We start from the raw sequence: 72,089 nt of genomic DNA, 5'->3' as shown, positions 1-72,089 counted from the left end.
CCAGAGACTTTGCTATACGGATTCTTCTTGTCATTTTTACCTCTATTTTCAAGTCAAGCTCCTGTAATTTTCTATTTCCCTCTCTTTCACTCTCTTTTTTTGTTTATTTGTTTTTTTTATTCCTTCTTTCTACGTTTACTCTTTTGTTTTCTCCTATACTCTATGTGGACCACTGTTATCATATTGTAGTTAGGGGTTTTTCTTTGAATTGCTAGATTTGTGCTTGCTTCTTCTATTTTGAGTTCATTGACCATTGATTTGTAGGGAGATTTGTTCTTTTGGGACAATGGTTATAAAGGGAGATTTGGGTTTTGTTGCTTCTTTATGTATTAATTTAGACCTTTAGATTTGAGGTGTTTTTCTAGAAAATTGCGAGTTGAAATTTTGGATTGAAGTCAAAAGTTCATTGCTTATTAAATATCTACTGTAGGATTTTCTTTTGTTGCCTTTTGTGCTGGGATTTTATTATCTGTTAGTTTTTTGGAGCTTAATTCTACAATTCAGGTGTTAATTTGAAGCTTTCTTGGTGGTCATTCGATTTTCTCTTCTAATAAGCCTTCTGGTGAGCATATGTTTTCTTTCTATATTTAGTTACTGAGTTGTCTAACTTGTCTTTTTGTTTAAAGCTCTACTGGGTTTCTTGAGCCGAGTATAGGTTCTGCTGGATTTCTTGAACCGAGTATATGCATTCATTTCTCTTGCATTGGTATATTTGTTAACTTGTAAACTCGAGTGAAAATAAGAAATTTCATTACTTGATTTTCATCTGTATATGTAGCTTGTGCATGAGATATGAAATTACGAACAGGGACTATTCCCATTCTCATTTCTTGATTGCTAAATTTGATTACTGACCTTAGTATAACATTAATATATGCAATGGTAGTGGGGGTGAGTTTGGTTGGTTGTGTGAGATTCATCAAACTTTAATGTCATTTTTATTGGGTAGTCAGTTGGATTTTAATTCTATTGTGTTATCTACATCATTGTGCCACATTCTTGTTTGCTACTGGCTGGAGTTGGAGGGTTAATATTTTTGAACACTTTTGGTAGCAAGCACAGAATGCTGATAACCTGTGCTAACCTTCTTTGTCTTTTATACTTGTTCAACTCCCTTTCTGGGATGGGAAATTGAGGACGTTGAATTCCCTGGAATGAATTAGTATTGGTTTTCTGGTGTTGTTGGTAATGTGAAAATCTGGGCTATATCCAATAATTGAGGGCAACTTATGACCTAGTTGGCAGAATGGATGCTTCACGTTCATAGGTTGAAGTATTATGTACATAGGACATTTGATTGGAAACCATTATAATTTGATAGGTGATTAGGTGTTTTGGAACTAAATATTTTTAATTAATATTTATATACTACATTAGCATCATTTTTTAAAATTCAAATGCAATCATGTCTGGTTCCTTGAACACTTACTTAGTTTCATCTTTCTGCAAAGGGTGGAGGTTTTATTTCTATTTTTTTGTTATTCACCTTTCGGATTGAACAAATTGGTTTTTTGTGCTGGGTATTATATTGAACATTAATTTTGCTATTTAGCAGTTTCAATAGCCCAAATTTACATCATTGAGTGAAAAATACCTTGGCAACCAAGATATGGGTTGCCATCATAACCCATATTTAATTATATATATCTTGCCAAGGTATATATATATATATATATATATATATATATATATATATATATATATATATATATATATATATATATATATATATTAAAATTTAACTAATATTTAAAAAACAGTTTTAAGTTATTTTCTATGCTTTTTCTTTATAATAAAAGTCATATTTTTATTTGATTTACAAATAACTTTTTTTATAACTGAAATTATACTATATTTTTCATTATTAAAATTAAATAATTATTTGAAAATTTATGAATTTACAATAATAATAATAATAATAATAATAATAATAACAATAATAAATTAATCATATTATTATAAAAAAATAAATAAATAATACATATAAAAATTATAAAAGCAAAATAAGTTTTTTTAAAAATAAAATAAAAAATTATTTTTATAGTTATTTAGTAGGCTATTAGTTGTGGATGAGTACACTCAAATAGTTCAGATGTAAATTAGCAACCAAACTTACATATTTAATTACAAATAAAAGATTGTATGTTTATTTTATTGCTATACTAATATCTATTTTTTCATGTCCTTTAATTTTAATAATTATTATGTTTTTTAATTTTATACTATTATGCCATATAATGTAGTTATTTATTTATTTATTTACTTTTGGGTGTTAAATTTTATACAAGAATTTACTGGCAGAATTTCTTTTTTTTTTTTTTTTTTTGGAACTACAGTCTGTCTCACTCTCTTTTGGTCACTATCTCTCGTTATTTTGTCTCTTGCTTTCAGTATCACACAGGTAAGTAATATTTTAATATGGCGTTTTAATTTGTAGATGCATGCATATCAATTTTTGAGGTGATAATTTTTTCTATTTGTAGAAATTTCGTAACATCTCTCATTGTTCTCTGGGTGCAAATTTTATGTTGTGCACTTGGAGAACTAATGGGAGATGCTGCCAGAATTTTTAGAAATATATGACATGTCATTATCTGTCTGTTATCGGTAGAGATGATACAATTCTAATTGGGTTAGGGCCTTACCTTTCAATGCATGATTGGGGATATGATGTAATTTTGATATATGACATATCATTACTAATATTCACTTAATTATTACACAGCTATTAGCAAAATGGGATCAGATCAGAGATGGATGTATGCTAGGTTAAAAGATGGTCTATTGACCTCAGAATTCATAGAAGGTATTGAACAATTCATAACATTTGCTAAGCAACATCCAAAGTGGATGGATGGGGATAAACTGAAGTGTCCATGTAATCATCGAAAGTGTCAGAATCGTAATTATGCTGATGAGAATACAATTCGGTTACATTTGATGAAGCATGGATTCGTGCCATATTATTATAAATGGATTCTACATGGGGAACCCCGCACAAGTAATATTAATAGTCAAAACATAAATGTTATGATAGCAGAGTCTGTTCAAGAGGTTGATAATAGCACAAGCAATACCTATGAGCAATTGGTAATGGATGCAGCAGGTCCTGATTTCTTTCAGGATGTAATGGAGGAGCCTCCAAATCCATCAGCTCAAAAATTGTATGAATGTTACAAGCTGTTAATCAAGAGGTGTGGCCAGGTTGTGAAAGCCATTCGCAGCTCTCAGTTGTTGCAAGGATGTTGAACATCAAGGCAGAACATCATTTTTTAGAAAGGTGTTTTGATGACATTTGTCAACTTATGAAAGAGGTGTTACCGGATGGAAATTTAATGGCTGAAAACTTTTATAGTACAAAGAAGTTGGTCCAAGCATTGGGCCTACCTGTTGAGAAGATTCATTGTTGTACTAATGGATGTATGTTATATTAGGCTGAAGATAGTGAGTTAATGAATTGCAAATTTTGTGACCATCCACGGTTCAAGCGACATAGTCGAGGCTCTTCTAATTTTCAAACCAATGTGCCACGTAAGAAAATGTATTACTTTCCTCTCACACAGAGATTGCAAAGATTATATGCTTCGAATGCAACAGCAAAAGAAATGAGATGGCATGCTGAGCATGACCATGAAGATGGGGTAATGTGTCATTGTTCAGATGCAACTACATGGAAGCATTTTAATAAAACACATCCTTCATTTGCTGCTGAGGTTCGGAATGTAAGGCTAGGACTGTGCACCGATGGGTTTCAACCATTCGATCAGTCTGGACAACAATATTCATCTTGGCCAATCATTGTCACTCCTTATAATTTGCCTCCTTGGTTATGTATGAAGGAAGAGTATATGTTCCTAACGGTAATAGTTCCTGGTCCAAGAAACCCAAAAGACAAATTGGATGTGTACTTACAGCCCCTTATTGCAGAGTTGAAACAGTTGTGGGAAGTTGGAGTTGAGACATATGATGCATCAAAGAAGAATAATTTTAATATGAGGGTTGCGTTATTATGGACAATAAGTGATTTCCCTGCATATTCAATGTTATCCGGTTGGAGCACAGCAGGCAAGACTGCTTGTCCATATTGTAGGGATGATTCAGATGCATTCACATTGACAAAGGGTGGTAAATAATCATGGTTTGACAATCACCGTAAATTCTTACTAGCTAACCATCCTTTTAGACGGAATAAAATTGCTTTTAATACTGTGATGAATGTTGAAGGGAAGACGAAGGACAATGCAAAATCAAGGGAAGATTTGAAAGAGTTTTGTCACCGACCTGAGTTAGAGAGGGATATGGTAACAGGAAAGTATCCTAAAGCATGTTACACATTAGACAAACAATCAAAAGTAGTGTTGTGTGAATGGCTTAAAATTCTTAGATTCCCAGATGGTTATGTGTCAAACATGGGTAGGTGTATAGACATGCGAAAACTAAAGTTATTTGGGATGAAAAGCCATGATTGTCATGTCTTTATGCAAAGATTACTCCCAGAATTGCTTCCAAAAAATTTGTGGCAAGCATTGACCGAATTGAGCAATTTCTTTAGAGAGTTAACTTCAACAACACTTAGAGAAGAAGCCATGTTACAGCTCAATGAAGAGATTCCTATAATATTATGTAAACTAGAGCGTATATTCCCTCCAAGTTTCTTTGACTCCATGGAACATCTCCCAATGCATTTGGCTTATGAAGCATGGATTGCTGGTCCTGTGCAATATCGGTGGATGTATCCATTTAAGAGGTAACTAGTTTAATGTATTGTTGTATACTATCATTACATGGAGAAATAAAAACTTTGTTGTGACTAAATAGTAAATGGTACAGGTACCTTAGGAAGTTAAAAAATAATGTGAAAAATAAAACCAAAGTGGAAGGTTCCATATGCAATGCATACTTAGTTGAAGAAGCATCGTCATTTTGTGCTCATTATTTTGAACCCCATGTCAACACAAGGCATCGAAAGGTTCCACGCAATGATGATACAGTCGAACATATGGATGAACATCTAGAAAATCTATCAATTTTCACTCATTCCGATAGGCCACTGGGAAAATGAAAGGTTAGATATCTCACAGAACAAGAATTTCAAGCAGCACAAATGTACATCTTGTTGAATTGTATAGAAGTAAAACTGTACATTGAGTAAGTTTTTCTAATATTCAATTATTATAATTGTTGCAATGCCATTATTGATTCCAAAATCACTAAAACTATTTTCATTGTGTGCAGCATTTTTGTTAATGAGTTACACATGGCCAATCCAAATATCAATGATAAACAAGTTGATGAGAAACTAGAGCGTGAATTTGATAAGTGGTTCAATAAATATGTTCACAATCCCTCCAACAATATATCAAGCCAGTTTTTAAAGGATCTATCAAAGGGTCCATTAAGAAGTGTTATGTCCTACAATAGTTATGTAGTTAATGGTTATAAATTTCACACTAAAAGTCATGGTTCGCATAGGGCAACGATGAACAGTGGGGTATGTATCAAGGGGACTAATTACAGTACTAATGAAAGTGACTACTATGGACAATTAATTGAAGTGCTACGATTGGAGTACCCTGGATTACCAATCAAAAGAACTATATTGTTTAAATGTGATTGGTTTGATCCAACACCAAATGTGGGAACAAAGATTCATCCAAAATATAAACTTGTGGATATTAATCATAAAAGATCCTTCAATAGGTATGAACCATTTGTTCTTGCTATCCAAGCTGCTTAGGTGAATTATTCCATCTATCCAAGCTTAAGGCGTGACAAGGATGATTGGTAAGCCGTGTTCAAAATCAAAGCGAGATCTTTTATTGATCTTCCTGAGCAAGTGAATGTGACAACACCCCCCCCCCTACACGGGAAGAACCATTTCAAGAAGATGAAATGGAAGTCCCTTTGATTCAAATTGATGAAAATGATGATCAACAACAATATTTGAATGATCAAAATGGTGTACTAGTTGAAATTAATGAAGAGGATGTTGAAGATGAAGAAGAGCTTGAGTTGGACTCAGAAAGCGATGAGGAATGCGATGATGTATATGATAGTGATACTAATTAGAATTAAGTATTTCTCTTAATGAATTTATATTTCTAAACTTGAAGTATAAATTCTAACTATTGGAAAATTTCGTCTGTATTATGTATCATAATTTGAATGAAGCCAACTAATTAATACAATTATTTATGCAGGATGCGAGGCAACGGTCGCAGGGGAGGTTTGTTGGGTCATTCACAGTCAAGGCAGTTACCTGTGCAGGATGAGCCCAATGATCAACTAGACCAATCTACACAGGGTCAGCCTCAGGTTCCTTCACGATCCACTGGGAGGTCGACACCAGATCCGGAGGGGTCTACTGTTTCAACACAGCAACGAGCTACACCTCCACCTCCACCGCCACCACCTATTACCCCATCTTCTGAGCCTACAATTGGATCAACCTCTGGTCATGAAGGTCATTTAGTTGGGGCAGCACCAATATCATCAATGGATGGCCTATCACTCACTACATTTGGAAGAAAGAAACGAATAAAGGTCATTAATGGCACGTAAGTATTAAAAATTAATTAACTTTATCTATGATTTGGTATTACATATCATTGGCAATTGAAGAACCATGTTTCTACATTTACATAAAATCAATATATTTGCTGTTTTTCTTTTGTACAGGTTACATCCATCTGAGGAATGTGCTAAGAAGATGAAGAATATCTTCAAGGAGAGGATGGACCCAGAGGGGCACTGTTGGAAAACTATCACGCCTAAAACAAAAGAGTTTTATTGGGATGAATTTCAGGTAATAAAATAAATATTTAAATATAATTAACTATCAGATAACTAATTTGCATAGTTTATGAAACCTCAAAAAAGAATGCTACGAACAAATATCATTTAAGTGATGAGAATTTGTGAATTAATGTAAAAGAACACAATTGAAGTATATTAATGCTTAAATGTTCTATGTACAGCTTGTGTGTTGAGGATGTTGAAAATATATATTGTTGTGAGTTGTTGTAGTTGGGGTGGATGTTATTTGTTGTTGAGAATATATGAAGTGTTTTTAACAGGTGTAATTAATACCTAATAACTAGGCTGGATTGTCCAAAATTAAGGGGAAATGCTGTTAATTTTTTTCTAAAATATTATCATACTAATACAACTGTCTTAATTTTTATTTGTTTTATAACAGAAATACTTTGATTGGCAAGAGGCGACTCCACTAGTAAAGGAAGCTTGGAGGCGTAAGGCTGCAGAGCGCTACAAGGCGCTAATGTGCAATGTCAGGAAAGGAAAATCCAAGGTCATCGTGCCTAATAGTACAATGCAAAAATGGAAGGAGGCATGGAGTAGCCCAGAGTTTAAAGCCAAAAGCCATCAGTTCACTACTAATCGCTGTAGTGAGATAGGGGGAGTTGGGGTAGGCATCTCTAGACACACAGGGGGTTCAGTTTCACATGCTACTCACGCAGATAGAATGGTAAAGATTTCATATTTACTGGTTTTGTTATTGTCTGTCTACATAGTAGTAGCAAATAATTAAACATTATTATAAACATCACTAAAATTATTATATCTTTTCAGGAAGCCCAGCTTGGCCGAAGACCTTTTCCTTATGAACTTTTCCATAAGACCCACACTAGGAAAGGCACCTCTGATATGGTTGATTCACGAGCGCAATCAATTAAGGTAAGTGAACAAGTATTTTATGTCTTTCAAGTATACGAAAAAAATGAATAAGTGAGTTTGTTTATTCAATTGCCAAGAAAAATAAATTTAAAATATGTGTATTAACTTATGCAGGATGTTTTTTTGGCGCTTAAGTAGCAATCGTCTCAACCACAAGAGGGGTGCAATGACCCTCCTATTGTAGATGAGGTCGCACTATATTATCAAGTTGGGGGGGGGGGGGGGGGGGGGAGAAAAAAAAAAGGGTTTATGGCATTGGATCTCAAGCATCAATTTTTTTACCCTAGCTCATCACATGGATCATCTTCTACTGCATCCTATTGCGTTCAGTTGGAGGCAATGGAAGAAGAGATTCAACAATTGCATCAGACTGATGCAACGCTCAAGGATAGTTTGGTTGTAATGGAGGAGAGAGACCAACAACGCGAGTTGATGCTAGAGGAGAGATACAGACAACATGAGCAGACACTGGAGGAGCACATGCAACAAATGATGCAAAACATGATGGCACAAATGATGCAGGGTACGCAGTTTGCATCTCCAACTCTAGATGTGACTCATCAAGATGATGGTAGAGAGGCTGATAGTGGTGATGAGTGATGATCTTGTTGATGACAAGTAGCTTATTTTTTTGTTATTATGATATTTTATTTTTCCATACAATACATTATTATCATAACCCTTCACTGTCATATTTATATATAATATTGACTGATATTTGATATTTGACAGCCTGATATTGTAAATATTCTGATATTGAGCATTTAAAATTAATATTATATTATATGCTTCAATACAGGAAATAATATATTAAAAATTTTCTACTAGTAATTTGAAACGGATTAGAAACGAATTTTTCCATTTTTAATCCAATAGCATAAGGATCGGTTTCAGAATTTAGAAACCGATTTGAAACGGAATTTTTGTTTCAAAAAAATTGAAACCAAAATATCAGTTTTTAAATTGAAACGGATTTTGAAACCGAATATATGTGGTTTCTAAATTTGAAATGGAATAGTGGTTTGAAAACAGCTTCAGAATTTGAAACAGACACCATTTTCCGTTTCAAATTTATTTAGAAACTTGCGGATTTAAAACTGAATAATTCGGTTTCAAATTGGTTTCCAAATGTATTTAGAAACCGATTTTCATTGATTTGAAACCAAATATTCGGTTTCAAATGTCCTTTTTTCTTGTAGTGTTTGGGATAATCCAAGGATGCCTCGAGAGCGATCCCGATGTATCTTGATCCCTAATACAAAAGTTGCATCACCAAGATCTTTCATCTCAAACTTTCTTGCTAAAAATCTCTTGCTCTCGTGCAATAATCCTATATCATTGCTGGTAAGCAATATGTCATCGACATATTAAACCAAGAAAATATGCTTAATCCTACTGAATTTGTGGCATATACCATCATTAACCAAATTCATTTCAAAACCAAATGAGATAATGACTTGGTGAAATTTGTAATACCATTGACGAGACACCTGCTTAAGCCCATAGATGGATTTCTTTAATTTGCAAACCATTGACTTTGCATCACCTGATACATAGTTTTCTGGTTGCACCATATAAATTGTCTTATCAATGTCGCCATTGAGAAATGCTGTCTTGACATCTATCTGATGTAGCTCAAGATCAAAATATGCCACTAATGCCATTATAATCCTAAAAGAGTCTTTCAATAAAACTGGAGAGAAAGTCTCTTTGTAATTGATGTCTTCTTTTTGTGTAAAGCCTTTAGCAACAAGACGTGCCTTGTACCTCTCCACATTACCCTTTAAATCTCTCTTGGTTTTAAATATCCATTTACAAACAATTGGACAAGATCCCATACGTCATTATCCTTCATAGACTTAATTTCTTCATTCATGGCATCTTTCTAATTTTCAGAATTGGAACTTTCCATGGCTTGATGGAAATTGATTAGATCATTTTCCATCACACCAATGTCAACATCATGTTCTTGGAGAAACACAATATAATCATTCGGAATCGCATTTCTCCTTTCTCTAGTGGACCCCCTTAATGGCAATGGTTCTTGAGGCTGTAGAGTTTGCTCTTCTAGAACAACTTCTTGAGGTTGAGTACGAGGGTCAATGATATTGTCTTGATCTAAAGTTGCTTTTTGAACAATGTCAGGTATATGAAACTGTTCCTGGTCATTGTCCATAGCAATTATGGGAATATCGACATATTCCTCTTCAAAGACAAAGTCCTTAAGTCTTTCTCCCTCTTCAAACTCAACATCCTCAAAGAACCGAGCATTACCAGTCTCAAAAATGGACTTAGTCATAGGATCATAAAATTTGTAACCCCTGGACCTTTCAGAGTATCCAATGAAATAGTAATTGATAGTCCTGGAGTCCAATTTCTTTTCATTTGATCTATAAGGTCTTGCCTTAGTTGGACATCCTCAAATATGAAGGTGCTTTAGACTAGGCTTTTTATCTGTCCAAAGCTCATAAGGGGTCTTTTCAGTTACCTTAGTTGGTACTCTATTGAGTATATATGCTGCGATCTTTAATGCCTTTCCCCAGAGTGATTCAGGTAAGATAGAATGACTGATCATACTCCTTACTATATCCTTAAGCATTCTATTTCGTCTTTCAGCAACACCATTTATAGTGGGCGAACCCGGCATAGTGTACTATGGGACGATACCGCATTCCTCTAGGAATTTCACAAACGGACTTGGACATTTAATCTTTTTGTTGAGTTGATTCTCAACTTCAGCTTTATAACTTTTGAACATGTCCAGTGATTGCGATTTCTCATAAATGAGATAAAAGTAGCCATATCATGAAAAATCGTCTATGAACGTTATGAAATATTGTTGACCATTCCAAGAAGCCGTAGGAAATGGTCCACAAATATCTGTATGTATTAGTTCCAAGACGTTTGATTTCTTGTTGGCACCAAATGTCCTTACATTTGTTTGTTTCCTCTTAATGTAGTTCACACACATATCAAAATTTGAAAAATCAAGTGGATCGAGAATACCATTAGACACAATCTCTCAATTCTCTTTTTAGAGATGTGACCTAATCTCTTGTGCCACAACAAAGCTGAATTCTCGCTAGTTAATTTGCATTTTTTACCCATTACATTAACATGCATGGATTCATTGAATGAAACAATTATATCAAGCAAATATAAATTATCACAACCTGATAAAGAACCAGAACCAACCAAATTTGATTTTTGAAAAAGACTGAATTTTCCATTTCCAAATGAACAACAATAACCAAATTTGTCCAATACTAAAATAGAAATCAAATTATGTCTAAAGGATGGTACAACAAAAGTCTCAATCAAATCCAAATAATAACCTACTCTTAACAATAATCTAAAAGTTCCAATTGCTTTGACGTCTACTGACTTGCCATCACCAACATAGATGTATCTTTCACCATCATTAGGCTTTCGGTAATTCAGGCAACCCTACATGGACACACTGATGTGAGTTGTTGCACTAGAATCTATCCACCAAGTGTGTCTAGGTACTGAAGCCAAATTAACATCAGAACAAACAAAGTTAAGAAGCATACCTTCCTTTGCATGCCATGCTTGATAGTCGGTACACTACTTCTTCTTATGACCTACTGCTCCACAGAAGAAACAACCATCCTGAGTTGGTTCCTTATGTTGTTTCTTCTGCGGTGCTATTTTTTTAGCTTCCTTTTTCTTCTTTCTCTTATTGTCTTTCCTTTTATCTTTTGTGGTGGAGGCCAAGTGAGCACTCGGTGTCCTTTCTTGCTTCAATCTATCTTCCTCCTGAACACAGTGTGAGATGAGCTCATTAAGGGACCAATAGTCCTTTTGACAATTATAGCTCACTTTCAACTGACTGAACTGTTCTGGAAGGCATATCAAAATCAAATGTACTAACAAGTCTTCAGATAAATCTAACTTGAGTGCCTTTAATTTTGAAGTAAGATCAGACATTTCCATAATGTAATCTCTTATATTTCCTTTGCCTGTGTACCTCATAGAGATGAGCTTTGCTAATATTGTACTAGTTTCAGCCTTTTCATTCTTAGCAAATCTCTTCTCAAGGTCCTCAAGGAAAGCTTTAGCTGTATCCACCTAATCGAACATAGTGCCCTAAAAGCTTCTGGAATGGCACGCTTAATGACCATAAGATTTATGCGATTAGACTTTTCCCACTTTTCCATCTCCCTCTTTTCATCAGAGGTACTCTTATCAGTGAGATTAGCATGTTTGGGAACTCTTAATGCAAGGTTTAGATCCATGACTCCGAGAGTGATCATTACACTCTCCTGCCATGCCTTAAAATTCATGCCATTTAACATAGAATGGAGTTGATACTAGCAGTGATATTAGCAGTAGGAGTAGAAACTGAATTAAGAACAAAACAAATAAAACAAACAAACTCACATAAGTACCAAAAAAAAAAAAGGAATAATAAATTCAAATAATGGCAAACCACATCTCAAGATACCGGGCACTCCATTAATATTTCATCTTTAGACAAAATATTAACTTGTAAGTGATATCTTGATGTAGTAATCAAACACTGATAATAAGATAACATGTCAAACGATAAATCTTCCTTTGGGCCGATTCATTACTCACATGCAAAAACCAAATAATTATCACGTGTTTATTACCACAAGTGCATATGCAATCATGCTAAATATAGATTTTCCTTTGAGCCAATCAATATTCACATAAATTACATACACTCAACCGTTTATATATTTCAAAATAAATTAATTTATTTTCACAAGGTCTGTCACACTCTACTCCTTCGTAAGATATAATATGATCCCGTAGTACACCTAACGAATTACTGTACTAAATAGACTACAAGAGATTTTAATACAATTTCTATTCATTTTTAAGCTCGAAGATAAATTTTTTTTTTCACAAATATTAAAAACTTTTAATTGACATTAAGTCACAAATCTAATTTTTGAATATTTAAAACTATCGCAATTTTTACAAAAATTTCGACAGAGTACCGGTTGTATTTTTTACTCAACCATAACTCCAATACAAATCCATTTCGACAAAACAGTTCTTCAAAACCTAAAAAGAAACACACTTCTAATATTTTTACTCAACCATAACTCCAATACAAATCCATTTCTCCACACAATTCAATCCCAACAATGAATAAATCATTTGCAACAATCAACTTAGCTCATTTTTAAACCAACACCAAACATCTAAATTCAGAAAAGGTGTCACACCCTACTCCTCGTAAGATGTAACATGCTCCCGTAGTACACCTAATGAATTATCGTGCTTCGCCTACCGGTAACCCATTAAATATACTACAAGGGATTTTGAAACAATTTTCGTTCATTTTTAAATTGGTGGGTAAAATTTTCTCAGATATTAAAAACCTTTATTTAAAGTCCAAACATAAATCAAATTTTTAGATATTTAAAATCTTCGCAATTTTTATAAAAATTTCGGCAGAGTGCCGTTTGTATTTTGAGAAAACAGTTCTTCAAAACCTGAAAATAAAGATACTCCCAATATTTTTCTCAGTCATAACTCCATTATTCAATCTCATTTCACAAATCAACACGAGCAACTCAACACACAGTTAAAATTTTAAAATTTTAAAATTTCTAAATTCTTCAAAATTCATAACATTCAGAAATCAATATTTTCATTCATGCAAATTATTCATTTGAATAACATTTTGATCAAATAGTAACTATTTATCTACATTTCTTTTAAATCCCAAAACAATACAAAAATATTTTGAATTACTGACAAATTATTTATTTCAACCACAATTTATCAAACTATGCATAATTTAAAGGGCGTTGCCAATGATTCACACAGTTGAACCATGACTCAAAATTCAAATAGATATCGTGTTGTACACCACGCCATTTCACACTCTCCCAATAACCGAGGCTAAAAGGGAGGAACAAAGACTAGCTAGTATATATAAGTACTCATTCAAACTCTTCCCCAACTGGCAAGCCAGAGAGGAAGGAACTCGCCCCATCTAGTGGAGGAGATATCTCACTAGACAAGCTAATGAGAATTCACAACATATTTGGCTATGTCAACTGTGGTTTCAAATCATATTCAAAACAATTTCTATTTACAAAGTGTTTACAAATTATCAACATATTTAATCATCATAAATTAATGCTCAAGGTTGGCAACACATCAAACTTAAAATTTACAATCCTCAAAACCATGCAGTAAATCCTTAAATGCATAAGAAAATTTACATTTAATTTATACAATTTCATTCAACAAATTAAAATCCTCAACACAACAAAATTATAAATCATAAAATAACTCGTTCAAATCAATTTAGAAGTGAAAGTAACAAAATAGTTAGTTGTGCACAAACCTTAAGCGAGTCGCCTCTTGGCTTTGACTCGATTCCTCGGGTTCTTTCTCGGTATTCTTTTGAACTGAAACACACAGTTTCACAGTGTTTCAGTATCATAACTCATCGTAAATCCAAAAATAAATTCAAATTCACTTATATCTAGTTTTAATATGCTAAACTTGGCGTTCTTTAAAATTTGTATTTCGGGGTTACTATTCACAACACTATTCAAGTCAATTTGTTGACCTTTTAAGGCTTAATAGGTATGGGAATTCCAACTTCACCCACATACCACATTTTGGTTACTAAATTTGCTGGTTTTGGTTGTTTGTAAGTCTTTTAGGCAAATTTGTAAATTTTCATTTTTGGTGCCTTATGTTGCACTATTCCATTGGTTATTTTTCTATTCGAATTTGGCAAAACTTTCTTCATAGAAAATGTTCCTTATTGTCTTAACTTTATTCTTCTTTTTGAATCACTCCAATTGGAGTTTTTTAGCTCAAGTTATAGCCATTTGAATTATAGCTGCCGGATTGGACTTAACCCAGATTTCTGGGCACCAAACTGGTTCTGGCAGTTTTAAGTCACCAATTTTGGGTGGCCAAATGACTTGGTTAAGGGCATATTTTGGGTTTGTGTTATTCATGAAAGTTTTAGGTCTATATCTCAGCTTTTCACAGGTAAAATTTCAGGTCATTTAGACCTGCCTAGCCCAAGTTATGGTCAAATGAATTATTCATTTGGTCATTTTTGTACAGGTCAGACTGCAAAAATCTGGATTTGGTTAATTTATTCACTAGGTTTTGGTCACTTTTTGGGCATGATTCCTAAATGAAAATTGTGTCATTTTGTGTCTATTTTCATTCCCAATTGGTCTCATACCAATTGGACTTATAAATTTTCAGTTTTGGTCCCTCAAAGGGACCTTGGTCCTGCTGGCTGCAGCATGACCATTCTTAATCCGAATTTACTCTCACTTCCAACACTTCCAACACATCTCAATTGGTCACAAATGACCATTTTTCATCTCAAACCAAGTCCAACACACCATTGAACCAATTCTCATACTTTTGGCTTCCAAAACCCTAGATGCCAAAACCCTAGTTTACCTATTTGATGCATTTAACTAATTTCAAGCATACTAGCATTACTTCTATACTCATGTAAGCTTACCTTCACTTTGAATTCAATCAAATTCATGCACACACATCAAAACCCTAGCTGGCTGAATTTTCCTTTAATCCTCCAACAATTAATTTCTTTTCATTTTAAGCATAATTCTAAGTTAATTAAGCTATAATACAATAATTAAACTATAAATTTCCAAATTTAGCTACTAACCTTAAATGAAGCTTTTCAATCTTCAATTCCCTCAACTTTTTCTTCTTTCTTTCTCCTTTAACCTTCTTTTCAAGATTTGCTTATAATTTTTCTTCAAGAAAATTAAAGGATTTATGATGGAATTTAGTGTTTAGAAAGCTTAAAAATAAGCTTTCATGGAGGAAATTTTGAGAGAGAGAACTTGGGAGAGAGAGAGGCGGCAATGGAAGATGCATGATGTCATCTCTTTTCACCTTTTTCATTTTTTTCTTTTTTTTTTAATTTATTTTTCCATTAGTTTTTTAATTTCATTTTCGATCCCGAAATTTTCTTTTCTCCAATTTTATTTGACAGTTAGGTCAGGAGTCAGCTCTCGAGGTCAATTGACCAAATTGCCCCTCTCTGATTCGATCTGGTTTGCAAATAATTCAATATTTCTTTCGGCTCCCTGACCTAATTATTTGACTGGCCTAACAATTCTTTTTTGAGATTTTCTCATTTTCACTGTGTTCATAATAGTCCTAAGGACCGCAACGTCACATTTTCTGGTTTGAAATTTGAGTTACAATTGACCTCGCAGTCATTTCCCGAGAAGGTCACCTATCGTTGTGACTCTTGGCTCATTTAACCTTTTATGTTCTATTTTTCTTATTTTTACTTTTCTATCTAGTAATCACTATTTATTTTCAATCAAGGCTTTTCTAGGTGTCTTAAACACAGTTCTAATCCTCTTAATTGTCCGGATCGATACCGGTCACCGGAACAGTAACATATACCAGGCTGTGCAAATAGGAGTGTTATAATTCTCCCCCCCTTAAAATAATTTCATCCTCGAAATTTTACCTGGTATCAGTCTCTGAACAATTGTGGGTGCTGTCTCATCATGTCCTATTCACGCTCCCAAGTAGCTTCCTGGCCTGAATGATGGTTCCTTATCACTTTAACCAATACTATTTACTCATCGATTTCTCACCTCGTGTGCTAAGTTTCTTATGAGCTTCTGTCATAAGTTAGATTCAAATTCATTTCAATTTTAGAAGTAAGCAAATCTGTGTGCTAGTGGATCCACTCTTTGTAGGACCTCGTATGATCCTATGGGTGAGAACTAAATTTTACTCTTTTCTTATCAAATATTTTTATCATTTGATGCAACCTTCAGTTTAGTTTAGAATATTTTAGTCTTTTCTTGCTGTTGTTTTAGCAATTATTTTCCTTTGTAGTCTTTTTTTTTTTTTTTTAAATGACCTTGTTGGTCATATAAGAACTGTTTATCTCTTTTTTTGGCCATAGGTCCATAACCATTATCTTACCATCCCCATTTATGACCAAGGCCTATGTGCCATTTTGCACTATCTAGTTTGCTTTTGTTTAACTTATTTCCTTCTTGATAAAATAGTTTGGGATATCGTTATGCGTCTTAAGTAGGTTGTTTGCCCTGGTGGCAATTCCTCATCTAGTGTTTTTCTCATTTCTTACTGTTCTATTTGTTTTTTTTTTTTCACAGCTTAACTTTAATTATTTTATTCCTCAATCTTATCTTCTTCCTTAACTTGACTGTCGAGTCATGATTTAGCACCTCTTATCATCCCTAATAAATCCACTATACTTCAATATTACTTTGATTTGGTCCTCTGACCATTCTAGTCAACACTTTAACTAATATTCATAACGTTTCTTTATTACTTTTGCACCAACTATTCTAATTTTTACTTCCACAACTCTTTTATCTATCGATATTCTATAGTTTGTTTTTCGCTGGTTTGCGATCATTACCCTCTTTTTTTTTTTGAACCATAAATAATTGGTTAACCTTAAGAAGGGAGTCTACCGAACTCTCCTTTTTCCCATGCTATTCAAAAGTTTTGTACTAATCATAATCTAATCCTTACGATCCGCACAATAAAATTGTGCTCTTCCTAAAGCATACTTGAGCAACTAGTTCCTATTGAATTACTGTTATCAGTAGAACATCATTTCTTAACTGTTTTATAAGTTATAATTATCATCCATAGCATCTTGTCTCTTCCAAGGGAACAAAATCATATTTTGTGTCTTACTGCTACACAAATAGAATATTGTTCCTTACTAAACTTTGAGCAAAAGATCTATTGCAATACCAGAACAACTATAAACCCCATATCGGAGACTGAATGACTTAGCCCTATAGGTGTTATTTTTAAATTTTGACCATGCTAAAATCTCTAGTCCCATAACAATTCTTAATGTACTATAATTCATGCTAGGGTAACGGAGTCGTTAACTCTCACTACCTGGTACCATGATCTTTTGATATTTTAATTATAGAGTTTTAAATCCTGAATTAGGATTTTCAAACTCAGTTCTAGTAATAAAACTCTATTCTGGTATATTTGTACCAGAGCGAAAGTCATTTATAACTATTCTTATCTTTATATACTATTGGGTAGTACATAACTCTACACAATAAATCTCAAGTCAGTATTGTAATCTGCAGCTTACAGCACAAACATCAAGAATATTGCATAGTTACTACGATACATCCCAATAGATCAAACTTCCCTATGTCTTATTTCTTTCAAATCCACTAATATCTTAAACTTATTTTGATTATGGTACTTACTGACATCTATCAACAGTAATATCTTTACTTCCATCTAGGGCAGATATATTGCTATAACTTACTTTTTGGTCCTCTTGCCTTACCTAATTAGGCTTACTAATTAACTTTATAATTTATCGTAGTCCAGGAGATGTCTCTCACTTGAAACTTTTTCAAAATTAATTCCAATCACGCTTATTATCACAATTCTTATCCTAAAAGACTAATTACTAACACATTGAAATTTATCTCTATGCAAGAGAATAGCAATAGAACATATAATTTTGCATTAGCATATAAATAAGTAGAGCCGGAATCAAATAGTACATAATTATTCCTTTCACGAGTTAAGAACATACCGGCAACTACATCTGAAGTCTCTGCTTCTTCCCCTTGATGCATGGCATTCCCTCTTTCTAGTGTAATCCTCTGCTCGGTTTGGTCCATTGTGCAAGGATTACCCGAAGTGCTATATCTACTTCTACCTCTGCCCCTACTAACTATTAATGAGCCTCTAAAATCAGAATATTGAACTGATTCCTCTGGTGTAGTATGTGGCATAAATCGACGTGCGTTAGTACAATCTTGAGAGATATGTCCAATTCCACCACAATTGAAGCAGGCTCCAGTGACCCTATGGCAAATACCCCCATGAAATTTTCCACAAACATCACAGATACGGATAGGGGAGGAACTTTTGGTTCTTTGACGAATGGTTCTTGATTGCTTCCGCCTTGAAGATCCGCCTCTGTCATACTTAGGAGCTTGGGGTCCCTCAAAATCTTTTCTCTTTCCCAAATTACTACTCGAACTTTGACCAATAAGTTTTCCACTTTTCTCTTTTCATGCTGCTCTTGAGGGGGTTGGGTTTGTACTTGGGCCTGGGCTGACAGATTATTAGCCATTTGCTAAAAGAACATGGCCATCTGCTGAGCCGTTTGCACAGTAATTTGTATAGAAGGGACTAGTGCAGTTGGACCTCCAACGCTCTATGAAACTGGGGCCTCTCCTTGTACGTTAGCTGTATCAGACTGCTCTACTATTTTATCCCCCTTGTCCATATCTATTCACAGGATTTTTTTTTTCTATTTCCTGTACAACCAACACAAGGAGATTTCTCCCCGTTAGTAAATGTACTATATGTATCAAACATTCGAGCAGTTGTACTTTTTGAAAAATATTTCAAATTCACAGTTCAAAATTTACTTAAAACCTTTGCTCTGATACCACTAAAACATGTCACACCCTACTCCTCGTAAGATGTAACATGCTCCCATAGTACACCTAATGAATTACCGTACTTCGCCTACCGGTAACCCATTAAATATACTACAATGAATTTTGAAACAATTTTCGTTCATTTTTAAATTGGTGGGTAAAATTTTCTCAGATATTAAAAACCTTTATTTAAAGTCCAAACATAAATTAAATTTTTAGATATTTAAAATCTCCGCAATTTTTACAAAAATTTCGGCAGAGTGCCGTTTGTATTTTGAGAAAACAGTTATTCAAAACCTAAAAATAAAGATACTCCTAATATTTTTTTCAATCAGAACTCCATTATTCAATCTTATTTCACAAATCAACACAAGCAACTCAATACACAGTTTAAATTAAATCATTCATTGAAACCTCTCATTAAGGTAACAGAATTAATATTTACATTCATGGGATCATAAAAAATTTAGTAGTGCAAAACTTTATAAATACATAAAATCTCAAGATAACCTTATAATAATTTGTATATCATTGCAATCCAAAAATATATTACAAAAGAGTTGGTACAACTACTCAAAGTAAATTTCATACATATAATTACAGAATTACATCAAAATCTAAAGTACAAGGGTATACCTATGATATACCCGAAGATAGTCTCACTATGCCTTTTAGTAATCTTGCTCAACTGCTTTATATTTTTTTTCACCTGCAACAGCATACAAAGCTATCGCTGAGTGGTGAACTCAGTGGTGCACAAACTAATAATTTAAAACTTAATACAAGTTATGCTTGACAATTCATAACAAATAAAATTTTAAAATTTCTAAATTCTTCAAAATTCATAATATTCAGAAATCAATATTTTCATTCATGCAAATTATTCATTTAAATAACATTTTGATCAAATAGTAACTATTTATCTACATTTCTTTTAAATCCCGAAACAATACAAAAATATTTTGAATCACTGACAAATTATTTATTTCAACCACAATTTATCAAACTATGCATAATTTAAAGGGCATTGCCAACAATTCACACAGTTGAACCCATGACCCAAAATTCAAATAGATGCTGTGTTGTACACCACGACATTTCACACTCTCCCAATAACCGAGGCTAAAAGGGAGAAACAAAGACTAGTTAGTATATATGAGTACTCATTCAAACTCTTCCCCAACTGGCAAGCCAGAGAGGAAGGAACTCGCCCTATCTAGTGGAGGAGATATCTCACTAGACAAGCTAATGAAAATTCACAACATATTTTGCCATGTCAACTGTGGTTTCAAATCATATTCAAAACAATTTCTATTTACAAAGTGTTTACAAATTATCAACATATTTAACCATCATAAATTAATACTCAAGGTTGGCAACACATCAAACTTAAAATTTACAATCCTCAAAACCATGCAATAAATCCTTAAATGCATAAGAAAATTTACATTTAATTTATACAATTTCATTCAACAAATTAAAACCCTCAACACAACAAAATTATAAATCATAAAATAACTTGTTCAAATCAATTTAGAAGTGAAAAGTAACAAAATAGTTAGTTGTGCACAAACCTTAAGCAAGTCACCTCTTGGCTTTGACTCGATTCCTCGGGTTCTTTCCTGGTGTTCTTTTCAACTGAAACACACAGTTTCACAGTGTTTCAGTATCATAACTCATCGTAAATCCAAAAATAAATTCAAATCACTTATACCTAGTTTTAATATGCTAAACTTGGCATTCTTTAAAATTTGTATTTTGGGGTTACTATTCACAATACTATTCAAGTCAATTTATTGACTTTCTAAGGCTTAATAGGTATGAGAATTCAAACTTCACCCACAAACCACATTTTGGTTCCTAAATTTGTTGGTTTTGGTTGTTTACTCAAAATCTAAGTCTTTTAGGCAAATTTGCAAATTTTCAGTTTTGGTGCCTTATGTTGCACTATTCCATTGGTCATTTTTCTGTTAGAATTTGGCAAAACTTTCTTCATAGAAAATGTTCTCTATTGTCTTAACTTTATTCTCCTTTTTGAATCACTCCAATTGGATTTTTTTAGCTCAAGTTATAGCCATTTGAATCATAGTTGCCGGATTGGACTTAACCCAGATTTCTAGGCACCAAACTGGTTCTGGTAGTTTTAAGTCACCAACTTTGGGTGGCCAAATGACTTGGTTAAGGGCATAATTTGGGTTTGTGTTATTCATAAAAGTTTTAGGTCTATATCTCAGCTTTCCACAGGTAAATTTCAGGTCATTTAGACCTGCCTATCCCAAGTTATGGCCAATTGGTCATTTTTGTACAAGTCAGATTGCAAAAATTCGGATTTGGTCAATTTGTTCACTAGGTTTTGGTCACTTTTTGGGCATGATTCCTAAATGAAAATTGTGTCATTTTGTGTCTATTTTTATTCCCAATTGGTCTCATACCAATTGGACTTGTAAATTTTCAGTTTTGGTCCCTCAAAGGGACTTTAGTCCTTCTGTCTGCAGCATGACCATTCTCAATCCGAATTCACTCTCACTTCCAACACTTCCAACACATCTCAATTGGTCACAAATGACCATTTTTCATCTCAAACCAAGTCCAACACAACATTGAAACAATTCTCACACTTTTGGCTTCCAAAACCCTAGATGCCAAAACCCTAGTTCACCTATTTGATACATTTAACTAATTTCAAGCATACTAGCATTACTTCTATACTCATGTAAGCTTACCTTCACTTTGAATTCAATCAAATTCATGCGCACACATCAAAACCCTAACTGGCTGAATTTTCCTTTAATCCTCCAACAATTAATTTCTTTTCATTTTAACCATAATTCTAAGTTAGTTAAGCTATAAATACAATAATTAAACTATAAATTTCCAAATTTAGCTACTAACCTTAAATGAAGCTTTTCAATCTTCAATTTCCTCAACTTTTTCTTCTTTCTTTCTCCTTTAACCTTCTTTCCAAGATTTGTTTATAATTTTTCTTCAACAAAATTAAAGGATTTATGGTGGAATTTAGTGTTTAGAAAGCTTAAAAATAAGTTTTCATGGAGGAAAATTTGAGAGAGAGAACTTGGGAGAGAAAGAGGCGGCAATGGAAGATGAAGTCCCTTTTTTTTTTGTTTTCTTTTCTTTTATGAGTTAGTATGACCACAAATTTAAATTAAATAAATTTTAATTATAATAATTATGGCATCATGCATGATGTCATGCATGATGTCATCTCTTTTCACCTTTTTTATTTTTTTCTTTTTTTTATTTATTTTTTCATTAGTTCTTTAATTTAATTTTCGATCCCGAAATTTTCTTTTCTCCGATTTTATTTGACAGTTAGGTCAGGAGTCAGCTCTCGGGGTCAATTGACCAAACTGCCCCTCGCTGGTTCGATCCGGTTTGTAAATAATTCAATATTTCTTCTGGCTCCCTGACCTAATTATTTGACTGGCCTAACAATTCTTTTTTCGAGATTTTCTCATTTTCACTGCGTTTGTAATAGTCCTAAGGACCGCGGCGTCACATTTTCTGGTTCGAAATTTATGTTACGATTGACCTCGCAGTCATTTCCTGAGAAGGTCACCCATCGTTGTGACTCTCAGCTCATTTAACCTTTTATATTCTGTTTTTCTTATTTTTACTTTTCTATCTGGTAATCACTATTTATTTTCAATCAAGGCTTTTCTAGGTGTCTTAAACATAATTTTAATCCTCTTAATTGTCTAGACCGATACCGGTCACCGGAACAGTAACATATACCAGGCTATGCAAATAGGGGTGTTACAAAAGGAAATAATTTATCATTCACAAAATATAAAAATTTAATTATTTACATTGATTACAAAACTCAGAAATAAGTTTGAGTATTACAACAATGTGCATTTTAATTACATACCCAAAATAATATTATAAAAGTTCTTGTACAACTACTTAAATAAATTACATACATATAATTACATGCATACATCAAAATCTAAGTACAAAGGTATACCTATGATTTACCCGGAGCTAATCCAAATGTGTCTTCAAGGCGCAGCTATAGGAAATCTCACTCGACTGCTCTATCTTTATTTTCACCTGCGATAGCATACAAAGCTATCGCTGAGTGGTGAACTCAGTGGTGCACAACCATGATTTAAAACATAATATACAATACCTTACCAAAATTTTAGCAAAGAATTTGAAAATATTGAAATTCAATCAAAATTCAAAAAATCAAATATTCGTTGCCAATAAAATAAATCATTTGTTAAAATGACTCTACTTAAGAATTTCAATTTATCAAATCATAACTTAACTTTTAAAGTAATTCCAATAATTTATGGAAACAAATCTTAGTTCCAATAAAATCAATTATGCAAAAATCCCATTTGAAATCACATTTCTTACTATTCAAAACCCATTCTTTATCTCACTAACTATGCAGGACTAATGTGTAAGGGCCATCTTCGGGGTGATTCTAACTCCCTATAGTCGGAAAGGTTGAATCGGGATTCTAACTCCCTATGGTCGGGGAGGTCGAATCATCAAACACAAAACACCACACAATAATGAAACTTTCGAAAGGGCCAACAAAAAACTTAGATCTAACCTCTAATAAGAGGAGAATCTAAGCCTGTGCACATACTATGGTATTCAAAACAAAACAAAGCTAACTCATTTGTCTCCTCAACAAATGAGAGAGACGGGTAATAACCTAGTCAAGCATCTATAGTGAGATATAAAACAATATCATAAATCTCTTTGTCCCTTTTTATGAGCATAAATCATAACATAATTCAATTCAATGTCAATTCCAATATCCAATAATTTTTATGCTCATCACAATTCACAATAAATTTTATCCATTTCCCATGTCAAGTATATTTCAATCAAAAATTTTCCAAAGCTAACTTTATTCAATTCATGACAAAATAAAATCATAACTAATTTCATTTTCCAAAACTAAACTTATTCATACCATAACACATTTCAATAATTGTTAAGATAAATTCAATATTTGATAAACATAATACAATAAGAAATAAAATCATTTAATCAAAAGACATATGAAGAAACATAACCAATAAAAGTACTAGTTGTGCACAAACCTCTTTGTTGACTAGTTTACTCCAAATTTCGGTTTTTCCTTGAAGATCCCTTTCCAGTCTCTTTTTCAATTGAAACACACAGTTTATAGTGTTTCAGTACCATATCTCATAATAAATCCATTAATTTATTTCATGCCTACTTAGTTGTAGCCTTAAATTTGCTTAAATTGGTATCTTTTGAATTTTGCATTTTGGGTCACTATTCATTACACTATTCAAGTAAAAATGTTAACTTTTTTTTGTACTAAATAGGTTTATTAATTCTAATTATACTCACATACCATATTTTGAGTTATGTTTTTGTTGGCATTGATTGCCAAATTCAATTCAAAGTCTATTAGGGTTAAATCTCAAAATTTCAGTTTTGGGTTAATTGTTTTTACTATTCTATTGGTCTGCCTACAGTGGAAATTTGGCCAACTTTCCTTCATCAAAGTTGTTCCTTAATGTCTTATCATTAATTCCCTTTTTGAATCACTCCATTTGGAGTTTTGTAGCTTATGGCCATTTTCCTAAGGCTGGCCGGATTAGTATCTACCCAGAATTATGGGCAGGTTTTTGGTTCTAGCAGTTTTGGGCAACCAACTTTGGATGGCAAAATGACTTGGTTATGGGCAGAATTTGGGTTGGTGTTCTTCATAAAAGTTGTAGTAATATGTCATATATTTCCAATGCCACAAAAATCAGGTCATTTGGACCTTCCTACACCAAGTTATGGTCAAATGAACAAATACTATTCATTTAGTCATTTCTGTACAGTGGCAGTGTGCCAATTCTGGGTTTGGCCTAATTATTTACTAACTTAGAGTCACTTTTTGGGCATGATTTCTGCATGAACAATGTGTCATTATGTGTCTATTTTCATCTCCAATTGGCCTCATACCAATTGGGTTGACAGAATTACAGTTTTGATCCCTAAAAGGGACCTAAGTCATACTGCCCAAAGGTGAACACTCTCTAATCCGAATTGAATTGCATTTCTACTCATTCCAACACATCTCAATTGGTCACAATTGACCATTTCTAACCTCAATTAAGGTCATTTGCATCAATTGACAATTTCCTTTAATTTTTTCCCAAATACCATGAACTCAAGAACCCTAAATTTGGCAACTCATGCAATTGACACAATTAAAGTGCATAATCTTCTTCTTTACACTTAATTAAGCTCACATACCATTTTAATTTCCTCAAAATCATGCAAACCCTAGTTTCCTCATGTGGGCCAAAATTTCACTTCCCAAATTCACTCATATTCTCTTCCAATTTCTCAGTTAGTTGATCATGGTTAAGCTAATTTCCAAGAATAAATTAACATAAAAGACTAATATTAACTAACCTTTCTTAGAGACAATCTCCAAGCTTGCTAACTTCCACTTCCTTTCTTCTTTTTGCTCCCAAGTGATTCCTCAAGGGGTAAGGAGTATTTTTAATGAAGACTAATTGGTGTTTTAGAGTGAAGATTTGGGGGAAATCTAGTGAGAAAATTGAAAAGAATGTGTAGAGAGAGAGAGAGGAAGGTTCATTCGGCCATGGACTCCAAATGAATAAGATAACCTTTTTTTTTTAATTTTTAACTCTTTTATGCCATAATTATCCCACAATTTAAATTATTTAATATTAGACTTTATTGCATCATGCTTATGCAACTTTGATGATGTCAAAAATTCAAATTTTCTCTTCTTTTCTTTTTCCTTTATTTTTCCTTTCTTCTTTAATTTAATTTTATTTTCCTAAATTTTCATTTATCTGATTTTATTGGACAATTAGGTCGTGAGTCACCTCTAGAGGTGAATTGACTAATTTGCCCCTCGCCGGATTGATCCTGTTTGCAAATAATCTAGTATTTATTTTGGAGTTCTGACCTACTTATCCATTCTTTTCTGTGATTTTCTCTTTTCCATTAGTTTCTCAATAGTCCTTAGGACCGCGGTGTCACAATTTCCCGTTCAACATTAGGATTACAGTTGACCTCACAGTCACTTCCCGGTAAGGTCACCCATCGCTGTGACCACCGGCTCACTTAACTTTTTATACTCTATTTTTCTTATTTATACTTGACTTTCTGGTAATCACTATTTATTTTTATCTATAATTTTTCTAGATGTCATAGATATAACTCCAGATAGCTTGACTGTCCAGGCAGACATTAGGCATCGGAACAGTAGACTGTACAGGAGTGTCCAATATGAGGGCGTTACAAGGTCACTTTGACAATATGTTGGATCAATTAATTCATCTCAGTATATATATATATATATATTCAAATTTAAATCCCAAACAAAATCCTAAAGTTCGTTGCACTTTATATAAAAACTCAATCTATTGCTCTTTTTTTTTTTTTTTATAAAGGAAGGCAACCAAAAGAAAAAAAAAATTGCGTGCAGTCACAACATTTAGAAGGCCAACCAAATTTACTATACCTTTAACAAATTCAATTTTTATATATACATGTACAGTAGCCAAAGTAATAAAGAAACAAATCAAAGCAACAGATGGTTGTTGCAAATCTCGAAAATAACAAACCAATAAAATATATATACATACATGTCGTAATACCATAAATATCAAAGTCCAAGGCAATACAAAAAACAATGAATTTTATGGCTATTAAAACATAATATATAACCAGTAACAAATATACTAAGGGGAGCCATGAAAACCAAACGCCAAAAAATCAAATCTCAATGAATCAACATGAAGGTGACTCTGATACCAACTGTTATAGAAATTCAAATGTTGTAGAAACCCTAGATTCCATCTAACTATAATTCATCATGCCAAATCATCAAGAAATTAAACTGGATGTGGAAGCGCACCAGAATCCATGATACCAATAAAATTTTGCGGTCTTGTAGTTCTAAGTCTCCCAAATTGATATACACGATTAAGAGAGAAAATTCTATATTTTCTAATGATGGGATGTCAGAAAAGAATCGTGGCTATAATTTGGGGACTATAATCCTTTTGTATCTGGATATATTTTTTCTATTTCTAATTTTGGCCCATCATAAAATTAGAAACTATATATAGAGTGTCTACTCATTTAAAACCATACTTTATGACATAATTTAGGCCCATCTTAATTTTAACCAAATTAGATCACTTTTATTATTTGGGCTAAGCCTTTTATGATAGACATAACATACAATTATTGTTAATCTTAATATATATATATATATATATATATATATATATATATATATATATATATATATATATATATGTCCATAAATCCCAACAATACACAGATTAGTGTACTATTAAAATAAAAATCAAATATAGATATGCAAATAATAATTTTTTTACAGCACTTTATATTTTTCCCTTTTAAGGAAAACGCAAATAATCAACACAACAATTAGTGGTGTATATACCAAATTAAAACTCATATAAATCATATGATCAATTTAATGCTATTCATGAATTGAAATCTGATGATCATAATAATAATAATAATAATAATAATAATAATAATAATAATAATAATAATAATAATAATAATAATAATAATAATAAAGTGAAGGCTTTGCCTTCTTGTAGTTGAAGAGAGCAGAATGTTTAGAAGGCGTCTTTTCCACTTTAAGACTGAAAATCATCATTATTAAAATAGCATAATTAAGGGGAATAACTTTAGCAACTCAACTGATCATCATTATCAAATTCTTGTTTAAATTTCATCTATTATGAATTTAAAATAAAAAAATATAAAATTCATATATTTAATAGATAAATTATATGATATATTTTATATTTTAAGTCTATAATAAATCGAATCTAAAATAAACCATATAAAATAAAACACGTAATGAAATTACTTAAGACTAGGTTATTTTCAATCATAATTAAATCTCGTTAGGGTTTGACTATTGCAATAAGCTTCATGTCAATTGCCAAGCAAGAATTTCTGTCTCCCATTGTGATAATGTGGTGTGGGTGACGCCCATGAACACATTTTTTTTTTAATTACAATTTAGTTTTTAAATATTCTTATTATTTACTACTCCGTTTTATTTTTAGAAATTGCATTACTTAATTTTTAAATTTTTTCTTGATAACTAATAATTGTCCAATTTGCCATTAGTTTAAATTACTATTTAATTCATGATTATCGTTATTATTCATGAGTCAATTTATATATTTTAGAAATTAAATTAATTAGAAATGAGGTTTCATTTTGCCAACTAAATAGTCATTCCATCCAATTTTAAGCATTAACAATGTAGTCTCTCTCTCTCTCTCTCTCTCTCTCTCTCTCTCTCTCTCTCTCTCTCTCTCTCTTCTATTCCTACTTCAATGTCTCTCTATTTTTATCCCTTTCCATTTCCATATCTTAGGTTCATAAATCCATCCAAGTCAAAGTGTGGAGTTAAATGAAAGCATTGAGACATGTTAACAAAATCAAATCTTAAGAATTAATTAACATAATTTTAGAATATATGAACCCTTGTAAACCAAATAGTAATTTTCATTGATTACTAACAACAAATTGTGAATTTTTTCAATGTAGGAGCCAACTAATTGATGGAATCAAATTTGAGGATCAATTTATAATTTTTAAAATACAATAATCGATCAATATTAAATAATTACAATATCCAAGACCCAGATTATAATTTTCTTTTCTAACATATTATGTGTCCTATCGATGGTCCCTAGATAAATTTGGGCAACAGAAGCTGTTATTGCAGAAAAAAAAATTAATATATATATATATATATATATATATATATATATATATATATATATATATATATATATATATATATATATATGCAAAAATTAAGGTGTGTAGGTAATGGGAATGTAATGGGAGTTGATGACGGGTTATCTAATGACCTGTCTTATTGAGTGCCATTTTAGACTTGGTAGTAGGTTTCTTCCTGTGGAGTTAGGTTAGATCGAGAAGCTTACTATTAAATATGAATTTTTAATCCTTCAAATATACATTATTCTTTTTTTTTTTTAATCTATTACTCTTATAAGAAAATGGACTGTTTTGAACTCATTCTAAAAGCAAACTTAAAGAGAAAAAATTGCTAAGTCTTTTTAATAGCACATTGCCCCATATACCTAACCGATGTAGAAAACTTAATATAGCGCCTCTCGCTCTTCCTTAGGGCTAACACTTGGAGCATGAAACATTTATGAAGACCCAATCACCTGTTACAGGAAGGCTCTAATAACATGACAAGAAAATCAACCAGAACTAATTCATCTCCAAAACCTAACTCAAGGGGAAATGATTGCTCAAATATTTATAAGGGACACATTACTCACATATTTAACTAGTATGGGCAACTTAACAACTCTAATCCAAATGAATAATTGGAGTATAATATCTAAATGATGCTACAACCACCAAAATAATACTCGAAGATGAGTAACGGATAATCGAGTAACAGGTGTCTAAGCCCAAGCCGAACTGAGTAACTTCAAGATACTCAAACAGGATACTCGAACATTTAGGATAAAAAGTTACTCACCTAAATATATTCTTGGATGCTCAAATTACATTGAAAGATAAGGATCCAAGATAATTGCCGTAGACAGAATCTCATCTCTATAAGGACTTTCAGACAAAGTGGACTCATAATCCCACTCAATCATAAACTCCTAATACTAATAGAAATTTACACCGAAGCTTGTATAAGGGCAATCAGATATGCATGCTAATCTAATTTAATTGTATTCATTCATAATCCAGTTTTCATTACTGATTTAAGTATCGGAGTGGTAGTTTTTTTTTCTTGTAAGTTAAATATTTTATTAAATAAGAGGATATAGCTACAGAAGCTAGCTATAAAAAAACCAACTGCAAATCAAGAGCAAAGAAGCAAAGCACCCTAACAGAACAACACCAACAAGAACAAACAACACCAATAATGAACAAAACAACCAACAAATTGACAACCAAAATTAGTGCAACAGGGAAACAAAATTAACTCACAAAAGCAGCAATGCCCTTGATTTACAGATCCAGTATTCTCTCTTCTTTTGCAGATCCAATACCCAATTCATCTTTCTATACCCGCAGAAAAGAGAACAGCATCACTAAATAATCAAATGAGAAATTAATTTCTTTTAGTAAATCTGTCCACATCCAGACCAGAGTTCAATTTTGGCTTCATTACCCTTGATGAGGAACGGATTAATATCCTATACGATTAGGCACAAGGCTAGTGGTATCTGCATTATTAGTTCATTTAGTTAAAGTCTCACAAATATATATGAATTAAATTTATAGGTTTTAATTGCTGAGACAGTTGTTCTCGTGACCATGCCCATTAAATGTGATACATATTTCTCAAGATGGAGACCGTAGCTAAACCCCATTTCCACAAGTTGCTGCACTCAATCTAGCTGGCTATAGGTACCTTTAAGCCGAATAAAGGTGAAGATTTTATATATGAGAGTAGAACCTTCACAGATGTTAATTAATGCTAACTTGTTACACATTTTGTGGTAACCAAAACTAATTAAGTAAATATAAATAATTAATCAATCATGATAGTATTCCTTCAAATGCCTAATTAATGATCGATGAGAATTGAAATGTCAAGAAATAAAATAAAGTGAGAGCTGGTTCCAGGATTTGACTACTCTGTTAATAAGGGAATTGGCCTAACTTTTTAATTTTATATTAAGTTGAAATCCAAAAAGAATTGGTTGTCATTTGGGCAGGGCAGAGGTCCCAAGATGAAGCTCTTATGAACATATGCTTAGCTTGTTCATAGCCGAAAGGAAAGACAAGAATTGGTGATGAGTTTCTTGAGGTTTCAATTGTCTTTATGCATGTAATCAACTAACCGCACACTCTTTCCTAATCGTTAATTTATATAAATGGTTTGTGGGTGTGATATTAATTAATGTAGCTGCCAGCACAAGTTACAAAAGTTAAGCAAAATTAAGGGGTGATGGCTTAGAGAGCCAGGCTGGAGCTTCCCACAAAATACAAATGGAAATGCATTTGAAATTGGTCTATGTCCGTTAATCACAATCATTGGATGATTGATTCAACTTTTGCTGCTGCTTGCGGGCCCTTTGCTTTAAAACCGTCTTAATTAGTCTCTATATATATAATTAATTTATGAATTCTTTTTCTAGAAGAACAGAAATAATTTTTTTTTAATATTCATATATTTTTTTTAATTATGAGATTAAGTGCACTTTGCAGCTCCTTTTCTTTTACTATATATATATATATATATATTTTAAATCTAATTCACTATAAATCTCAGTCCGTAGTAATGAAACTGATTACTAATTCACTTTACAGTCGACCGACAAATTAATTGTAAAATCAATTACTAATAACAACGGATTTCAATTGATTGTAACAATCAATTGAAATCTGCTAGCTTATAATTCTGTTATTTTTGTGTACCTTAAATTTTGGATATGTCTTCATCAATCTAAATTGTGATCCGATCCAAAAGTTTTACGCTATAACCCGATTGGGATAAAATGTGAGATCTGTGCTCTAGCCGTATGAACCAGTATAAATATTATAATATTATGTCCTTTGCGTTAGAATTGTGAGATATTCGAAAAATACATTAGGGTTAGGGTTTGAGAATCTTGAATGATTGTATCTTACTTTTTTCATCATAGTGAAATTTTTTCTCTTATCTTGCCCGTTGACATAGATCTTATGGTCGAATTATGTAAATATTATATTATTATTCTTTTTTTTATACTGTGTAATTATGCGATTACATATGTTTCTTAGATTTGTATGCTTGCAATAACATATTCCATGACTATAAATGATTTGTTCTAGAATTCAATACCCTATGTTTTGTTACTAGGGAAAGAAATATCATATGCACTTATGAGCTATCAACTAGCTGAATATATATATATATATATATATATATATATATATATATATATATATATATATATATATAATTAAAGTGTATAGTGACTATACAAAAAGACCTTTTCTAATGTGTATGGGAGCTGACATAATAGCTGATGTATATGGCATATGGTTTGCGCAGTCTATAGGCTGCAACCTGCACCTGCACACATCATTAACTTGTTATGGGTACGGTACATTGACCCAAGAACATGTAAAAACTGGTGAAATCCATCTCTAGCTCCTGTATTATATGTAGGGTTTGCAGTACTAATTAATTATCACAATGGTTTAGCAATTATATACATATAAGGGATTAGTCATCCATGAGTGGTTAATTATGGGTCTGCAGAGAGAAGAGCTGTTTTAAAAGACACAAGAGATAGCAGCGAATAGATCTGAAGCTCAGGAGTTTTGCTCAAGAGTTTTGCTTTTTTTCCTACATGAAAGGTGGTCTGAGCCTCAGGCGAAGGATAATCAAATTTCTGGATGACCAAGATCGTTGAGTAACTTCAGCAGATATACCTATAATTATATATAGTGCAATGTCGACTGATATAAAAAGCAGAAATTAAAATAAGCTGAAGAAGAAAATTTTAGCTAGAAAGAACTGAAGATGATCATGTGGAAGAGAATTATTAGATTGTGCAAGAGCTCAATGGCAGCAGACTCTATGTGGTTGTGTATATGGGGATACAGCTAATGTAATCCATTCCACATCTTCGTTACAAGAAAAAGATGAAGAGCAAGAAACTGATGAGGGGAAGTAGGGATGAGGAATATCCCATAAAGACAACTTTGAAGAATTGCATTCTCGAGTCGGAAAATTCTTGGACGCACCTTAGTGTATATACACTCAATCAATCAAATATTAATAAATTATTATTTTAAGTAGGCCTTATCATGACTTAAAATAAAATTATAATAATTTTATATAACATGACATATGCAAGTTGATTGAGTGTATACCCATATAAAATCACCGAATTGAATGATATAGCTCCACCTCAATTGGACCAATGGACTTTTTCACTCATTTTATTGTAGTGTCGCTGACAAAGACATAATAATAAGTTGGACAAGTGAAAAAGACTTTATTATTTATTTGTATTTTTAATATTTTCAAACACGTTTATAAATTTTAAAAATCTTTTAATTTAATCAAATGTGAACCACAATTAATAAATAATTTAATTTAGTTAAAAATTTCTCCAAAAGAAGAAAAATTTATATTTTTTTTCAAATTTAATTTGAAAGTTTTTTTTTTTTTTTACTTTCTTTTGGTAATATAATCGTCGAAGTTTGCAAACAATGTAAAGAAAGAATGAAATGCAAAATGCAAATGCAAGGTAGGGAAGGCCAAGTACGTGTGGCGGAGCTTGCACCGATCTTGAGAGGAACCGGCCACTGGGAACCGAAAACGACATGAGTACGGACAGCGGCAGGATGGAGAAGTTAATGGGTTGTGGGTCCTACAGACCTGCGGCTGGTGCCATTTATTTATGGAGGAAAAAGGCTATTTTCTAGTATTAATTATTTAAATAATACTTTTTCAAAAAATTATTTACCACTCTAATATGAATATAAAATTATTTATAGAAATAATATTTATTTGAAAAAACATAAATTAAAAAAGCATTTTCCATGTTTAAAAAGTAAATATAAAATTTCTAGTTGAAAGAGCACACTCAACTCAACTAAACTTTTATTCTAAAAATTTGGAGTCACTGTATGAATTCACTTTCTGTATTCTAAATGATTTTGGGTAAAATCCTCAGAAATGTATAATGCTTCTATGTCATGTTGTACTACTCTCCTTCAAGTCAACTTAGGTCTACTCCTTTTTTGCTTTCTATCATCTAACCTAATATGCTCTACTTGTCTAACTGGAGCCTTCGTATGTCTACGCTTCACATGACTAAACCACCTCAATCTCCATTCTCTCAACTTATACTCAATTGACACCATTCCTACTTTTTCTCTAATACTCTCATTACAGATTTTATCTAGTCTAGTATGGCCACTCATCCACCTTAACATTCTCATCTTTGCAACTCTTATCTTAGACGCATACGACTCCTTCAATGCCCAACACTCACTACCATATAATTGTATGGCTGTATGGTTGAAAGAGCACTATCAACGGTAATTTAAATATTCTTTTACCAGCATGTTAGAATGTGTCAGCGCTCACAAAACTATCAATCAAAATGACAGTATTAATGTATGTGAGAGTGTTTTAAAAAATGACATTTACTATGACCTTTTTTTGAGCATGCATTAGAATATGTCAAACTATAAAAAAGTGTGAAATACAAAAAATTTATTCTCCAACTATTCCAACAACACACTGCATTCAAATGCAATTTAAGTTGAATGCTACATTCTCTTCAAAATGCAAATTTTAAAAGTATAGAAAGTAGACAATAAAGTTTTTAGAGTTCCTTTTATTTTCACACTAAATTGATTTTACTAAATTTGAGCGTGTCAAAAGCAGACATGGCCTTTTTCTCATGTGTGTATTCGATTACATGTCTGCCAGTAATGCTAACATCCTAATTGTGATGTGTGAATGCACCGTTCTAACTTCCAATCTGATCGATTAACGGGAAACAAAAGATCATATTTTTCCTTTGATTCCTTAACTCCACTAGAATGTGTTTCACCAAGATCTCTACTTATATCAATTTTGAGAAATTTTAGAAAATGGGATTGGTTGCTGAAAAATTAAATGATTGCTTGTGCATAAAAGAGTAAATGTTGTGCTTGAAAGTAAAGATTGTTCATGGTTGATTTTGAAAAGTAAATCTATGAAGAAAAGGATTGCATTTGATCAAAAAAGTAAATTGTTAGTTGAGAAAATATAAATATGTGCAAAAAGTATAAATGAGCGTTTTGAGAAATTGAAAGACTGGTTTGTTAAAAATGAAATCATTTGCAAAAAATGTAAATTAATATTTGAAAATTAAAAGGGCTTATTGTTGAAATGCAGTTCTATGCAAGTAATGTAAACTAGCATTGAAACTAAAAACTGATTTGCAGAAATTGAAATATTAACAAGAAAATTGTAACTTGCATTGAATGCTAAAGAAACTGATTACGGGAATTGAAATATTGGCTAAAGAACTGTAAAATGATTGCTTGAATTGAAAATAAAAAGGTTGAAACAAAATTAATACTAACTGAAAAAATAAAGAAATTGCTAGGATGTAAAGAAAAAAAAAAGGCTAAACTAAGAGAAAATGAACTAAGGCATTGTGTTGAGAGTTATTGTTGGTGTTGGTTCTTGAAATGAAGTCTCGCACCTTTATTTATAGACAAAATTTGCTTGGTGACCAAGTTACTGCAACAGGTTTGATTAGTGGCCTAGTCACCAACACCAGGAAGTAATCTCTTTTATCAGTTTTTAACCCTCTGCATTAGCCTTTTCCACTTTGATTCAGCTGCTGCATCAAGTCTTCTGGTGAAAAACACATTCAAATACTTTGTCCACTAATTTTGCACCACTATCTCAATCAATTGCAACCATCCAACCACTTGCAACATCTTATCCACAAATGAAGACACTATCTCCATTATCTAATATTTTGAATAACCACCCATGATCTCTTTAGCTTGTCTTTAGGATAACCACCAGTTCACACTATTATCTCCTGTAATCTTGATTTTAGGAGACAAAAGATAATACTCCATTATCCGCAACTGCTTTAAATTAGATAATTCTATTGATACAATAATTATTTAATTGGTTCCAACTCCAAATTAATTATTTCACTTTGACTGCTTGTTTTTTGCCAGCCTGAGTTAAGAGTTAGACTCTATTAATTAGACAATTTAATTTAATATTTCCAACCCATTAATTAATTGAAAAAAAAAATAAAAATTAAATTGTGGTATAAATACTCCATTACTTTCATACCAGGTTTTTTTCTCTCTCTCTTCTCCATTACAAAAAAATTTCTTTTGTTCTTCGTATCAAGAATGATTAATGCATATAGGTTTTTTTTTTTTTTTTCAAAACTTGTTATGCTATATTTATTTATTTTATATCTATTTGTTTTAATAAATAAATATATAAATATTTATTTTGAAATTATTCCTTAGAATGAAAATTAAAGAATAGTTTCGAATTATTTCAGAATCTAATTAAATATTATTTTTAGTTATATTTAGTGTAATAATTAAATTATTTTCATTTATATTTAATGAATGAATTAAAATATTTTTTTAAATATTCTAATTATAAATACATTTTGTTGTACTTATATCTATAACTAATAATTTATGAAATATATTTTGCTTTCAATATATTTAGTGTAAATAAAAAATATATAACAATTTAATAAACTATAGCACATAAAATTATAATTAAAAATTTTCAAATCTTAATAGCAAAAAAGTTGCGATAGATATTAACAAAAATATCAATTTCGTTTATTCCTAATTTTTATTTTCTAAAATTTTAAAAAAAATTTACATTTTGTCTCTAAAATATCAAAAAAATTAAAATATATATAAAATATCAAAAAAATTAAAATATATATATAAAAAAAAATTATACAGCACATCAATATACTCCCAAAAGTATGTTCATTTTTTTTTTCCAATTATCACAAACTTAATGTCACGCCTTCATTTATGCCCTAGTTTTAAATGGATTAATTTTTATGAAATTGAGTTAATTGGAGTAAATTTTATTCAATTGCATTAGGAATTAATTTAATTGTTCTATAACAGGTGTTAATTGCTCAATTGGAGAGTTAATTAATGTAATTGGGCCTATTTTCCTTTAGTAAGGGGTGAGTGGGTTGAGCACATTAAGCTATTTCGACCCTAGTTATATTTTCCCTCAGCTTATTATTAATAAAACCTAAATAAACTAAACACTTCAGCCTCAATCCCATTCCCTCTGCCCGAGCCAACACCCACACTCTCAAATCCATCAAATTTTTCTTCAATCAAACAAAGGAATAGGACACCAAACCCTTACACCCTCTATAGCCGAATTCCCTCTTCCCCAATCATTGAATTAATCGATTATTGGAATTGAATTGAAGAAAACTTGTTGAAGAAAGAATCTTGAAGTGCCTAATTGAATTGAGGTAAGAGACTAATAATTTTCCTCTCTTCTTGAATACTCTTTCAATTGCATATTGAGAATTGAATTGGGGGTTTATTGTTTTGACGATTGGTGCAAAGGAAACTCTAAATCCCATTGGCTGAATTGAATTAGGATAAATTAAGGGAAGATTCAATTGATTTTCTTGTAAGTGAAATCCTCCCTTGATGATTTTAGCTATGGCCGAATGGAATTGTGTGATGATTGTATGGGGTTATGCAATTTTGAATCTTTGGAGGCAGAATTGTGGAATTTAATTTGTTGAAAATCAAGTTCAATAGGTTAGTGTATTACCCTTGGGCTTTGGCCTTTGATTTAACACAAATTGTATGTAATGTGTCCCACATCAGTTCTACAGGGAGGTCTTGGGTGTTATATATATGGGTTTGCAGACCTTCCCTTGTGAGCTAGCTTTTGAGGTGGAGTTAGGCAGGTTCATATCATTTGGTATCAGAGCTTAGGCTCTCCAAATTAGGTCACTATCCTTTTCTTCTTGTGTTTTCTTTGTATTATCTTTGTGTTTGAGTTGAGTTCTCTTTTTCTATTTTTATGCTATTTTCTTCACACTTTCCTTGCATATAATGTTTAGTAGTAAGGTCAACACCAAGAACTGCTAACCCTCATATGTGTTTGTGTCTTTTCCCCTTTGTATTTGTTTGAGTTTTTTTTTTTTTTACAATGTGGTTCCATTTCTACTGTGTGCTCTCCTTGTGAAACTCAAAATTTTTCTTGCTTATTTTCCACATTTGAAGCTTATTTGGAGTGTTTGTGTTGTTGGAAGAGAGGTCAAAGTGTTGGAAGTGTTTAAAAGTTATTGTATGTGTGTTGAAGTGCTTGAGTTTCATTGTTGTTGACTTAAACAAAAATCTGCCTATTTGAACCTTAGGATTTTGGCCAGCCAAAAAAACAAAAAGTAAAAGAAAAGAAAAGAGAAAAAAAAAAGAAGAGGAAAAAAAAAAGAAAGAAAAGAACAAAATTTGTATAGTTGGCCAAGTGTTGTAAATTTTCTAATTTTTATTGTTTTAGGGCATGGGTTGAAGTACCCTTGAGCAAACCAACCCAGAACTTGTTCAAACTTTTTAGGGCTGTTATTGACCTTATATTCAGCCTACATATCAAATTTGGTGCATAGATTCTACAATTTACTTGGTAATTAAAAGACTGTGCTCAATAGGCCATTTTTGTGTTCATTCCTAAAACTGGACAATTGGGACCCCAAACAACGTTTTTTCTTCTTTGTTTTAGTGTCATTTGAGTTTCTTAAAATTAGTTTAGCAAGATTATATCATTTGGATATACTTGCTTCATTATTTGGAGTCTTTCATCCTTTGGCTTCTAGAGTCAGTAATTAAATTTCTTTTTCACGTTTTGCTCCTTGTTGTCACCTTGAATAGCCCTTAAAACTTAATTGAGAGGCTGCCTAAAGAGTGACATTATAGTTCATATAAGAACTTTGTGATCAAGAGCTTAAGTGGAAAAAGGTAAGTGTGTGTGAGACTATAAGAGGGTAAATGTAACACCCCTCACCCGTCTACAATGTAGCCAAGCGAGATGTGCTACATTCAGTGCCGGAGCACCCTATCTTATCTTACTTTATTTTTTTAATAATTTTGAATTAGTTATATTTTAATATCAATTATTTTTCTATAGAGAAACTAGCAGAGTTTCCCCTATTTTATTACCAATTAACGTATTTTCACTATTCACCTGCTTGAAATTTTCAGTCACATTTTAAAATAAAATCTCATCATTTTATGTATCGTCTATATATTTCAATTCCGTATTCAAATCTATGTAATCTCATTCATGCTCAAATTACATAATTTTGTAATTTACATGATATATAAATTAATTATATATGAAAAAGCTAATTTATTAGTTTACATCACATTTCTATTAATTACCTGTTCATAATCTACATTACAATACAATGTCTAGCATTTTATGCAAAATACAAAATATGATCTATATGGGCCCTATCTACATGCATTGCTGAGGAGGTGACCGCCTTGAATACTTCAGACACTTCTGCAGATCAGAACTCCAAAATCTCTGTTTAGTATTCGCTGGGCTTTACCTTCAGTACCTATGCGAGGGAAACAAATCCATCACACTAAGCATTTCTGCTTAGTGGTGCAATAATATAACAAAGAAATAATATACAAAATACAAATGAAAATAAAATATGGTTCAGAAAATTTAGATCTAACTATGCTTCAATAAGGTCTAAAATTTAATATCCCCCTTTTTTTTCTTAATTTAGTCCTCTTTTGAGGTGCTTAGTTTATAAGGTTACAGTAAGAATATACAATATACTAATATTCTATTAGCATTATTCTTAACTTAATATTATTATGCAAGGTACTTTTGTAACTTTTATTTAAATTATATTTCTATTATTAATCTTTTTTGTATTATTTAATTCAATATCTTCTAGGTTATCTTAAATTATTTCATAATAATTAAAGTTCCCAGTGCATTCAATAATAGATAATTTTTTTTTTATCATCAGTCCAGTTCATTTCAATTCTTTCTAGCATTTTATTAATCGTTTTCTTGATGACTTTGAGCCTCTTTTTATTGTAATCATTCTCATTCTTTATCTTGATATTTAATCTCCTTACTTCCTTTAATAATCAATTCAATTACATTTATATTTTTCCATGTCCAAGTAACCTATACAAATTGACCGGACTGGATAAATGGGTAACCTAGCACTGGGTATCAGGTACCTCGGGCAGTCACACCATCGGTCATAATGTGTCTCCCGATGTGCAGACAGAATGGCTAATAAGCCATAAAAGCAATAAGGCATAAGGCAAGTATAACATCATAATCAGTATAGCCATACGCTATCATATCACAGAATGGTATGAAGCCATACGCAGTACTGCTATCAGAACCCTATTGCTATGCCAACCTATTCAAACCAATTACACTAGGCCTACTAAGGCATATTACAAAGTTATTTCTTGAATATTTGTACTTAACATATAAGGTTACTATTCATTTAGTCATTTAAGTCAAAATATTGACTTTCTCATATATAATAGTTACATGAGTTTTAATCACATAGATTTACCACATTTTGGTTTCCAAAAGTGTTGGCATTAGTTGCCAATCCATACTTCTAACCAATGGAGAATAATCCAAATTTCAGTTTTTGGGTGCTAGAGTTCACTGTTCCATTAGGCTATTCTACAATAAGAATTTGGCCAAGTGTTCTTAATCAAAGTTCTTCTTTATTGTGTCTAGTTACATTTCACTTTTTGAATTACCCTATTTGAAGTTTTCTAGCTCAAGATATCCTACTTTAAGCAAAACTGGCGGGATTGGTATCTACCCAGAAATTCTGGGCAGAATACCATTCTGCTAGATTTGGTAGTTTAATTTTGGCCAATAATTCAATTTGGTTAAGTCCAGAATTAGAGTTTGTGTTAAACATAAACGTTGTTCTAAATTGCCTCAGCTTTTCATTGATATAAATTTTAGGTCAATTGGACCTTCCTACACTGAGTTATGACCAAATGAATGAACACTATTCATTTGGTCATTTTTCCCAGGCAGAATTAGTGCTACTCGGATTTGGTTAATTTTTAGGGCATCCTAAGTTTGTTTTCTGGATAGGTTTCCTTCATTAAAGTTGTGCCATTATGTATCTAATTTCATGTCCAATTGCCCTTGTACCAATTGAACCTACATAACTCAAGTTGAAGTTGTCCAACCTTGCTAGACTCACACCCAGCCCTGCAGGTCACTCAAGGTAGCACCTCTAACCTAAATTCCCATGGCACAATTTACTTCAATTCCTAATCAAACACAACCAAATGGTCACTAATTAACCATTAAAATTTCCTTTCACCAATACATGAGCAAAATCATAAATTTGTTGCCCAAACCCTAACTTCAACAACTTCAATTCTCCATATACATGCAATCAATGAATCAAAGCATCAAATTTATGTTCAATGGCAGCCATGTACAACTATAACTCAATCTACTCAATGAAACCCTAATGTATCCTAAGGCTACCGAAATTGATGAAATTTATTCATGCAAAACTTGTGTCAATTCTCTTAATTTTACCTTCATTTCATACTCCACATGATATAGATACAAAGTTTTAAGGATGAATTAGGACTAACCTTGTTGTGTGTCAATTCAAGCTTGACAAACTCCTTTATTTTCACTTCTTTTTGCTGCCTAAGTCTTGCTCTAGTAGTGATGATAAGTTTTTGTGAAGGGAAGATGGGGTTTTGAGGTGATTTGGTAGCTGAGATGAAGCTTGGGTGAAGTTTTTAATGGTGGAAGAGAGAAATGAAGTGGGTTACGGCTGGTTTTGGGAAGAAGAAGAAGAAGGAAGATTGTTTCTTCAAATTTTTTACCCATTTTAGGCTTTTAATTATGTTTATAGATAGGTGTCACAATGTGATTGTGTGGGAGTGCTTTAGTGACATAAGCATGAGGTCAAAATTACAATTTTAATTCATTTTCTTTTCATTTCTTTTCTACTCAATTTCAATTTAATTTGTAGCAATATTTATTTATATTTTATATCATAATAATTATTTACTTAACTGGATAAGTCGGTCAAAAATTATCTCTAAAGACGAAATGACCAAAATACCCTCTATTTGGCTTATTTAGCCAAAATCGTCTGTACCGATCTAAAAATTTTTCTAAACATTTTCTTGGCATTCTAATGCCATCAAAACCTCATTGACTCTTCTCTGGAGTCCCAAAACTTATTTCATGAATTTTCTCCCGGGTTTAGGGCTCCTAGCTGCGAGGACCGCAACTTCCCACTAGATTACCCATCACTAGGGCACCGGCTCATTTAACTTGGTTGTATTTTATTTCTAAAATTTTTTCTACATTTTTCTTGTTAATATTTGAGTTAATTATGGCTCCTCACTTCAGTCTAAATATTTTTCCAGATGTTCTAGCTGTCCGGACCAACACCGGTCACTTGAATAGTAGAATGTATGAAATTACTACAGTGAGGGTGTTACAATAAAAAACCTGATACTTGAGGAAAACACTTGAGTGACATTAATTTAGAGTGAAACACGCAAGGGAGTGGTGAGGTTTTATAGCTAACTAATTTTCTTGCAAGTTTTAAAACATGGCAAATGAAGAAGTTGGACAAACTAGTGAAGAAAGAAGTGAGATAACCAAAGCTATTTATAAACAAGCAATGGAGCAAGCCATAGAAAGAATCAATATGACATTGAATACCATTCTGGATAGACTTGAAAGGGTTGAAAGGAGTCAAAGTAATGCTAGGTCGAATGAAGGTTTTAGGGGAAATGATCATGGAAGTGTTGGTGGCAATGGCAACAACAATGGAAGAAATGGAAGTGGAAGTGGCAATAACATTCAGATTGAACCTAATGGCGAGAACCAAAACCAGAACATTGGAAGTAATGAGAGAAATACAAATCCTAGACCGAATGAAGGTGGAACTAGAACTAGGGTACATGTGCCAAATTTTGGTGGTGAGTGGGATGATGTGTAACACCCTAGGCAAATTATGATGACTATGATGATGGCCGAAACTCCTATTCTTATGAAGATGACTATGGGTATAGAGGACTTAGGGGAAGAGGAGGAAGAGGAAATAGAGGAGGTAAATGGTTTAGGAGACCTATGATGGAAGGTCCAAGAAGGAGAGATGGAATGGATCGGGTGCATGGAAATGTTCATGGCATAAAAATGAAGATGCCACCATTCCAAGCCAAAGCTGATCCTGATCTATACTTGTAGTGGGAAAGGAAGGTGGAACTCATATTTGATTGCTATAACTACTCTGAAGAGAAAGGTGAAACTAGTCGTGGTGGAGTTCACAGACTATGCAATTGTTTGGTGGGACCAAATGGTGACCAAAAGGAGGAGAGATGGCTTAGGAGAGACTGATACATGGGCTGAAATGAAGAGGGTTATGAGGGGCAGATTTGTGCCTTCCCATTACTATAGGGAATTGCACCAAAGACTGCAAAACTTGGTGCAAGGAACTAAGAGTGTGGAAGAATACTTCAAGGAAATGGAGATGGCTATGATTAGAGCCAATATTCAAGAGGATAGGGAGGCTACTATGGCAAGGTTATTGAGAGGACTTAATAGAGATATAGCCTTTCAAGTGGAGTTACAGCATTATGTTGAGATTGATGACATGCTCAATATGGCTATGAAAATTGAGAGATAATTAAAAAAGGAAAGATTTGCCAAGTTTGGAGGACAAATAAGGCTAGCTACCACTTCTACACTTTGGAAGCCGAATCGGACCAAAAGTATAAGGTTGTGTCAAAGGATAAAAAGGAAGAGACTAAGTCTTTTGGAAAACCAAACACACCTAGCAAATCGCATCTATATAATAAGGATAAGGTGACTGCTTCTTCAATTGGGAGGATTAGGGACATCAAATGCTTTAGGTGTCAAGGGTATGGGCATTATGCATCACAATGTCCCAATGCCAAGGTGATGATGGTGAGGCCGAATGGTGAGATAGAGAGTGAGGATGACTATGCGATTAATGATGATGAAAATGAAAGTGAGGGAGAACTACCCTTGGAGGAGTTGGACGATATAGAACCTGCCATGAGGGGACAAGCCTTAGTGGTTAGGCGTGCTTTGAGTGCCCAAATTATGGAGGAGAATGGAGATGATGCATTGCAAAGAAACAACATCTTTCACACTAAATGCATGGTGAAGGACAGAATTTGTAGCTTGATTATAGATAGTGGAAGTTGTTGTAATGTTACAAGTACCTTGATGGTTGAAAAACTTCGCTCACCTATGATTAGGTACTTTAGGCCATTAAGTTGCAATGGTTGCATGAGTGTGGGGAAGTAAAGGTGCAATTTCAAGTTCTGGTTCCCTTAATAATTGGGAGATACAAGGATGAAGTTTTATATGATGTGGTCGCAATGCATGCTGGTCATATCATCTTGGGGAGGCCAAGGCAATTTGATAGGAATGTCATGCATGATGGGTGCAAAAATATGTACTCATTTGAGTTTGAGGGCCGAAGGGTGACATTAGCTCCTTTACTACCCCATGAGGCTTATGAAGATTAAGGTAGAATAAAAAAGGCTATGGATGAGATGTTGGAAAAGGAAGCTGTAGTGAGGAAAGAAAGAGAGGAGAAGAGAGAGAAAAGTGAGAGAGAGAAAAAGAAGAGGGAAAAGATAGAGAAAGCAAAAAGATTTCAAGCAATTGAGGGAAGTTCAAGTGCAAAAGAAAGTGAGAAAAAGAAGAGTGAAAAGCCAGTGAGCTTGCTAGCTAGAGTAAGAGATGTGAGGAGTGCTTTTTGTGACACCCCTCACCCGTCTACAGTGTAGCCGAACGAGGCATGTCACACTCGGTGCCGAAACACCCTATCTTATCTTACTTTATTATTTTAGTAATTTTGAATTCGTTTAATTTAATATCAATTATTTTTCTATGGAGAAACCAGTGGAGTTTCCCCTATTTTATTTCTATTTGGCGCATTTCATTATTAACCTGCTTGAAAATTCAACAATATTTTCATAATAAAATCTTATCCATACTAATCATAATTATCTCATTAATTCGAATATCCTCTATATAATTCAATTTCATATTCATTTCCATTCATTCTCAACTCATATATGATAATTTTCAATCATCATTAATTTACATGATATACAATTTAATTACATATGAAATAATCAATTTATAAATTTACATCACATAAATATTACTTACAAATTCTTAATTTACATTACAACATACGAATTACAACATACGAAATATTTATAATATACAAAATATATAAAGTGATATACATGGGCCCTAGCTACATGCATTGCTGAGGAGGTGACAACCTTTGACACTCTGCAGATCTGGACTCCAAAAATTCCCAGTCAATTGTCCATTAGGTTTTAGCTTCAGTACCTGCGCAAAGGAAATAATTTCATCGCACTAAGCATTGCTGCTTAGTGGTGCAATAATATAACAAGAAATAATTTATACGAATAAAAAATAATTGGAGCATATTTTCTATACTCAAGAATTTTACTGGGTTCATATGAAATTTGCCATACAGTATATTTTTCGTCATTTATATTACTCTCTAGAATCTCTTCTATCATAAGTTTACAATAATCATTTATATAATGTACAAATAAATCTAAATATTTAGTTTATGTTTATATTATTATGGAGGATGCATTTCTAATAATTACTTACGTTATGCTTATTTTGCTAGTCTTTCATTTACTCTCTTAATATTTTCTATGTGTTGTGGATCATTTCATAATAATTAAATTATTAATAGTAGTTTAATACCTTTCATATTTTTCTCATTGATTTATTTAGTTTGTAATATTTTTAACTTATTTCAATAAATTTTTTTTTCTGCCCAAGTAACCTATGACAGGCTGACTAAAATGGATAACGAGTCGTTGGCACTGGACACCGCGGTGCCTTGGGCCGTCATACCATGGGACACAGAACGTCAACAACGTATGCAGTCAGTATGGCTAAAAAGCCATGATAACACATAATCGGGCATAAAAGCCATGAGTGTGGGCATAAAGCCATGAATGCGTACATAAAGCCATCGCAGTACTGCTAAAATAATACCCTATTGGCATGCCAATCTATCCAATCTGACACACATGTCTAGGCTAGACAATGGCACATAATATCATTAAATATTAATATATTGTGTTTTATGGCTTCATTATTTTATGAAAAATTTCATAATTTATACATTCATTATAATATTCATACATTTCTTACATCATTCGTATTGATCACAATTCACAATAATAGTGTTCATGTACCATTGTACTCAAGACATTCTTCATTTCTCTCATAAAGAAAACTAATGTTCCATTCATATTTTCATGTGATTCATTTATTCATTACAATATTTATATGAATTCATAACTCATACAAGGTGTTATTATCTTATTTGTAATCGAAACATAAGTCCTAATGTAAACCTCATCCCATTTATACTCAACAATCCATCTAGGTTAATTTCATTTCATATTCAAGAGGTATCACTTATGTTTTATTAAACCTACTAGTAATGGGAATACAAATCTTAACTATATACTCACATAACTTAAATGTTCATTAAGTCATTTAGGTGAATTACTATTTTTATTCCAAGTAATCGATGAACATTTCATTGATTCTAAATTTCATACCTTAATTTCCTCTACCAATTTAGTTCATACACTTTGTGTCTTTATATTTACTATTTACATTACTATTCACTTAAATTATTGACTTTTTAATACATAATAAATTTATTGAACCTAAGTTCACCAAGATACCACATTTTGCATTCTAAAGTTATTGGTATTGGTCTAAATTTCAGATTAATTGAACTTTTCTACACTGAGTTATGACCATTTGAACAAACACTGTTTATTTAGTCATTTTCCAGGGACAACATGTTGATCACCCGGATTAGGGTAATTTTTAGGTCAACTTAGTTTAGTTTTCTTATGCATACATTTTGCATAGTCATTTAGGTCTAATTTTATAGCCATTTTATTCTATTATTAGTTATCTTTAGCTAACTTCATTAGTAAATTAGTTAGTTTTTCATAATTGTCGATTTTGGATTAATTTGTAATTTTTACTTTGTTTTGTAGGAAAAATGGTGTTTTTGAAGGACTGAAGAGAATTTTGCCATTGAGGAGTGTCTTCTACAGCCAAAGATGTCAAAAACAAGTTTTCATGCTGAAATATGCATTGACCAAATTGTGCATAACTTGCCGCATAAGCTATGCAGATCTGTATAAGGAGAAAGATCATCGTTTCAGAACCAGTGAAATGTGCATAAGGAGATCGCATAGCTTATGCACATTCTCGCCTCCCTTATGCACCTTCACGGAATTGTGCATAACCTATGCACCAAGTCATGCGCTTCGCATAAGTGACTCGTAACCAGTAAATCAGATAAGGGACTGCATAACTTATGCAGTCCACTTATGCAGTCCCATAAAGAGTTCATTAATGAGCTAGCAGAAGATTCCCTCAATCAATTCCTCCTAGAACATACTATTTTAGGGCTCCATGTCAGAAAAATGCTATATATAGTCTCATTTTCCCATTTTAGAGGGGGAGAAAAAAGGAGCAAAAGAGAAGAGGAGAAGGGAGGCAGAATTTGAGGAGTCACTTTCACCTTCCACACCATTTTCAACCAAGATTTGCAGATTTCTTTCTTTCCTTACATTTTTCTACATTTCTAGTGTTTAATTTCTTACTTCTTAGCTTAGATTAAAGCTTTATTTCCATTTAAACTCATCATATCTTATAAGCATTATGGATAGTGAGTAGTTTACTTTTGATTCTGGAGTAAGGGTTGTAATATTTGAGATATTTTGTGGATTTTAATTGGGTAATCCATATTTTGTGGTCTTAATGAGTTTTATTCATTTCTTGTATGCTTAATGACATGCTTAGTGTAGGATCCCATTGAGTAATGTTCTTAATCCATGGTTGAAGCACCGAAAGGAGAAGGCCTTGTGATAGATAATCAGGAAATTGGACTTAATTAACTTAGACCTAGAAATAGGCTAAGGATTAAGAGGATTCACAGATTAATTAAAGAACTTAATGGGTCTTAATTAACTCTAAGTCCACGAAAGTAGGATTAGTTTGATTAAGGCACTCTTTGTCTCACTCGAAAGGGAATTCAAAGGATTTAAGAATTAATCTCCTTAAAACTCATAAGTTTCATAAAATTGGACAACCAATTTAAAATCCCAAAATAGCTCGAATATGAAATCCCGAACTCCGGAATCACCTTTTTACCATTGTTAATTTCTAATCGAATTTAATCATTTGCCATTTTAAATATTGCCATATTTGAACTTGCTTATTTCAATTTGATGCAATTTTAGTTTAATTAATACATTGTTGAATAGAATATTAATTTTGCACATTTAGATTTCATACTCCATTACCCATTAATTCATTATTTTAATTTCATAAATACTTCAATTTAGTCAACTTTTATATCGAAAATTCAATCATTAACACAACTCCTTGTGGGATCGATATTTTTCTATACTACTTGTACGACCCGTGCACTTGCGGTTGGGACGCATCAAGTTTTTGGCGCCGTTGCCGGGGAGTTGTTTGTTTAAGATTGAATTCTTGATCATTTTAATTGATTATAGTTTTATTTTTGTTATCTTTTCAATTTTGTGTTTGTTTGTTCTTTTTCAGGTACTTTTAATCTTTTATGTGAAGAGCTAGAAGCTCAAGTGACACAACCTTACTGTTCAATCCTGAAATTGAGAAATTTTGTAAAGCCAACAAGAAAGAGACCAGAAAAAGGAAGGAAGCTTTGAGAGAGATTGAAATTGAAGCAGACATGGCTAATGAAAGAATTAGAATTGGTGTTGGTAATGCTGGAAATGGTCAAAACAATGAAAATGAAGCCCACGGAGAAGAAGTTGTTAATGCAAACGTGCCTAGGGGAAGTATGATGGATCATGCTTTTCCACGTTTTGATGATTTGAGAGAGAGCATAGCAAGACCAAGGATTGATGCAAATAGTTACAAGATGGATTTTGGAGTTCTTCAAATGATTCAAAATTCTCAATTTGGAGGACATCCTTCTGAAAATCCACACACACACCTGAAGAAGTTTGCTATGATTTGCGACATGCAAAAACAACCTGGAGTGTCTGATGATGCAGCAAGATTGAAGCTATTCCCATTCTCTTTGAAAGATAGAGCATTGGATTGGCTTGATTCTTTACCTCACAACTCCATTACAAATTGGGAGCAACTCACGATGCATTTCTTGCACAATATTTTCCACTGAAAACTCAAGAGTTGAGGAATCAAATGACAGCTTTCAGACCAAGAGAAGATGAAACTCTTTATGAGTCATGGATGAGATGGAAGGAATTAGAGAGATTATGCCCACATCATGCCATTCCAAAATGGATGATAAATCAGAATTTTTACACAAATGTCACTCCTGCAATTAGAGGGATTATTGATGCTCAAACAGGAGGAGAATTTATTATAAAGCATGAAGATGAAGCTTATGAGCTATTGGAGAAAATTGCAAAGAATACTCATCTTTGGAGTAGTCCAAGAGGACCAGCTCCAACTCAAAAGAGGCAAGTCTTTGGAATGTATGATCTTGACCCATTCAACATGATTAATGCAAAGTTTGATGCACTTACAAATGTCCTTGCTAAGAAGATGGAAGATTTGAGTATGTTGGTTAGTTCATCATCATCGGCTGGAAGTTCACAACAAGTGGCTTATGCAGAGGAAACAACCAGCTGTGGAGTAGATTATGGAGAACAAGCAGCATACGTTGGTAATTATGGAAATAAGCAAATGGGGAATCCTTATTCTCAAACTTACAATCCAAATTGGAGGAATCATCCCAACTTTTCATGGGGAAATCAGCAAAGTCAAGTTCCAAATCAGAATTTTCAACCACAACAGCAGAGTCAAGTTCCATATCAGCAAAATAGGCAACCACTGCCTAATTTTCAGCAGAAAAATATGAACCCTCCACCAAAACAGCAAGAACGAAATTCCACCACTGAAGCTTTATTGCAACAGATACTTGCTAACCAAAATAAGCATGATGAGGAGATGAGAGAGGTGAAAGCAAGGCTGGAACAGATGCAAACACACAATGAATCTTTGGAAAACCAGATTGCACAACAAGCATCCTCCTCAAGTGCTAAGTCTTTTGGAAAGCTTCCAAGTCAACCAGAAAATCCAAGAGAGCAGTGTCAAGCTATTACTTTAAGAAGTGGAAAAGTTATAAATGATGAGAAGAGTGAAAACAGTGAGAAGAGAGAAAATGAAAAAGGAACTTATGGGAGTGAAAAACAAGAGAGTGCAGAAAAATGTAAAGAGGAAATTGAAGAGAAGGAAGAGAAATATATACCTCCTGAACCCTACAAGCCACAGCTTCCCTATCCACCAAGATTTCACAAAGCCAAGCTTGATAGGCAATTTGGGAAGTTCTTAGAAGTTTTGAAGAAACTTTACATAAATGTGCCTTTTGTTGATGCTCTTTCACAAATGCCCTCTTATGCAAAATTCTTGAAAGAAATTCTCTCAAACAAGAGGAAACTTGAAGATGATGAAACTGTAGCTTTGACAGAAGAATGTAGTGCTATCCTCCAAAGGAAACTTCCTCCAAAGCTTAAGGATCCAGGGAGTTTTTCAATTCCATGCCACATTGGAGAGTCTTGTTCTACAAAAGCCTTATGTGATTTAGGGGCTAGTGTTAGCCTTATGCCCCTTTCCATCTATGAGAAGCTCAACATGGGAGATCTAAAGCCAACCCACATTTCTCTTCAGTTAGCTGACAAATCAATCAAGTATCCTGAAGGGATTTTGGAGAATGTGCCTCTGAAGGTTGGGAAGTTCTACATACCTGTTGACTTTGTCATCTTGGACATGGAGGAAGATTTTAATATTCCAATTATCTTGGGAAGACCCTTTCTAGCTACACCAGGAGCATTGATTGATGTTAAGGGAGAGAAATTAACTCTTAGGGTTGGTGAAGAGCAATTGGTTTTCAATATTAATAACACTATGAAAAAGCATCATTCTGAAGCTGATACTTGCTTGAGAGTTGATATCATTGATGAGCTGGTTGAAGAACACTTCAGAAAGAAATATCCAGAAGATCCACTTGAAAATTGTTTGGTTCATGGAGGAGGCATAGACTATGACAACCCTCTTGTAGCTGCATATGCTCAACACTTAGAGGGAAGTCCACCATTCACTTCTGCTCCAGTTTTTCAACTCACACAAAAGGAAAAAGTCGAATTTAAGCAACCATCATTCAAGGAAGAAGATGCACCTAAGGTAGAACTTAAGCAACTTCCTTCTCAGCTCAGGTATGAATTTCTTGGCACCAATAACACTTATCCAAAGAATTGTAAATGCAAATTTGAGTACATTAGAGGCTGATAAGTTGTTAAGAGTGTTGAGACAATTTAGGAAAGTCTTAGGATACACCATAGATGACATTAAGGGAATAAGCCCACACTTTTGTATGCATAGAATCATTTTGGAAGAAAATTGTAAGCCATCTATTGAACATCAGAGGAGGTTGAACCCAAATATGAAAGAAGTTGTTAAAAAGGAAATTTTGAAGTTGCTTGATGCAGGGATCATTTACCCTATTTCAGATAGTACTTGGGTGAGCCCAGTACATGTTGTCCCAAAAAAGGGTGGAATGACAGTTGTCAAAAATGAAAATAATGAATTAATTCCCACCAGAACAGTGACTAGTTGGCGAATGTGCATAGATTACAGAAAATTAAATGTTGCCACTAGAAAAGATCATTTTCCACTTCTCTTCATTGATCAGATGTTGGAAAGACTAGCTAGGCATTCTTACTTTTGCTATTTAGATGGATATTCAGGTTTTTTTCAAATCCCTATCCATCCAAATGATCAAGAAAAAACCACTTTTACTTGTCCATATGGAACCTTTGCTTATAGAAGGATGCCATTTGGGTTATGTAATGCACTAACCACTTTTCAAAGGTGCATGATGGCAATCTTCTCAGATTTCATTGAAGACATAATGGAGGTTTTTATGGACGATTTCTCTGTTTATGGATCTTCATTTGATATATGCTTAGCTAACCTTTCTAAAATTTTGCAGCGATGTGCAGATACTGACCTTGTGTTAAACTGGGAAAAGTGTCATTTCATGGTTCAGGAAGAGATAGTGCTTGGACATTTGGTGTCTAATAGAGGAATAGAGGTTGATAAAGCCAAAGTTGAAGTGATAGAGAAGATGGCTCCTCCTACCAATGTCAAGGGAATTCAAAGTTTCCTAGGACACGCCGGGTTCTACAGACGCTTTATTAAGGATTTTTCTAAAATAGCTAAACCTTTGTCTAATTTGTTAAGTAATGATACACCATTTGTATTTGACCAAGAATGTTTGGATGCCTTTTGCAGGTTGAAGCAAGCTCTTATCACTACACCAATCATGCAACCACCTGATTGGAGCCTACCTTTTGAAATTATGTGTGATGCTAGCAACTATGCAATTGGGGCTGTTCTTGGTCAAAGAAAGGACAAAAAGGCTTATGCTATTTATTATGCTAGTAGAACACTGGATGAGGCTCAAACAAATTATGCAACAACTGAAAAGGAATTTTTGGCAATTGTCTTTGCATTGGAAAAGTTCAGACCTTACATTATTGACTCAAAGGTGGTTATATTTTCAGATCATGCAGCCATCAGGTATTTGCTCCGTAAAAAGGAGGCCAAACCTAGGCTCATTAGGTGGATTCTGATGCTACAAGAGTTTGATTTAGAGATTAGAGATAAGAAGGAGCCAAAATGTAGTTTCTGATAATCTTAGCAGGTTGAAATTGGATGGTGAAGAATTGGATGAAATCCCTATTGATGAGTTTTTCTTGGATGAACAACTTTTCTCTCTTGTTGCTAAACTACATTGGTATGCAGACTTTGTGAATTATCTATCTTGTGGAGTTTTACCTCTAGGAATGACATGGCAACAAAAGAAAAAGTTTTTGCATGAGGTAAAGTTTTATAGATGGGATGATCCTTTACTCTTTAGGAGATGTTGTGATGGTCTAATTAGAAGATGTATTCCTGAAGAGGAGGTACAGAGTATTTTGCATCATTGCCATGCTTCTGATTATGGAGGTCATTTTGGCATCTCTAAGACAGCTAGTAAAATTTTGCAAGCTGGTTTCTTTTGGCCAAATCTTTTAAGGATGTGAGGAAATTTGTGTTGGATTGTGATAAATGTCAAAGGAGTGGAAATTTGTCAAAAGAGATCAAATGCCCTAAATAATATTCTTGAAGTGGAATTATTTGATGTTTGGGGAATAGATTTTATGGGGCCATTCCTCCTTCATATGGTAATAGATACATCTTAGTTGGGGTGGACTATGTGTCAAAGTGGGTGGAAGCTATTGCAACTCCAACTAATGATGCTAGAGTTGTAGTGAAATTTTTGAAGAAATTTGTCTTGAGCAGATTTGGAGCTCTTAGGGCTATAATTAGTGATGTGGTTTACCATTTTTTTAATAAGCAATTTGAGAGCTTAATGAGTAAGTATGGTGTAGTGCACAAGATAGCTACCCCATACCATCCTCAAACTTCGTGACAAGTTGAAATTTCTAACAGAGCTCAAGCATATTTTGGAGAAAGCAGTGAACAATTATCGGAAAGATTGGTCTATCAAACTAGATGATGATTTATGGGCATATATGACTGCCTACAATACCCCTATAGGAACTACTCCCTTTAGGTTGGTGTATGGTAAGTCTTGTCATTTACCTGTGGAGCTAGAACATAGAGCATATTGGGCCATTCAGACCTTGAATTTTGATCTTAAGCAAGTGGTGAAAAAGGTTGTTACAACTTAATGAGCTTGAGGAATTGAGGATGGATGCTTATGAAAGTGCCCGTATTTACAAAGAAAGAACTAAAGTTTGGCATGATAAGCATCTGAGGAAAAGGAATTCAAAGAAGGTGATTTAGTTTTGTTGTTTAACTCAAGATTGAAATTGTTCCTGAAAACTCAAGTCAAGGTGGACTGGTCCATATAGAATTTCTAAGGTTTTCCTTATGGAGCAATTGAAATTTGGAGTGAAAATCTTGTAATATTAAGGACAATGGGCATAGATTGAAACATAACATAACTGGATACCAAATAATAGAATCAAGCTTATACAAGCTCTCCAATCCATCAACTCTATTCAGTGAAATTCATAAAGAGTCCAGCTAAGGACTATAAAATAGCCCTCTTGGGAGGCATCCCAAGTCCTTTTATTTTGCTTTTGCTAATTTACTTTCATTTTCATTGATTTTGTTTTATCTTAAATCTCCCCAAATTCAATTTTTGACATTGTTAAATCTTGTCCCTTGTAGATGTAATTCAATGAAGAAAGGCTGGTGAACTGTTGGGGAAGTAATTCTTAACTTGAAAAATTTTGTCCTTCAAAAGAACTGATAAGTTTTTGCTGCATAATCTATGCAGGAGCTGCAATCTAGTTCATGCAGAGGAAAAAATGAAATCCGCAGCAAATGGCTTGTATTTTTGATGAGGTTGGATGTATATCAATGGAGGAAGGTTGGTGAACTGCTGAAGTTGCTATCTGGTTTATGCAGAGCAGAAAAATAAAATCTGCAGCAGATCACTTAAGTTCTTGGTAAGGTTGGGTGTGTATTTTTTTACTTGTGCTTATAATGTTAATATGGTGGTAAGTGAGTCATTTTTGCAGTTTTGAGCTTCTTTGGGTTATAGGATACAAGGTAGAAATGCTGCATTTTCTTGGCAAATCTTGGAGAGTTCATTTCTCATTTGTGGTTAGATGCAACTTTATGCAGATTTTTATGGAGTTTTATGTGCTGAATGTTGATTTGCAGAATTTGAGTCAAAATGGCATAGCTCTCAAAGGTCTTTTATGTAGGATCAATGTCTACATGCCTGTGTGATGCATTTTTTATGAACTTTGTATATATTGATGTGTTTTTGGTGAAAAATTCTCATGGTTTATGCTTCATGGAATTATATTTCCTCATTCTAGGGTATTTTTCACACTTGCAATCCATGTTCTATTGCATTCTTGATCTTGTTAAATTGTGCATAAGCAACTGCATAGCTTATGCAATCCTGCATAACCACAATTCTTGCCATTTTTCACCTTTATTGCAAGTGCATAAGGAGAGTGCATAGCTTATGCAACTCTGCATAGCCTAATTTTGTCAAATTTCACATCTCCAGAAACTTGCATAAGCAGAGTGCATGACCTATGCACATTTGCATAACCTCAAATTCTTCATTTTCTCTCTCTGCCGAAGTTTGCATAAGCAGAGTGCATAACCTATGCACTTCTGCATAACCAAAAACTCTGAATTTCCAATTCTGCCGAGGGGTGCATAAGCAGAGTGCATAACCTATGCACTTCTGCATGACCAGAAACCCAGAAAAATCAAACTTGCCGAGGGGTGCATAAGGAAGGTGCATAAGTTATGCACTTCCGCATAACCAAGAACTCCAAAAATACAAATTTGCCGAGGGGTGCATAAGCAGAGTGCATGACCTATGCACTTCTGCATGACCAGAAATCAGAAAATTCCAAAAGTTGCCGAGACCTGCATAAGCAATGTGCATAGCTTATGCACTTCTGCATAACCAAAGATTCTGAATTTCAAAACCCACCGAAGAGTGCATAAGCAGAGTGCATAGCTTATGCACATCTGCATGACCACCAACCAAAATTCCAAAAATTGCCGAACAGTGCATGAGCAGAGTGCATAACCTATGCACTTCTGCATGACCCGCTTTTCTGAAAAACCACTTCTACCGAGAGATGCATAAGGGGAGTGCATAACTTATGCACTCCCGCATGACTTCGCTCCTCAAAATTTCAAGGGTCACCGAAGCTTGCATAAGGAAGGTGCATGACTCATGCACAACTGCATGACCACTAACCTAAGATTTCAATACCTGCTGAACAGTGCATAGGTTATGCATAAATCATTTTTCACTTATGCAGTCTTTTACATAACTCATTTAAATCAAAATTTTTTCCTTTTTCTTTCCCACCTTCAACCCGATAAACCCTGTTCACTTCCCTTCCTCTCTCACAATCCTCATTCCGGCATAACTCCTTCTCACACCTTCTCCTCCATTTCGATTTTCACTACATTTGCCCTAATTCTCACTCTTCTTCGATTTTCTTTTTTTTTTCCCCATTATCTTTTCCATCTTCTTCATCCGCAATGGAGTCACCTCCCCACTCCCGTCCAGCCTCTCCTCTCCCCATGTCCTCTGCTCCTCCTCTGTCCAAACGCAAAGACCCACCCACCCCATTGTCGGAACTGCCTCCCAAAAAGCCAAAAGCTCCAGCCTCTACACCCTCTTCCAGCAAAAAGACAATTTCGGCAACCTCATTTGTATCAAAGCTACCTGCCTCTCACGATCACGATTCAAAAGCGACTTTTAAGCGACTTAAGGATAGGAAGGTACAACCCACTAGGTATATATCTGCTGATGCTTTACAATCTCTTAGTTTATTTGACAATGTAGTTGCATATCTTGATGGTATGGGTTGGACAGAATTTGTGCATAAGCAAGAGATAGTTTATCCAATTCTAGTTTTGGAGTTTATTTCTTCATTCTCTGCTACCCTCAACTTGCATGATGTAGACCATAAACCAATTATGAAATTTAGATGCTTGGGGCAAAATAGAGAGCTGTCATTGGACCAATTTCATAGCATTTTTGGTTTTGCTATTGATGGGTTATTTAGAGTACCACATACTGGAGTAGAGGTAGCCAACAAGGGCATTTGGAATGCTGCCCAATTTTGGAGAATCATAACAAACCAACCTCAAACTTTCTCTGCTGGAAGATCAAAAACATCCCAAATCCTTGACCCTGCACTTAGGTCTATTCATAGGCTGATGGCTAGCACCATATTGGGCAGAGGGACTAGTTACAGTCTTTGTGGGAAAATCTGAACTATTTATGTTATGGTGTGCATTTCACAAAGTTAAGGTATCTCCTGGTTATTTCTTTTGTGAACATGTACTGCATATTGCCACCAAATCCATAGGTGACATTGTTTTGGGTGGGCTCATCACTGTCATAGCCAAGCATTTTGGTTTTAATCCTGCAGAGCACTCAATACCAGCACTTGAGGACACTTCATATTTTGATACTGCACACTTAACCAAAATAGGGTTCAATTTGTCATGTTTTGATACTGTCCACCCTGCAGCAGAAACTGAGCCTATTGCACAACCAGAAACCCAACCTTTCACACCAGTCCCACAGCACCCTACTACACCTACCCCACCCCTTCAGCCTGCTCAAGACATTCCAGCTACCTCTGCTCAGCCCATACCTTCCTCATCCACAGCACCTCCTGCATTCAACACTAAAGCCTTATTCACCTATCTTGAAAGGCTTAGTGATGATATATTCTTTGTGGATAGGAAGCTTGACACTGGTCTTGATACACTCAAAGATCGTCATGATCAACTATTTGACCTTGTCATGGAAACCAGGGACAAACAGAAAGAACTGAAGGAGATGGTGAAGCAACTCATGATCTTTTTGGGCATGCCACCCCCACCTCCATCACCTCCTCCAGCACCATCATTTCGACAGCCAGCAGCAGCCACCAGCCCCTTAGCAACATCCTTGGACAAGGGCAAGACAATAGAACTAGATTAGTGTTTGTTTTACTTTTGTTCCAACTTGTAGGACTTTTCCTTTGTAAATATGTTCAAACATTTATAGTTTGTTTTGGATTATGTTTGTTAGTTCTGAATTAGTTTGTTTTAAATTATGTTTTTCTTGAAGTTTTATTGGATAGCTATTACATTAGTCTTCTTTGATTTTTATTGCACTTATTGCCCTTTTGTACATATTTGCCCATACTCTGTATATATTTCAATACTTTTACTGCTGGTTGTACATTTCCCCTTGCCAATTCCCATGCAGCAGCTTTTGTATACACTTTGCCTATGAATTTCCTCATGCGAACTTTTGCATAGCTTTGTGCAACTCTTTCTGCTACTTGCAGAATCGCAGGTTGTATTCCTTATGCAAGCATCTGCATAGCCTATGCAACATATATTGCCTCTTATGCAAAGACCGCATGGCTTATGCACCTTACCTATGCACATGCTCTGGGATGACACTTAACTCTGCATAACACATGCGACTTCTTATGCATCCCTTTATCTTGAATTATCATACAAGTTAACTCTTTATTTTTGCTCTTAATTTTTACAATTCCTGGTCAATATTATTTGCTTTGAGTTTTGGTTATCTGCTGCTTGAGACATTGAGGACAATGTCCAAGTTTGAGTTTGGGGGTGCACATTTTGATTTTTAGCTTTATTTTTCACATTTTGAGTATAGGAACACCTCATCCCATTTCATTTACATATATTGTAAATATTTTACATATATTTCCACACATACATATACATAACACATTTACACACACATTATACATCACTTAGAAATTGTACACATTGAATACAAATAGACTCCCTCCATTTAGTTAATGCATTACTCATTTTAGGAATCATGCATCATGCATTAAAATCTTTTGCCAAATCCCTTGAGTATTGAAAATGTGCCTATGAGAATGATTTGACTCACCCTTTAGTTGGGTTTGTGGATTGAAAGTTTCCTAAAAGGTGCAAGGTTTTGAAGTGTCTATCCCTTGCCTATATCTTCTTAGCCAAAAAGCCACCCAACTAGCCATTTGGAGAAGGAAGTGTTTAGAGGGAGTTATTGGATATAAGATAGTCAAATGATGTCTCACCAATCCTAGAACAAATTTTCTAAACCTTTCAAGGCGAAATACCAGCTTGTACTTGAAGAGAGAGATGATTAGGCATTCTTTGATTTAAAACCTTCTCATTTTAAACCTTTGGCCCTTTTTCCCAATTAAAATTTACCCTTGCAAACCCCTTTGAACCTTTTTATCCCTAATTTTTCTTGAAATCCTTATTACTACCTAGCCAATGAACCAAACACTCCAACCCTTTTCATGAGAATAATTATTCATAATATTAGGTACATAAAAAATAAAATAAAAAATACAATAAAGGGAGAAGAAATACTTGTCACCTTGTAAAAGTGCTAGTATATGTGCTTTTCACCATTGTCATTCAAAATGAAAGAAATCCACCCAAAGTATTAAAAGAAATGAGTTTGGGGGTGGCATCTTTAGGGACAATCATCAAAAGAAAATGCAAAATACAAGTCTAAAGTATCAAAATGTTCCTCCATTTTATGTGTCTTGTAAAATATGCTAGCACTTGACAATCCTCATTATGTATTTCTCTCTCCTATATATATATATAAAGAAAAGAGAAAAAGATATAATAAAGTGTACCTTATGTTTCAAAATTGCAACATATTCTCATGCTTTGAATACTTTTTACCCATTTTTCTTCTTAGCCTCTTTTTGAATCCCATGGCCCCATTACATCCATAAAAAGACCTTTGATCTCTTGAAAGTACTTGCTACATTAGTGGAGATAGGAGTGGGGAATTTGCCTATGGGATTGGAGAACTATTCATTCATTCATTCAATTCCATCATTCCATATAGAGACACTTTGACTATTGATTGTTCTAGAATTCCTTTTGAGCATGACCCTCTCTTTTGATTGGTTGGTTTGGAGATTTTGAATGATAATTGACTTGATGGCTAAGCGGTGAAAACTTGGATAAGCATTAAATTCTTTGCATTTTGAAGGATGGGTATATGGATTGCTGGTATGGCTGAAGGTGTGTTAAGTTACTTCAATTGGTAATTTTCATAACTCTTTGGATAAGGCACCCCTAAAAACTTTGCACCACATTTTAAAGTTTGCTTGAGGACAAGCAAAAGCTTGAGTTTGGGGGTATTTGATGCATACATTTTGCATAGTCATTTAGGTCTAATTTTATAGCCATTTTATTCTATTATTAGTTATCTTTAGCTAACTTCATTAGTAAATTAGTTAGTTTTTCATAATTGTCGATTTTGGATTAATTTGTAATTTTTACTTTGTTTTGTAGGAAAAATGGTGTTTTTGAAGGACTGAAGAGAATTTTGCCATTGAGGAGTGTCTTCTACAGCCAAAGATGTCAAAAACAAGTTTTCAAGCTGAAATATGCATTGACCAAATTGTGCATAACTTGCCGCATAAGCTATGCAGATCTGCATAAGGAGAAAGATCACTGTTCCAGAACCAGCCGAAATGTGCATAAGGAGACTGCATAGCTTATGCACATTCTCGCCTCCCTTATGCACCTTCACGGAATTGTGCATAACCTATGCACCAAGTCATGCAGTTTCGCATAAGTGACTCAGAACCAGCCGAAAACTGCATAAGGGACTGCATAACTTATGCAGTCCACTTATGCAGTCCCATAAAGAGTTCATTAATGAGCTGGCAGAAGATTCCCTCAATCAATTCCTCCTAGAACATACTATTTTAGGGCTCCATGTCAGAAAAATGCTATATATAGTCTCATTTTCCCATTTTAGAGGGGGAGAAAAAAGGAGCAAAAGAGAAGAGGAGAAGGGAGGCAGAATTTGAGGAGTCACTTTCACCTTCCACACCATTTTCAACCAAGATTTGCAGATTTCTTTCTTTCCTTACATTTTTCTACATTACATTTTTCTACATTTCTAGTGTTTAATTTCTTACTTCTTAGCTTAGATTAAAGCTTTATTTCCATTTAAACTCATCATATCTTGTAAGCATTATGGATAGTGAGTAGTTTACTTTTGATTCTGGAGTAAGGGTTGTAATATTTGAGATATTTTGTGGATTTTAATTGGGTAATCCATATTTTGTGGTCTTAATGAGTTTTATTCATTTCTTGTATGCTTAATGACATGCTTAGTGTAGGTTCCCATTGAGTAATGTTCTTAATCCATGGTTGAAGCACCGAAAGGAGAAGGCCTTGTGATAGATAATCAGGAAATTGGACTTAATTAACTTAGACCTAGAAATAGGCTAAGGATTAAGAGGATTCACAGATTAATTAAAGAACTTAATGGGTCTTAATTAACTCTAAGTCCACGAAAGTATGATTAGTTTGATTAAGGCACTCTTTGTCTCACTCGAAAGGGAATTCAAAGGATTTAAGAATTAATCTCCTTAAAACTCATAAGTTTCATAAGATTGGACAACCAATTTAAAATCCCAAAATAGCTCGAATATGAAATCCCGAACTTCGGAATCACCTTTTTACCATTGTTAATTTCTAATCGAATTTAATCATTTCCCATTTTAAATATTGCCATATTTGAACTTGCTTATTTCAATTTGATGCAATTTTAGTTTAATAAATACATTGTTGAATAGAATATTAATTTTGCACATTTAGATTTCATACTCCATTACCCATTAATTCATTATTTTAATTTCATAAATACTTCAATTTAGTCAACTTTTATATCGAAAATTCAATCATTAACACAACTCCTCGTGGGATCGATATTTTTCTATACTACTTGTACGACCCGTGCACTTGCGGTTGGGACGCATCATTTTCTGAGCAGGATTTCTTCAACAAAGTTGTGCCATTATGTGTCTAGTTTCATGTCCAATTAGCCTTGCATTAATTGAACCTATACAACTCCAGTTATAGCTGTCCAAACCTACTGGACTCACACCCAGTCCTACAGGTCACCAAGGGCAGCATGCCTAAGCTCAACTCCATTATCCTTACTCACTTCGATTCCTCCTCACACACATTCAAATGGTCACTAATTGACCATTACAATGTTAATATACCATTACATAAGCAAAACTCTAATTTTTCACAAACCCTAATTTCCAAAGTGTCCATTTCATGCTATCCATGCCATCTAACACATCCAACACACATAATTCAATATCTAACTCATGTTTTCTCATCACAAACCACTTCTAAACAATTCAATTCATACAAATCAACAAATCTCATCCTTCTCCAATGGCTGTCAATTTTCATACATACTTCAATATAATGTTTTGTTCAATTTTAGAACAAATTCTCATCTAATTTGTCTTCCTAACAAAGATTAAAAAGAGAGGGAAGTAAGTATAGGCACTAACCTCTTTTAACCACTATCTTGGCTTGTTAAAACTTTGAGTTTTCTTCACTCTATGACAATCAAAATGTTACTCTAGATGTGGAGATTAAATTTTGTGAAGGGTGTGTAGGATTTTGGGGTGGAAAACTTAGGGAAAATCAAGCTCAAAACTTTGATGAAAATGGAGGAATTAATGGATGGCCGGCTACTTGAGGGAGAGAAAGTGAGAAGATGAGCTGAAATTTTGTGTATTTATCTCTAATTTTATCTCTTAAATAAATTTGTTAAATGGTGATTGGTGGAAAGAATTTAAATGACATCATCATGATGTCATAATTCCAAATTTCTTTATTTTTTCTTTTCCTTCCTTTTTTAATTATTTTCAATTAAATTTTTAGCAATATTTATTCATATTTTATATCATAATAATTCTTTACTTAACCGAACAAGTCGGCCAAAAATCATCTCTGAAGACAAAATGACCAAAATGCCCTTCTTTTGGCTTAACAAACTAAAATTGTCTGTACCGATTGAAAATTTTTTCTAAGCCTTTTCTTGGCATTCTAATGCCATAGAAACCTCAATAACTCTTCTCTGAAGTCCCAAAAATTATTTTATGAATTTTCTTCCTGGTTTAGGGCTTCTAATTCGAAGACCGCAACTTCTCACTAGGTTACCCATCGCTAGGGTACCAGCTCATTTAACTTGGTTGTATTTTATTTCTAAAATTTTTCCTAAATTTTTCTTATTAATATTTGAGTTATTTATGATTCCTCACTCTAGTCTAAATATTTTTTCAGATGTTCTAGCTGTCCAGACCAACACCGATCACCGGAATAGTAGAATGTACGGAATAGCTTAGGTGAGGGTGTTACACTTTTTATGCCAATAGGTCTGTGCTTGTCCTTGTTGACAAGAGAGCCTATTCAGCCTTAATTGACCATGACACTTCTATTCCTTCTAGTGCTATGCCTCTTTTGCAGGAATACCAAGATGTCTTCCCATAAGAGATTCCGAGTGGGTTGCCACCCATTAGAGGAATTGAGTGCCAAATTGACTTTGTTTCAAGAGTCGTGATCCCAAACCGACTTGCCTATAGGATAAGCCCAGAGGAGGCTAAGGAACTTCAAAAGCAAGTGGAAGAGTTGCTTGCAAAGGGCCATAATCGAGAGAGTATGAGTCCATGTGTTGTGCTGGTTCTTTTGGTGCCAAAGAGGGATGGTTCTATGCACATTTGTGTGGATTTCCATGCCATAAACAAAATCACTATAAAGTATAGACATTGTAACACCCCTATATGCATAGTCCTGTGCAAATCACTGTTCCGGTGATCAATGTCGGTCCGGACAATTAAGAGGATTAGAATCATATTTAAGTCACCTAGAAATGCCCTGAATATAAATTAGTAGTGATTATCAGAAGGTTAAATACAAATCAAAAAAATAGAACATAAAAGGTTAAATAAGTAAGGGTTCACAGCGATGAGTGATCACACCAGGAAGTGACTGTGAGAATAGTCAAAACACTAAATTCGTATGAGGCATTGTGACATTGCAGGCCTAAGAAAATTGCGAAGCTAGGAGAAATGTGAAAATCATAGGAAAAGGTAGAGAACCAGATCAAATAATTAGATTAGGGTTCCAAAAGAAACACAGTATTATTGACAAACCAGATCAGACCGGTAAGGGGCAAATTGGTCAATCCACCCCTAGAGGTGACTCATGACCTAACTGTTATTTTGAAATATAGAATTAAATTTAAGAAGTATGGAGAAAAAGAAAGGAAAAGAAAAAGAAAAGAAAATATGATTATTACATCATGGTGCCATCACCTACATGACCTCAAAATTAATTTCCCATTTGATTAGGAATTTGACTAAGTCAATTTTAAGGATAAATACTCATAAAAAGAAAAAAAAATGAAAAGTTGTCTTCAACCTCCCTAGCCATTCCTCTCTCCTCTCCCAATTCTCTCTCTAATTTCCTCCATGAAAGCTTGTTACCAAGCTTTCTAAACCCAAATTAAGCCATAAATTCTTGGTGAAAAATAATAGAAACTTCAAATGGAACATCAAGAGGGAGATTAGAAGGTTAAGAATTGAAAGAAATTGAAGAAAATAGGGGATAAAATTCTGCTTACAAGTAAGTTTTTCTTTCTACCTTGATTTGTTAAATTATCTTTGAATTAAGGTAGTTAATGAGGTTGAAAATGGTTAAATGGTGTAATTTAAAATGTGTTTGAATGGTGAGAAGTTAAGTCAAATTCAGATTGGTGAGGGGTCACTACTGCATAGCCTAACCCAGGTCCCTTTCAGGGACCAAAACTATAATTCTACCAATCCAATTGGTGTGAGACCAATTAGAGATGACAATAGACACATAATGACATATTTTTCATATAGCAACTATGCTCAGAAAGTGACTCTAAGTTAGTGAATAATTAGGTCAAACCCGAAATTGGTACACTGCCACTGTATAAAAATGATCAAATGAATAGTGTTTGTTCATTTGGCCATAACTTGGTCTAGGAAGGTCCAAATGACCTGATTTTTATGGGATTAGAAAGATATGACATAACACTACAACTTTTATGAAGAACACCAATCCAAATTCTGCCCATAACCAAGTTGAATTGTCACCCAAATTTGGGTCACCAAAACTGCCAGAACCAAAAATTACCCAGAATTTCTAGGTTTGAACCAATCCGGCCAGTCTTAGAAAAATAGGCATAACTTGAGCTATAAAACTTCAAATGAAGCAATTCAAAAAGGGAATTAAAGCTAAGACAATAAGGAACAACTTTGGTGAAGGACATTTAGCCAAATTTCCACAGTAACCAGACCAAAAGAATAGTAGAAAACAATGACCCAAAACTGAAAATTTATAATTTCTCTGAGGAGACTTAAAAATTGAATTGGCAATCAATGCCAACAAAATTGACACCCCAAATGTGGTATATGAGTGCAATTAGAATTAATAAACCTATTAAGTATGGAAAATTCAATATTTTGACTTGGATAGTATCATGAATAGTACCACTATACACAAAAATGTGAAAGACCCGAAATTATAAACCGTAATAAATAGGATAAGTCTGCAAAGAAATTATTAAAATTTAAGTATTACAAATGGATACTGAAACACTTTAAATTTATGTATTTCAGTTAAAAAGGGAATCTTCAAAGGAGAAAGGAAAGGTGTAGTAAATTAGTCAACAGAGAGGTTTGCACATAACTAGTTTTACATTGTTAAAGTTTTGCATATTTTATTTAGTTAACTTTATGTATTATGTTTACCGATTATTGAATTTATTTCAATAATTATTGAAATGTGTTATGGTATAAATGAGTTTAGTTGTGGGAAAATGATTAAGTTATGATTTTATTTTTGATATGGATTGAATGAATCCAGTTTCAAAAATTTGTGATTGAAATGGGATTTGCATGGAAAAAAAATACAAATTGATGTTTTGAATTGTGATGGGCATAAAAATTATTGGATATTGGAATTAACATTGAATTGAATTGTGTAGTGATTTATGCTCACAAAAAGGACAAAGAGATTCATTATATTATTTTATATCTTACTATAGATGCTTGACTAGGTTATTACCTGTCTCTTTCATTTGTTGATGAGATAATGGAGTTAGCTTTGTTTTGATTACCATGGTACGTGCACAGGCTTAGATTCTACTCTTATTAGAGGTTAGATCTAAGTTTTTCATTGGCCCTTTCGGAAGTTGCATTATTGTGGTGTGTACTGTGCACGATGATTCGATCTCCCCGACCATAGGGAGTTAGAATCCCGATTCGATCTCCACGACCATAGGGAGTTAGAATCACCCCGAAGATGGCCCTTACGGATTAGTCTTGCATAGTTAGTGAGATGAAGAATGGGTTTTGAATAGTAAGAATTATGATTTCAAATGGGAGTTATGCATAATTGATTTTATTGAAATTAAGATTTTTTTCCATAAATTACTGAAATTACTTTAAATATTTAGTTATGATTTGATAAATTGAAATTCTTAAGCAGAGTCTTTTTAACAAATGATTTATTTTATTAGCAACGAATATTTTGATTTTGAAATTTTGATCGAATTTCAAAATTTCCAAATTCTTTGCTAAAATTTTAGCAAGGTATTGTATATTATATTTTAAATTATAGTTGTGCACCACTGAGTTCACCACTCAGCGATAGCTTTGTATGCTGTCACAGGTGAAAGTAGAGATAAAGTAGCCGAGTGAGATTTTCGATAGCTACGCCTTGAAGACTCATTGGGATTAGCTTCGGGTATATTAAAGGTATACCCTTGTACATTAGAGTTTGATGTATACATATAATTATATGTATGTAAATTGTTTGAGCAATTGTATAAAAACTCTTGTAATATTATTTTGATATGTAATGAAATCAAATTATTGTAATCTTAATTTTAGAATTTCTTTACTTGTATATTGTTGTAATATTAATTTTATTATCCTAACGAGTATGATATTCAAATTTCCTCTTGAGTTGTGAACCCATGTATGGCTTGAAAATTGAATTGAGTTGATTGTGTTGAATTGGGATATGAAAATGATTTGTGTTGGAGTTGTGGTTGAGAAAACATATTGGAAGTGTTTTCCTTTCAGGTTTGAAGAACTGTTTTCTCAAAATACAGCCGGCACTCTGCCAAACTTTGAAAAAAATTTTGCAATACCAGATTTTAATTGAGAATTTGATTTATGACTTAATGTCAATTAAAGGTTTTTAATACTTGATAAAAATTACCCACCAACTTAAAAATTAACGGAAATTGTTCTAAAATCCCTTGTAGTATATTTAATGGATTACCGGTAGGCGAAGTACGGTAATTCATTAGGTGTACTACAGGATCATGTTATGCCTTCCGGAGGAGTAGGGTGTGACAGACATCCTATCCCTTGACTTGATGACATGTTTGATGAGTTACATGGTGCATGCATATTTTCCAAGATTAATCTAAAAAGTAATTATCATCAAATTAGAATGAAATTAGGGGATGAATGGAAAACTACTTTTAAGACCAAATATGGATTGTATGAATGGTTAGTTATGCCATTTGGGTTGACTAATGCACCTAGTACATTTATGAGGTTGATGAACCATGTCTTGCATGCATGCCTAGGAAAATTTATTGTTGTGTACTTTGATGACATTCTAGTGTATAGCAAAAACATGGGAGATCATTTGCACCATTTGAAATTGGTATTTGATGTGCTTAGAAAGGAGCAATTATATGCTAACTTGAAAAAGTGTACATTTTGCATGGATAGAGTTATCTTTTTGGGGTATGTTGTGAGTGGAAATGGTATTGAAGTAGATGAGGAAAAGATTAAAGCTATTAGATATTGGCCTACACCTAGGACCGTGAGTAAGGTTAGGAGCTTTCATGGTTTGGCTAGTTTCTATAGGAGGTTTGTGAGAGACTTCAATACTATAGTTGCACCCCTTAATGAAGTAGTCAAAAAAAATATGGGTTTTAAGTTGGGGGTTGAGCAAGAACATGCATTTAATTTGCTGGAAAAAAAAAAAGTTATGTTCTGCTCCTTTACTTGCATTGCCTGATTTTTCTAAAACATTTGAAGTTGAATGTGATGCCTCTTGAGTGGGTATAGGTGCTGTTTTGATGTGGGAAAAGAGACCTATTGCCTACTTCAGTGAGAAGTTGAGTGGTGCCTCTTTGAACTACTCCACCTATGACAAAGAAATGTATGCATTGGTGAAAACATTGGAGACTTGGCAATACTACTTGTGGCCAAAGGAATTTGTAATCTATAGTGACCATGAGTCACTCAAGTATTTAAAGGGCCAAAACAAGTTGAGCAAGCACCATGTTAAATGGAGTGAGTTCATTGAAAGCTTTTCATATGTGATTCAATACAAACAAGGTAAAGAAAATGTTGTTACAGATGCCTTATCTAGGAGGTACACACTTCTTTCACTACTTAATGCCAAAATGTTAGGGTTTGAGCTTGTAAAAGAACTATATGCAAATGATGTTGATTTTGCCGAATTGTTTGCTAAATGTGAAAATGTTGCATATGAGAAATTCTATAGGCATAATGGATTTTTGTTTAGGGATAAAAGGTTGTGTGTGCCTAGGTGTTCCATTAAAGACTTGTTAGTTAAATAATCACATGGGGGAGGTTTAATGGGGCATTTTGGTGTGACAAAAATATTAGACATTTTGAAAGAGCATTTTTATTGGCCACACATGAGGAAGGATGTAGAAAAAGTGTGTGCCAAATGTGTGGTGTGCATGCAAGCAAAATCCAAACTCAAACCGCATGGGTTATACATGCCCTTGAGTGTTCCTAGTGAGCCTTGGGTAGATTTGTCTATGGATTTTGTGTTAGGGCTGCCTAGGACTAAAAGAGGGCATGATTGCATTTTTGTGGTGGTTGACCGATTCTCCAAGATGGCTCATTTTATTCCTTGTCACAAAAGTGATGATGCATCTTACACTGCAAGTTTATTTTTCAAAGAAGTAGTAAGATTGCATGGCATTCCTAGGACAATTGTTAGTGACAGGGATGTTAAATTTTTTAGTCATTTTTAGAACGTACTTTGGGCCAAGTTGGGCACCAAGTTGTGTTTCTCCACTACTTGCCATCCACAATCAGATGGCCAAACTGAAGTGGTCAATAGGACCTTAAGAACTATGTTAAGGGCTATGATTAAACCAAATCTTAAGGCTTGGGAAGATTGCATACCATTTGTAGAATTTGCATATAATAGGTCATTGCATTCTTCCACTGGTTATTCTCCATTTGAGTTAGTTTATGGTTTTATCCTCTCACTCCACTTGATTTACTTCCATTGCCTACTAATGAGTTGTCAAGTTTAGATGGAAAGAAGAAGGCCAAACTTGTAAAATCCATGCATCAAAGGGCCAAACAAAACATGGAGAGGATCAATGCAAGGAGAGCTAACCAAGTCAACAAAGGCCGAAAACATATTGAGTTCCAACCAGGTGATTTGGTATGGGTGCACTTTAGGAAAGAACGGTTTCCCTCCAAGCGAAAATCAAAGCTTCAACCAAGAGGAGAGGGACCATTTGAGGTTCTTGAGAAGATAAATGACAATGCATACCACATTGATCTCCTCGGTGAGTATAATGTAAGTGCTACGTTTAATGTCACTGATCTTTCTCCCTATTGTGCAGATGATGAAAATTCGAGGTCAATTCTTTCGAAGAGGGAGAGGATGATGAGGATCTGGTCATCATGGCTCATCAAGGTCCAATAACTAGAGCAATGGCTAAGAAGCTTCAAGGCTTGGTACATGAGCACATCAGCAAGTCCAACCTGTTGCTAGCATTCGGTTTGGACTTGGAGGAGGAAAGCCAATCTTGCTGTACATTCCTTAGCATATTTGAGGAGCCAAGAGACCAAATGGCATCTGTCCAAGGTGGCATACATGTGGCAGCAACGTTAGCAAGTCCATCCTAGTTAGCATCTAAAAAGGCATCCATGTGGAATGCCTAGGTGGCAACACAATTGGTAGCCCAACTCCACCAACCTTTTGAAGATGCTTTTACCTATTTTGCAAAAATTGGAGGCCATAACTTTGCACAAAAGTTCCAGCCATGCTCTAACCATTTATAGGAAAAGCAAAATTTCTACTTCCAGCTTCAAGACAAAGCACTTCTTTTTAGCTTGTCTTTCATATGTGTCTTGCTCAATCAGAACATACTATTTATGTTTGAATTTTATATACAATTTAAGGAGAGTGTGGGGTATTAACCAAGCTTGCAATTGTCCTTTGGCCACTAGGGAAGCTTGGCCAAATACCCACCCCAACAGATATAGCTGCTCTTATTTTCATTTTTTGCTTCAAAAGTCATATTGTAATTGAGAGGTAGAGAGAGCCTTCCATGGCTGCGATGCTCTAAGGAGATTTGTTCTTATATGAACTTTATTTACAACTCTAGCAAGGTTTGTTCTTGTAAGTTTTAATTGAAATTCAATGGTATTTCTTCTTGAAAGAACTATTCTTGGATTGAACACCATCTTGCATTTATTTTCTGATTCTCTTCATATTGGATGTTGAGGGTTGGGAAAGAGTGGAAGATCACTTAGTCTTGATTGGAGGGAAGGTCCACTAGCTGCCACAACAAGAGTGGCTGTTCCTTTGAAAGTTATCAAGGGAAATTGTATCATTTGGTATCAAAGCCTCACTATGTATGGGTCAGTGGACCATATACAAAGGTTCCCTAACGTTCTTCAGGAGAGGTCGGGGTGAACGAGTCATGACTCCGGTTGTTTCACGAGGACGTTCAGTCTAAAGGGTTCGGGAATGATGCATCCCACATCGGTTCTACAGGGAGGTCTTGGGTGTTATATATATGGGTTTGCAAATCTCCCCTTGTAAGCTAGCTTTTGAGATGGAGTTAGGCAGGTTCATATCAGTATGGGTTTTATTGTGAATATTGATTGCCTATAAGCTGTTTGATTAAATTTCAATTATAATACTACTAGAATAGCACACTTTGAGAGGGCATAACTCAGTTAATTTGAATGGTTTTCTTGCAAATCTTGTCCTAAAATGAAATTCAATCCAAGAGCTAAAACTTTTATGTTTTGTGGAAAAACTGATTCTGTCAAGTCGAATTACATATTGCTTATGCAAAATTGCTGCTTTATTTATACTGCTGCTAGAATTTACACTCTATTTTGTTACAGCAAATTTAACTATTTGTAATTTAGGCTATAGGAATTATTTTTAATTGAATCTTATGTCTAAATTCAAGTTCTAAAAGAGCCCTACAACTTTGTAGTTTGGGTCAAAGGCTAATTCGGACTATAGCATACTGAAAGAAAGCAAAACATTTTAGTGCTCTATGTAGGTCCTGTGCAGTGCATAGCAGCTTTAAAAAAATTCATAATTGGAGTTCTGCAACTCGAATTGAAGCGAAACAAATTGGAGAATTAAATAGACACATAATGCCATGTTTCTGCAAAGTTTAATGATAATTGGACTATTGTATAATTTATGGCATAATTTACAAGATGACTGTTATGCTGCCATTCTTCCAAAAATTGTGCAACATGTTAATTATTGCATTGCATGTGCCATTAATATGTTTAATGAGTTATAAATGATATGAACAGCTACATATATGATATTTATTACTGGAAACATCAAATTAAGCCCATGTTAAAGATAATCAATGGTGACATGATGTGTTTAATGCCCCCTTATAATAACTAGTCATTTATTTATATATGCACATGCGGGTTTTAAATTACCATGACATGGATTTACTTGGCCTAGGGCCATGACATGATTATAACTTGGCATGTAGCAATGACGTGATTATAACTTGGCATGTAGCCATGACGTGTACTTGGCAAGGAGTCATGATGGGAATCAAGGGGAGGAAATTCTTGGCTAAAAGCCATCACGTGTTACTTGTCACCACCATTATAAATGACATGGGCATTGTGATAATAAACTAGATGGAAATCAATGTGGCACGATGCATGAGGTGTTGATTTGTGTGCATGCTTGTGTTACATGATAATATCATATGTGTGTGGGGATATTATTGAGATTGGCATCTCTAGATGTTATAAATGAGCATGAAGGTGCATACAAATGGCATTGAGAATCATACACATAAATTCTTACCATAATGGTGCTCATGTATGTGACTTGCAATTTACCATGTGAATTATGATTATGACATATAAAAAGTATATATGTTATAATGATTATATCTTAATAAATTATAAATGCCTTTATGTTAGTATTTGCTCATTTTATATCCATACATTAGAGCATGCCATATTATATACTTTCTATGCATATTACCACACACATAACACAAGGGTCAATACACCACTAAGCATTATTGCTTAGCGAATTATTCTTACGAATGTCCGTAGGTTCAGAAAAGGGCAAGGTAGTGCAGGAGGCATAGGCAGCATTGGACAAGTGACTAGAAGGTGAAAGACTCAATTGAATAAATTGACTGCATAGGATTATTAAGTGAAAGTCCAGCTTGAGTTGACCTCGCTGGCAGGTATTAGATTAAGAGAACTGTATAGGAGATTAGCTCCCATACATGTATTGATGTGACACACAAATGTGTGCATACTCCAAATTATCTTTTGTGTGAATACTATTTGAATTATTTGAAACTATGTAAGTGTGTTGCATTTCATACATAGGGATACATTAGATTTAGATAGTTATAGAAATTATATTTAAAATCAATATCTTACTCTCTGAGTCGAACGCTCACCCTTGTTTAACTATTT

At 33.6% G+C, this 72,089-nt stretch overlaps 1 non-coding gene across 1 annotated transcript; it reads right to left on the bottom strand.

Annotated features, from left to right (window-relative positions):
- Nucleotides 1-49,043: 49,043 nt before the first annotated feature.
- On the bottom strand, nt 49,044-49,151 carry LOC131180393 (small nucleolar RNA R71). The gene has a single exon (XR_009149169.1). It is a non-coding gene; the product is annotated as a small nucleolar RNA R71 (small nucleolar RNA).
- Nucleotides 49,152-72,089: the final 22,938 nt, after the last annotated feature.

The sequence above is a fragment of the Hevea brasiliensis genome, chromosome 5 (genome assembly GCF_030052815.1).
Source record: "Hevea brasiliensis isolate MT/VB/25A 57/8 chromosome 5, ASM3005281v1, whole genome shotgun sequence".
Classification (NCBI taxonomy): domain Eukaryota; kingdom Viridiplantae; phylum Streptophyta; class Magnoliopsida; order Malpighiales; family Euphorbiaceae; genus Hevea; species Hevea brasiliensis.
This window is presented reverse-complemented; position numbering and strand designations above follow the sequence as displayed.